Source organism: Amia ocellicauda, chromosome 5 (assembly GCF_036373705.1).
Source record: "Amia ocellicauda isolate fAmiCal2 chromosome 5, fAmiCal2.hap1, whole genome shotgun sequence".
NCBI classification, from domain to species: Eukaryota; Metazoa; Chordata; class Actinopteri; order Amiiformes; family Amiidae; genus Amia; species Amia ocellicauda.
The window spans coordinates 13,787,133-13,854,290 of NC_089854.1; the positions used below are offsets into that span (position 1 = coordinate 13,787,133).

Here is a 67,158-nt window from a genome sequence, read left to right on the forward strand (position 1 = left end):
CAGAAGAGGGGAGGAAAACTTATTTTATGGCTGAAATATAGCAAACCCAACTTCAAAGCATTAAATTCACAGTTAGAAATAAAATCGTACTTAAAAACCATTAATGATACATGAAAGTACACTTCTTGACTTTTTAGCGAGTAAAAGTAAATGTTTCTCCCTGTGAGCAAATTGTAGGCAAGCTGCATACTGCATTAATTAGACTGGTAATTTACTTGCAGTGAAAATTAAGCCTGTTTTTTCTGTTGGTCATTAATTTGCAACTCTAAATTGTTGCCTTTCACTACACTGAAAGAATGCACTTGATAAGCATTCCAAAGCAATAGTACAGCACTTAAATACACATCCATTTACTAAAAGGCCTTTATAGACCATAGAGTCAAGTCAATGCTTGTAACATATCATCTGCTAGGTGAGAATCATACAGGTTTGAACATTTACATAGTAATTAAAAAAAAAAAAAAAAAACTACTGAGGCCAGGGGAGTGAAAAAAAAAAAAAACAGCATTCTTTTGACCACACAAATATTACAAATGAGGGAGAGAATACAGTTCTAATTTTAGTACTTTCCACATGGCTCTCGGCACTCATCTCAAAGGAGAATGGGATGGTATGGTGAAGTATTTCCTGGAGATTAGAGCAGGGAGGCTACTTCTGCTGATAGAGGGTCAGTGCTGCAGTGTAAACAGGACATCCTAATCAGAGAGGGGTTTCCTGTGACGAGACGCCAGGACAGCAGGCACACCCTGGCTGAAAAGCACATACAAACCCAGGTCCTGGAAAAGTGTGGATCCCAGTGACAGAGACCTGCATCAGCCAGCCCACCAGCGGAGTGTGTAACAAGACGAGGGGGAAAGTTTCCTCAAAGACCAGGGCGCAAAATATTAGAATCCATCCCATCAAACAGCACTGTCAAGTCCCGTGTCCTGAGGTGTGGGCATTTGTTGCATCACATTACATACACTATTTCAAGCAGTTTTATAACTTATTTGTGCCCTGTATCATTCGCTATTGCAGGTCCAAGGGGAAATGGGCACGATTATCCCTACTGATGAAGTCAGAGGATTTTCCGGTCTTGAAAGACAGGCATTGTTTTACTTTGTGGGTCAGAATTCACCTGAGCAATGAAAAAGGTGAAGCCAAACAGGAAAGCCTAGAAACGAAGCCAAGCACAGATACCATCAAGCCAAGAATAGTAAATGTCATTATACAAATTCGATTCGAAAAGCTAGAATTATATAATTCCAACCACACATGGGTGGTAAATCTTAAACATTACAGAATTTCCAAAGTATTGTTAATAAAAATGAATACGAGTAACCCCTTTTGCATTTAAATTGTGCTGGGGAGAGTCCACAGAGCATGGGATGAAATTAAAATTTGTCAGCCTTGTCACCATAAAAAGCAATAAGTGAGAAATCCGAAAAAGTATCCCAATTCCAAGTATCAAGATTATGATTGCTCCTTTCAACATTCTCCTATACAATTAGCATAAGCACACAAAGCCATTTTACCTAGGGAAACAAAATACTGCTTAGTCAATCTATGAATAAAAATGAAAACATTAAATTGCAGCAGATTATTATTATTATTTTAATTGCAATTGCTTCAATACAGACTCACCGAGTATCATAAGCACTGCCACAGAGAAAATAATGCATGAAGTGGCCCTTTTGAAATGATAATGGCTTTGAAAAAGCTCAGCAGTTCAGAAGTCCGAATACTGTTGTATGTACACTGACCTCTGGTGCTAAAAAAGTGACACTACAGAATAAACAGCTATCCATCTTTGTATACTCAGGCCTTCCTCCAAAAGGATTTAGACAAATGTTACTCGATTTGGATGACATTTGAAGCAGAGTTATGGTTATTTAGCCAAGATTAAGTCTTGCCATGTCTGGGTATAATTAAAGGTAAAGACCAATATCGCCTTTTCGTATCCAAGAAAAAAGCCACAAACAAGATTCTCCCAAATAGGACATGTTTATTTTAAAGGGGTGCCTGACACTTACCATAGTGAGCAATTGCACTGCTCTCAGTAATCTGAAAGCCATCTTCCTCAAAAACTGGGACCTGCAAAAGATTAAGCTTTTACAACATTCAACAATCAAGAATGTCATTAAGGAGAAGATTTGGGCCTTAAAAGGTTTCAAAATAACATGCGCATAGGCTGTACTTATTACACTGCGTTACATTTGCAACATTACAGAGAACATTGCCAAATACAAAACCTAGTTGCTGCATCAATCAAATTGGACAGCAATAGGGAGGACAAGCAAGATGACACAAAGGTCAATGTGTAGTGGCAACCAGGTATTTTAATTTAGGCTATACAAGTAGGCCTTCCCTACACTCAAAGAATCTAATGAGAAATTACTAATGCACGGTTATATAACATGTTGCACAAAAAATTGCATTTCAATATTTCATAGAACAGCCTTACTTTCCCGAGGGGAAACTTGAAGGACCCTTCAGATTTCTGCTGGTTTCCGGGTTCAAATCCAGGGGGGGCAGAAACCACATTGATTTGCACACCGCTGTACTGGGCAGCAATCAGAGCTGGATAAGACCTCCAATAGTTTGTGTATGTGTAGAGAGTCTCCAAAAACATTAATAAAATGCCACAAATTAATATGCAGGTAACAGAACTGGGTATACATTTAATTCAATGTGTGTAGGGCTACAGTTCCACTAAATTACCGATAACACCTCTAAAAACTAGAAACAGAATAGTTAAACTCCACATGTTTTGATTAACCTTTATTAAATCCTGTATCATAATGCTAGTGACTCATCCAAAGTACTTTAAAAAGGAAACTATGCCAGTGTTATTCAATGTTTTAAATTAAATCCTAGGGCAAATTCAGATGAGCTATAAATGTGTATGTTTTACTTTATATAATATCCCCACCAATAAGGACTTTTGCATCATTTATAAACAAATACAAATCTACAACATGGTTTTAACCTATTCTAAATCGGTGGTCTGCGACCCTGGTGCTGGAGAGACTTCATCTAACAAGTCACCTTAAATGACCAATTTCTAAATACTGGGAACACGTGAGTGTAATTAAGCAACTCAACCAAGCGGACTTTTGAAATCTAAAGGTAATGAGAGGATTACGCCAATGGTTTCTAAATGACTGAATTTAAGAACCACCTGCTAAATTGTTTCAAATTAAATACTTGCAGGCGTTTCACAATTGGCGGTAGAAGGGAGACCTCCAAAACCTGCAGGATAGTGGCTCTCCAGGACCGGGGTTGGAGACCGCTGCTCTAAAGCATGTGTCGTGTTCTAGTAGCGCAGGTTTCCGCAGCTCTACGCAGATCCGCAGAATCCCACCGATCCCATTGGTGGAGCAGTTCAGAACTGCGGAAATCTGCTCTACACGAACACGACCATTGTTCTCCGAAAGATGCCCATCACAATCACACTAATGGTTGGCTACTCGTTTGAAGTGAAATGAAATAAAGTGAAATTCTGGGTCAGACCATCACCACCTGCAACTTGAAAGCAGCTATTTCTCACATTTCAACAGAATAAAGTCAGATATGTTATACACACATACGCTCCTTCAGTTTCCTTCTCGATGTCACAAGACACGCAGAATAAAAACGCATAAATCAAACCGTTTGATTAACCACATGCCACCACGTACCGCCATCTTTGATACCAGACAGCCAAATCTGCCCTGCTCCTCCTCCTCCTCCTGGAAAGGGACCCCAGCCGCGCCCCGCTGTTCATAAAACCTCCTGCGGCGTGGGAGGGGCTTACAATGCAAAACACCTCACCTGCGGGCAGTATTGACCTGGCCCTATCACTTCCATTTGGTAATTGGCTAAATTGATACTGTAGCATTTCCAGAAGAGACAGCATAGTGACAATGCTATTTAATGATATAACTCATTTCCACATATATTTGCAATTTGTCTCCCAACGTTGTCGCCAGGTTGTGTAGTCCCCAACCCACCCACAACCTTACTACAATGTTGTGAGAACATTGTGTGTAAGGTGGGATACACCAGCCGCCTAGCCACGGGTAGGAAAACATGTCCCAGAAACAATTCAATACAAATTGTTTTATTTTATTATATTTTTAAAAGAAACGCATGTGGTATTTATTTGCTATGGATAATTTTATTATAATGTAACAAAGAAATAGTCTGTGACAATCAAGTTGGCTTCCAACTATTGGTTACATTTGAATTGTTTTCATACAGTGGTTTACCTCAACAGCCTGGCAGTCGTGTGCCTAAACTTTGCAGCGCATAAGCTGGCGAGCTCCACCGCGCTCCAATGAGGGCTGAGGTGATTCAGTAGTTCTAGCAATGGCAAACCAAATGTCGATCATCAGGTTTTTCAAAAAAAGACGTCTGGAGGAAAAGGAGTGTGTTATAAACTCTCTGTTAAGGACCACTGCCACACTTCCAATTACATCAGTGTGGAGAGACTTTTCTCAACAACAGCTAGGATAAAAAAATCATCTTTGCTGAACCACTTCAGTTTGCTGTCTTTTGAGAGTGAATTTACAGATACATTGGATTATGATGAAATTGTCACCATATTCAACTCAATGCCTCACCATCTGCGCCTTGTAGGTCATGCCTTATGATATGTCTACGTAAGGTACCATTTTATAGTACTACTGCCCGCCATGGTATACATTGTAACATCAAATATAGGCTTGTTTGCCCATGGAGATGAAAGCGTGTCTGAAGATGAGTTTTATGTTGTTGTCAAGTTGACAAGTGGTCGAAAGTTAGTCTTATTTTAATATGCTGGGATATGTAATTACACCGATCAGCCATAAAATTATGACCACCTGCCTAATATTGTGTAGGTCCCCCTTTTGCCGCCAAGACAGCCCTGACCTGTCGTGGCATGGACTCCACTAGACCTCTGAAGGTGTGCTGTGGTATCTGGCACCAAGACGTTAGCAGCAGATCCTTTAAGTCCTGTAAGTTGCGAGGTGGGGCCTCCATGGATTGGACTTCTTTGTCCAGCACATCCCACAGATGCTCCACTGTATTGAGATCTGGGGAATTTGGAGGCCAAGTCAACACCTTGAACTCGTGATTCATCAGACCAGACCACCATTTTCCATTGCTCCCTGGTCCAGTTCTGATGCTCACGTGCCCATTGTAGGCGCTTTCGGCAGTGGACAGAGGTCAGCATGGGCACCCTGACTGGTCTGCAGCTACGCAGACCCATACGCAACAAACTGCGATGCACTGTGTGTTCTGACACCTTTCTATCAGAACCAGCATTAACTTTTTCAGCAATCTGAGTTACAGTAGCTCGTCTGTTGGATCGGACCACACGGGCCAGCCTTCGCTCCCCACGTGCTTCAATGAGCCTTGGCCGCCCATGACCCTGTCGCCGGTTCACCGCTTTTCCTTCCTTGGACCACTTTTGATAGGTACTGACCTCTGCAGACCGGGAACACCCCACAAGAGCTGCAGTTTTGGAGATGGTCTGACCCAGTCGTCTAGCCATCACAATTTGGTCCTTGTCAAAGTCGCTCAGATCCTTATGCTTGCCCATTTTTCCTGCTTCTAACACATCAACTTTGAGTATAAAATGTTCACTTGCTGCCTAATATATCCCACCCACTGACAGGTGCCATGATAACGAGATTATCAGTGTTATGCACTTCACCTGTCAGTGGTCATAATGTTATGGCTGATCGGTGTATTTGTATATGTAACGAGGTTGCTCCAAGTACTATACACTAGTATAAAACGATTGTATTAGGAAATAATATACAGTGCACGTCGCAAAATAAATTAAATAAATAAGTAGAAAAAATGCCTATCCAAATTTTTCTAGGCCTATCCAAAAAAAAAAAAAAAATCTGGCTACGCCCCTGGGACAAATAACACACACACACACACACACACACATTATTTGTGATGCCTCGCCATATTATTTATCAAAGCTTCCTCATACTTATTTATTAGAGTTAATTGGCATAAATAATTATCTTGTCCTGTCTCAAAGTGGAAACTATAATCTCATGGGTCAACTCTACCCACATAGGAAATGTGAATAAAAAAATAATTATGTTGACAATAAATTACTTTTGAGCACACTTAAATATAAAAGGCAAAAGAGCAAAGACCAAAACGAAGAGAGAGTGCCTCAATCATCCATCCATGCTTACAGTCGTGTAACAGTTAACGGGCCCATCCAGATCCTACACTGCATGAGCAATTTGACATGAGACAGTTGCTATAGTAATCAGAGTGGGTCAATCCATGCAACCTGTCCCAAGACAGTGCTGGTGGTGCAGAACAGGACCAATATCCAGTCGTTATTATTATTCATATTATTATTACATTTCGACAGAATACCAAGCAGAATGTATACTTCAAATATCCATAGCAGGAGGGGTGAACGTTGCTATTTGGAATATCTTAAAATGCAATGAAAATGACCATTGCACAATAAATAAACCCTGGTGGGAGGACGCATATAACCTATTCACAGCCATATCATTTTACCCAGCCTACATGTTTTGTATGTTTTTCCAATGATAACACGCTGGTACGGACCGTGATGCTGCCTGTGTGGGATACCCGTTAAATAACTAGCCTATATTCTGGCCACTGAACGCACGCACATTAATGCTGCAGCTATGCGTAATTCTCCCCAGCTTTAGAGGACTTAGCCATACGCGCCGCCCAAAGGCAGAGAGATCCGAGGCCAACACAGCGACAGCGGTCCTATCATGAAGCCATCAAACCCCCTTCTAGATTTGGGACATTAATTGCAGACGCAGTCAGCAGCGAGTCGCCTGGGAGTCGAGGGGCCATTGTCTCCAAAACACAGCGATGGGAAATGAAATCGCAAACGCACAGCACATGAAAGAAAGCGGCTTCAAGGTTACAGCTGAATGATATGCGGACGTCTTGGATGCAGTCTGAAGTATTTCTGCGAGAGGAAAGGCACTGCGAAAAAACACACACATTGAGTCAAGGTGAGCATGAAATGATGTCTGAAAATGGGCACCTATTGAACAAAGACATTATGTTACGCGGCTGTGATTTATTTTTAATGTATTTATTTTAATATGCGTTTTAGTGTTAAATCGTGATGAAAGACCCAAAGCTTATGGTGTGCAATTGAGTGATATGTTTTTGAGGCGGTATGAATATTGCAGATTTGATTGTGTTTTATCTGTTTTATTTGGAAACGTCTCCCATTTATGACTGCAGCCGACCAGCTTCTTAAATACACCATTATATCTTCATATAATATTGTATTTCTATCAATTATTTTTAGTATGTACTGGTTTGTAGCATGCATATATATATATATATATATATATATATATATATATATATATATATATATATATATATATATATATATATATATTGCATAGCCCTGACGTAGTAGGTCTTTATGTACCGGTACCAATGTAGTTTTAGTGTAATATTTTGGTTTACGGTACTATTATTTAATAATTGTACGTGTACAAATCATTGTTGTTTTTGTTATTATTATTTTTTATTTTTTATTTCATTTTTAATGGTGATATTTTAATACTATATGTAAGAAAACACATCCGAAAAACGTGTGTGTAAAGGAATAGCGTTGACAGTATAAGCTATGGCTAATTTTTTGTATTTAGCCCGCTTTCAAAATATGACAAATTGCTGCAATAAATGTAATTTAAGGTTATGTAGAAGTTTATAATTGAGTTTTTGTGTATGTAGCCCATATGCAGTGTTGATATTTAATAGAATATCATCCCTCTATTAAGGGCATGTATACGCATGAAACAGATAACCAGTCGGCCTATATTTGAATTAACTGGTGCAATTGAAAATATATATGTAATTTTAGAATGTTGCCTTATAAGCATTTAAAACAGTTTTCAAATGAAATAAATCCCAGACCTGTAATAGGAGTCAGTCTGTGTAAGGGAATATCTTTGATCTTCAATCTGCAATTATTTGTAAAATAAAGCAATGTAAAGTGGATCTCGTGGTGTGTAAGTCATTTGGTAAATGTATAATTCCTATAGCTTTAGGAATGTGTGCTCTCAGCTACACAAAGGCATGTATTGATGGAGATATACAAGAAATTGCAAAACCCTTTGAAGTTCTTGTGAATCGAAAGTGTTGGCATTTGACTGTATCATTGGCTCAGTGAATGTGGTGGGGATTCCATACACTGTACAAATTATTCATGTTTCTGGCCTTTTACAATAAGTGCATATTCATGTACAAAGTATATTGATTAATAGCTTGATTTTGAATCTGAGAGTAATGCGTTGGTAAAAAGGCATTTCCTTCACAGTGATTGATTGTGAATTTAATTAAACATCCCATTTCAGTTCATGCATTATTTAATTTCAGTGGCCTACACTTACAACAGTCTTTGTGTTTTGCATGCAGGTTTCCACTGGGGACCATTCTTATGTGACCACCAAGGACAGAAAAAACAACCACTGCCCTCAGAAAGGGATTCAAAGCAGAACAGTGAACGTAAAAGCCGGCTGAATTTGTGAATACGTCCAACTATGTGAGAAATAAACAACACAAAACATGACTTCATTGCCTCTGAAGGAAAGTGTCCCAAGAAACAAGGCAAAGGATTCTGGTCCGGCTTGTGATTTTAAAGCATACACTTTCCACTCTCTTTGTTTAAGTGTCATTACAAAGGAACAAGGGGGAAGGTCAGGAATCTAATGAACCTCGTTTGCTGGGTCTTCTTAGCTCCTCAGAGGTGACGGAAATGCTCCAGCAAAACAACAACAACAACTACTCGTGCTTGGAGAGGGGTTGCAATAACAGGCAAATAATTTTAGAGGCCAACAGCCAAGGCGGCGGACCTCCTTTCGCCAGCCTGCTGCAGGTAGCCTCTTTGCAAGAGTTCCGCGGTGCGCAATGTCAGCCGCAGAAACTAAAGGGTTTTAGGAGCTGGGCGGTGAGCAGCGTGTGTGCCAAAAACCGGAAGAAAGCAGCCCTTTCAAAAAGCGATCCCCGGCCTTGTTTCCAAGGGTCGGGTGGAATTACGGTGAGCAAAACAAAAGGGGTAAACAATACACCTGCCAGCGCCGGCTCCCGCCTGAAAAAAAGCTGCTGTAAGTCGACTCAGTCGAGGCCCAGCGTCAGCCTAGAAGTACAAATTAAAGCAGCAACGAGCATATGCTGCCAAAACCCAAGAAGCAGAGCAGGCAACGTGGGATCATTGGTAACCGTGGCAACTTTGAAAGCCTCTGAAGGGAGCAAAACACAGACTCAGTGCTTTTTCCTTAAGTCCGAAGCACAGAACTACTGCTGCGCGACGAGGAGTAATTACAGGAGGCCTCCTCCATCTCTCGCTTCTGAATCATCCACAAAGCCGGAAGGCAAACATGGTTTTCTGGTGGGAGAAAGGCCAGAAGACACAATGACAGGGGAAGGCAGTTCCTGTGCGAAGGAGCACACAAACAATGTGGCTAAAAAGGCTGGGAGTATGGACAGCAAACCGCATGAGCAAACAGGACAGGAAGGACCTGCTTTGGATGTTTTGACGATCGACTTGAAACCAATTCAGAAATGGGATAAACTTAATGGGCCTCTTCCTTTTGAAGATGGGATAGCAGGAGTCTGTGAGGACTGTGGTCTCCAGTCATCAGAAGAGACCAGGCAAGGAAGAAGGACAGGACGGGATTGCATCGTACAGCAGCTCCCAAAAGCGGCGGGTCAGGAGAACAGGATTATGGAACATGATCGTCAAGAACACTCCTCCACCCAAGGGCAGGTTGAGATCTGTGTGCACAGCTGCGATTCCCAAAAGGGAGCAGAAAGTCCAGGGAACAATGATCAAAGGAGACCTCCAGTGGAAGGCATGAGAGACATCTCCAAAGAACATGATAATTTAACTGGGAGCTTCAAAGAGGAGTCAGCTACTGTGCTGAGTTTGCCACCGCAGCGTCAGTATTGTTGTTCTCCATCACAGCTTGCTGAGAGCCACACTGATAGGCGTACTCTAGAGAAGGCTTCCACAACAGATGTACCCAGCGGGAGAAAGCAAAACACCCCACTGGATAAGGTAGACCAAACCCTAGGCTTTGACCGTGATGAAGCCACAAACCATGGCACCAGAGAGTTCAAAGACAAGGTTATGTCACCTTTCAGGCACACAAGCAGCCACAGAGACCGTCATTGGCACGGTTGTAACGTTTCTTATAATCCGCAAGAATTTAAAATCTCCGACTCGAATCCTGAAGGTGGCAGTATGAAATGCACAGTGGAGTCACCCCACAGAGGTGTCCTGGCCCAGCCACACGGGGTTACCTGCAATCCTTCCTCCTGGCAGTGCCCTACCATGGGCCAAGCAGACTCAGACAGTCGTGCCAACCACTATGATCTTCCTAAGGGTGAGACAAACGGCAATCAGGGTGTCCAGTATGCAGCATCAGACTGCAGGCAGAAATGGTTCACTGGCTGTCAGGATTCCTCAGAGCACAGCATTGAGGATAGCCCCGGGAAAGGGGAATGGATCCAGAATGCTGGAGAACAACACATTGGCGGCAAGGGCTGCACAACAAGATCAGACCCTGCCTGTGTTTGGGCATCTGACAGTCCCCCCTCACGAGGCCCTGCGACTGGTGCAGCAAAAGCCCCGGCCGGGCTTAATCCACCGGTAACCATGGCGACCCCCTCAGCTCAGGAGGGATCACCGTCTGAGGTCGAAGGTCGGCTTCCTTCCCCAAGCGCAGTCGGGCAGCTATGTGCTCACGGAAACTCGGCTGCTAACGAGATGGGACGGCCAGGTATCGAACCACCAGCGGCAGATGATGAATTTGGCCTTTTTGTTCAGGCAGGGGAACACCTCTGCTGGGAGGACAGCTTTGCGGATTTCAATCAAGTGCCTTGCGGGCAGAACAGCACCACCGGTGAGTCCCACTGCTCTCCCATGTGTGGGTTGTTCTTGATGCAGTTAAGAAGTGAGCATTTCTGGTTCAGGTGGAAGTGGAGGTGGATTAGGGGCACAGCAAACTGGCAACTTGAGACACTTTTTCACAGACATGGCTGCAGTTGAAAAGAAGCTCTTATGACATACCTCCTGGTGTCTATCTTGAGGGACAGGTGCAGGCAAGCTTCAGATAAATTTGCACATTTGGCTTTAGCGATAGAGCAAACGCAAGCTGTTTGCTTTTGCAGATGGGGAAATATGAATTAAGAACTGTCTCATTCAACCTCCTTTGTCTCTTATGAGAGGATGTCTGACTTGAAATAAGTAAATACTATATACAAAACACATTAAGACAAAGAGACAGATAAATAGGGCATCCTAAGACATCAAATCATTATTTTAACTGGTGTCACACTGAAGTTATCTGACCTGACCTGAATCTGTTGTCAAAAAAAAATTCTTATATTACAGCACTCTAATTCAGGTATTTATTATTTAAAGGCCCCGTTGGGACTGAATTTGCACACTGATGGGCTTTGGCTGATGCATTACCCCCACAATAAGCCTCTCTTGGCTACAGGCTCAGGAGAGAGTATTACAGAGACAGGGAATCCAGACAGGCAGCTACAGACTAGACAAATATAGGGCAGGGTCACGTGCTTCCTTGGTGTATGATTTGCCATACTGAAAGGAAGCTTCATGCCAGCTGATGACTTTAAAACAACCAACTAATTTACAACAAGAAACTAGGCTAGCAAATGCCACTGACATCCATACATTCTGGTACCTAAATTGGAATAATTTTAATTAATTGGGCTTTATTCATTCTGCACCAGGTTTTAGTAGGTCCCTGGGACTTGGACTAAAGAGCAACAGAGTTTCAGGTAGTTTAATATTTATCAAGGGAGGTCTTGTTCACTTCATATGCTTTGATTTGACAGCATGCCCTACAGTAAGTATTATCATTGAATCAGGTGCACCGAAGGAATGAAAATCTTTCCAATCTGTAACCCAGCTGTATTCTGGGACTGAAAATCATAGCAAACAAACCAAAATGTTCTGTAATTTCATTTTGCCTTTCATTGTTTATTTGTTTTTTCAAATTACTATAATCACATGTATGCGAATGGAGCTTTGAAAATATAGGGGTAAGATACAAAGCCCCATTATTATCCCTAACAGTTGCCAGTATCCCAGCCCTAGCCAATACCAAATTGCCAGTATTGTTTTTGTTGGAAAATCAAACCCTGACCGTAACCCTAGAATAATGTTAATTCTAGCCCAAAGCACACATTCATACAATTACCTGAAAATCTAAATGAAAGCCATTCGAACCATCAATCTAATCCAAATGTTAAACCTAAATTTAGCCCGGCCTTATACTTATTCCTTATTAAAACAAAGAATTCATCTTAAAATAGCATCGGCCACAGCTCGCTGTTATTGTGTTCCCCCTCTCTATAGAACATCATTCCAGTCAACACTAGCAAATGCAGAAAATGAAAAATGTTCTTGTCAAAGTTAAAAGCGCATCTATTTGATTGTAGTTATAAATAACAGGTTTGTTTCTGAAGTGCACTGTCCTCGTGGGCTCTGCTCCATTTCTCTCCCTCCTGCACAGTACTGTTTGATGCCAAGACATATAATACTGCATTTTATACCACATATAAAAATACATTGTACCATGTATTTGTCATCCTGCCTGTGATTCATCCCACAGCTCCAGCACATACAGGCTGTGAGACAGCATCTCTTTGCCCTTCTTCTGCTGATGCGACTGTCTGTCAGCCATCAGAGGACACGTGGGCTGTGTTTCCACAAGAGGGCAGCAGCAAGCTGACTGCCAGGGAGGATGGAAAACAGCAGTTCGGGACAGGGGGGCCGTGGTGGCCGGAGAATGCTGTGGAGGAGTCCAGGAAGCCCACTCTGCTAGACCTGGTAAGCAACATTGATCAGCAAGTTTCCATTGCAAAAGTTCAAAGGTTTTTCTGAGTTTTGATGTTGCACTTGCTCAAGGTTTAAAGGTGCAGCGGAGCCCTCTAACACACAGCTTTGAGACATGTGAAACACCAAATGTCCTCTTAGATTCAGGAGAAGATCTTGCTAGTTATGTGTAAGTGATCATATTTATGGTTGTTTGGAAAAGTGATCATGAATGGAATTTCATTTTCTTCTATGTTATGCATTGCTGCTTTTAACTCCCAATTCAAGTCAATGGCATTGTTTTCATGTTCTACAGGCACTGAGTGTTCTATGTTCTGTGTTCTGTGTAGCCCACCTTGTTGCAGGAATCCTTTCCCAGCGAAACACCACCCTCCTGTGAGACAGAATCCATCCCAACCTTGTACCAGCTCCTGAGAGGACAGCGAGGACACACGGACACAGCGGGGGAACAACGGCAAGTCAAGCCGTGTCTGCATTTTGTTCACAAACTACCTGAAAGAAAAAATATGATTCAAAAAAATATTAAATATATATCAAAACTAAATGGTGTCATTTCAAGATAACATTTTGCAACTTTTAAGTTATGTCTAGAATCACTTTCCAAATATCAGTATGAACTGGCTTACCCATAAGGCTGTCTGTCTAGTGTCTCTCGTGGCTGTAGAAGAAACTCAAATCTCAACTTTTTTTTTCTGTCACTACAGTAAAGAGTAAGGTGCGAAAAGCTACCTTCATTGTTCATTGACTTTAAAGAGGTTAAATTTTTTCAACAAGATTGACTTGTTTCTGCTGAAATTATTGTGATGCCCCCTACTATCCCTACTCGAATAGGCCAACCTCTGGTTACTGCCCACAAGAGGGAGCCCATGGGGTTTATTCAAGTGTTCTTGTTTCCTAGTCCTTTCAATCTATTGAATATATAAAATAAATATAATAGACAAGACAGATTGTATTATGAATTGAAATGTGTGCATATCAAAAGACAAGGCACCACAATCAAAAACATTATTAAGATGTGAATTAGGGGCTTGACCAAGACTGTACAGAGCACTTCCTTTTCTCCATGTCCAGGTGGGTGGGTTGTATAAAGAAAATAATAGAATATATGAAAAGTGAAAGAATATAAAAGTGAACCAAAAAATATATAAAATTTACCTAATGTGACAATTATACCCACACACATACAATATATATTAAAAGTGAGCGATTTAAATAAATCACACACAACCCAGATCCTCAGGCACTACCTGGCTTGTGTAAACACCAACATGAATTAAGTCCCACGTCCAGATCATATTGCAGCTATCCTGCCTTCTGCATATACACAAACTTACAAATTGATTAAATCCGAAGTTAAAATAGTTTTAAAAAGCTAACAAACATTTACAGTAGTAAAAACAGTGGCTGACATGCTGCTCCTGCAAGCTGCAATTAAGTCAGGCAGGCACCACGATTCGCCCGCAAGGGAGTCCAAGCAATCAATGCTGGCTACACCAAAAAGGATAAAAAACACCTGCCTTGCCCGTCTGCACAGGCGCAAGGGAACCTCATAGGAGAGATTAATCTTACACTGCATTTCCTCACTGTTAATGAGCTTCAGACAGCCAGTCCACCAATTACATAATGGTATAAGAGGTTGCACTGGTTAGATTCTGATCAGAACAGAATAACTGATTTGTATGTGTTTCATTAGACCTTCTGACAATAGAGGAGTGTAGCCTTGTTAATTCTTCCGGTTGGCTTTTAACAGGAGTTGGCTGGAGGGTCTTCAGGATGTGAATGAGATGATTGGCTTAAAATTCAGATGGCCGGAGTCTGTTTCCCAGACACTGCTCCTCCAGTCCCTGCATCTTGAAGCAGACTGCAAGGTAAGTGCAGTCATGTTGCATTATGGGTGCTAATAACTTGATTTCGTTTGAAAGGTTTGGATCACCTCAGCAGGTCTGCCTTTACTCCCATTTTCAATGCAATACCTTTCAAAATGTTATTTTCCCCCCACAAAGTAACATTTCTTCTATTATCTCAATTAATAAAATCCAACAAAAATAATAATAAAAATGTCTACTTTGAACAGGAAGTCATTAGTTTTATCTGGCTACATTTTCAAATGTGGAGCAAATTTTGTCTAGCTAAGAAGCTTTCATAATTACCTGCTGTTTTTTGTTATTTTGCTACCAAAACTAAATGAATCACAATGAGTGTGAATGTGAAACAATAGTTTCACTTGTTTCACCAATTTTGTCCTGGTAACCATACACACACAAATAAATAAGTAAAACAGAGTAATTCCCGATAGCAATCCAACCTAATTGTATTTAACTTTACTGGGCAGTTCCCCATAAACTATATGTTGAGTGTGCCATTCTTTACTATAAATATAGCATAACCTAGCACAACAGTTTTGACCTGCCATCATATTGAATTGTATTGCTATAGTAGTCAGCATGACCAAAGTAATGTGAAGTGTGCCACCTCCTGGTATGTTATGCACATCTCATCTTCTTGCACTGTACGGAATGAAAGCCATCAATTCGGGATTCATATGTTTAACCTAAACAACACTGTGATTTTTGAATACATCAAAACATATAGCTATACGATAACCAATTCCAATACAAAAATGAAAAAGAAAAAAAAGAATGATCATGGTTACATAAAAGTGTCACAAAATTTGTTATTTAAAGTAGCTGTGGGAAGCTGCTACCAGATCACACAAATGAAACTTCTTTAATCCGGCTATCTAATTCCTCTTTGAAATATAAAAGCATATGTTAAGCATATTTTTTTTTTAACCCAGGCAGGGAACTTCAACAAGCCAGTCCCTTAACATGCATTCAAATGATAGATTACTGTAATTAATTGTAATTGAAACATGGTCAAAATATGAAATATTTGTAACCTTTCATGTGTCACTAGCTCAAGTGTTCTACAAAATAAAAACTTGCATGCAAAGTGCTACTCTACATCCCTCCCCCCTTATTGATGTAGATGCAATGTTCTTCACCAAAATCTATATTTATATTTTATATTGTTTAGCCACTTTCAACAATTCATGTATAAAAGTGTTAGAAATACAGGCCATCCACTTCAATGTCAAAATCTACACAAATGCAAAATCTGTGCTGGTGTGCTGTAAGTGGTTTAAGCGAGTTGAGTACCTTGCAAATGTAATGTTGCTGAGCTTTGTGTATTTGGTGCTTGGCTTGCAGGATAACGGGACAAACCCCCGAATGACAACCGACAGTCCCTGCAGAGGTGTTGTCATGGTACGTCAATGGACGCCCCCTGCCAGAAAAACTAAGGCAAAGGTCGCATATGACATTAACAAGAACCTGCTTCATTAAAAACAATGCTCTTTCTGGAATTCTCCCTCAGAATACCAACATTTCAACTGTTCTAAAGCAAAACTGTTTACTGCAAGAACTGACTAAAAAAGTCATAAAACTGGAAAGGAAAAAAAATACTTTTTAACAAAAAGTTTTAAATGTTTGTTTTTGGAAAACCCTTTGCTTGTTGTATACCATCAAATCCCTCTGAAAATGGCAAAGGGCATGTTTTTTTCCAGTATTAAAATACTTTTAACTACGTTTTTGTTTTGTTTTCCTGCAATGGACAAAGTCATGGAAATAGCGTAAACTTAATAATAAATTTGATTAAATAATTTGTTGATACAATGAATGTATGCTTTTCTTTTGCGATTCTTTTGCCTATGTTTTAAAGGAGAAAAAACAAAACAAGAAAATGGCTCTGCTTTAAAGAATATTCAGAACGTTATCCCCTCTGATTCACGTCTCTTTTTGCAAGCTCTGATGGGGACTACAGTTCACACCTTTAGCAGTCTCCACAGCCCGCTTCCTGCTTGTGGATAATTGACAAGAACAATTCCAGGGATTGCACCAAGACTCAAAAACTGCAATATTAGGTGACCCACAGACCCTCAAAGACTCTGGGGTCAAGTTGACCAATCAGTGTTTTGGTGGGTGATTACCAATGTGATCTTTGTTTCTACTTGTTCAATGATCTTTAAAAACAAACACACACACACATATGAGGAAAGACCAATAGGTACATTTTAATGAAATCAAGTTAATGAAACACTAACACAACCATGTTTCTTTTGTTGCTTTTTTTGCTTTGTTTTGTTAAAGTTGATCCTAATATAACCAGAAACAAACCTGGGAAACTCATTCTCAGTGGGGATTAAGCTAGTGATCCCACATCAGCTGAAGAACAAAAACATTTATTTTAGCTTTTTCTAATTTGTTTTTCTATGTGTGGATCTGATACCTAAGCCACTAACGATAACTTGAATATTGATACGGATACTGTCTGTCATTTGTACAATTTACTTTAACAACTTGTTAACAAGGTGGTTACACAAATGAATAATATTTTCTGACATAATGAAAAACGAGTGTAAATTGGGAAATGAATGTGTTAACTTCAATAATGTAATAAAGGCAATGTTTCTGTGAGTGTCACATGCCTATGCTCTTTATTTGTATTCGAAGAGTTGGATTTATTATGTTTTTTGCAAGTTAAGAACACAGTTATAATTGAAACAGGTGGACTGTTGTTCTGGAATGAAACGTCTAAAAGCTTTAACAAATGAAGAAAGGTCAATGCAATATCCCCATGTGCTTTGCCATACCTCACTTTGGTGAATTAAAATCAACATGAGCTCCTTTCCAGGTGTTAAATGAAGCAGAAGGGAGTAGATTTACCAAGTACTGCTGTAGCTTACTGGAGGAGAATAGGATGCTTTAAAAAAAGATTTACCATATGAAAGCTGACTAAAAATGCATATGTTGTAAGTCACCCTGGATAAGGGCGTCTGCCAAGAAATAACAATAATAATAATAAATTGCATAAGTCTTCTTTCATACAAGGGAAACATTAACAAATAAGAGAAGTAATTGAAGTTATTTGATCCTGGGAGCTACATCAATCCTATTTATACTACAGTGACCTACAATCTTTCACAGCCTTTTTTGTGTTCAGAAAAAGCTAAAAATAGAAAATACAATTGCCTGAGAGCAAAAAACATACACTATCCGTGCACTTTTTATGCATATTAGAAAGTGATGACTCTTAACAACAATAAAATACAGCAAATTACTGCGATTTTAAGACCATATCTGCAATGTCCTTCATGTAGTCAAGCTTGAGGCATTTTTGGTTTTGTTTTGTTTAATTTGAATGAAAAAAATCTAACAATGATCAATCCAACACTGTTTTTCAGGCCTCAAATAGTTGTATTTTAAATGTGTCAGTGGCATAAGGCTTGTAATACTAATACAAAATAATACATTGAGCAATGAATCTGATTAACATCCAATGAAAACAACAAAGCTACAACCCTAAAGGATTACACTTTAATTCCCTTGCACTGTATGAAAATGTATATCGGTATCATTTCCTTATACGTCGGAGCAAATCATAGAGGATGTGAATATCTTTTGGCATCGTTTTCATTTCTACTTTTTGTAGAGGATGCACAAGTTATATTGTGTGCCTTGTCTGACCTACAATGAAGACATTGCTGTGCGATTTGAATGTGGCCCTGTGAGCGATATTTGCAACAGGAAGTGCAAGCATATTTCTTATCTCTTCTAACTGAGCTGGTTTGTGAGTATGTGTTAAAACCACAGTAGTGTATTCTCTTACTTTAATGCAGGGACTGAGGCTGTTTTCCTGTCTGTGTTGTAAGTGAAAGATTGTTACCTCCCAGTGCTTCCGAATACAGTGGTTCTCTTAATGACCCAGGTTGGCTGACTACATTTGGCTATTCAGTCACACAAAAATAATAGTTTTAACATTAAGGAGAAGGAAGATGCCTGATACCTCCGTTCATATCTGTATATATATGACAAATAAAGCCAACATATAAGGTCACACTGTTCAGAACAGACATATACAGCAGATGCCAGTGCAATTTATGTATATGTATATATGCATGTATGTATGCATGTATGTATGAATTTAGTTTGAGACAACTATTTTATCCTACCACTACTGATAATGACAGCACATCATTATGATTCCAGATCACTAAAAACAAAACCACCACCATGGACCAGATATGGAGGATCCCCGGACTCAGCCAAGGTTCTGAGCCCAGAGTAAAATAGGTGTGATTATAGGCTGAGAGCTTGAAAGTCTATATATGGGAATAATTTGGAGGAATCAATTTAAATGCTGATTAATATGCAAGGTTAAGCAATTAGATTGGCTGCTGAATAAATCAACATTATAGTAGATACGTCATACCCTTTGGTACAATTCCACCTCACCACTTATGAAATCTTGTGGACAACTCTCAGAAACAACAGATCATTGTGCATTGTGATCAATATCAGGTTCATTATCAATATAGACATGTTTACCTCATCCCCTGTAAGAGTCAAGGCAAGGAAAATCAGATATTTTTAGTCTGTCTGCTACAGACTTCTCCAGACACATAAAGAAAGGCAGATACACACAGGCCCAGTATGAGCCAAAAAGGAATTAATTTGTTCAATATAGTTGCTGATCAATACTAGAAATTCTCACAGTATTCATGTGGTGTTCATACATCAGGTCATTAAGAATTAGTGAGAATGATTGTGACATGTGGCCTTTTCAGTTATGTCTCCTGGTTTAAAAAGAAGACTTTCATGATACAGCAAAGCAAGCATTCTGGTGGCATGTTAAAGTGATTCCACATGAAAGATGAAAAACATTAATCTTAGGGACTTAGAAAGTCTTTAAATATCAAAATAGCAATGGTTACAGTAGTTTTGAAATCAGCAATTGTGCCTTAAGGTTAGAGCTACGGACAAAGACGGAAATTCAGCATAAACAACTGGGTTGCTGTTATAGATTTTCTTGTTAAATGCATAACAGGAGATTTGTGCTGCCTGTAGGAAAGGTATGGTATGAACACATTACATTTAAGCACAGTTCGGTGGGCTATGTGGTGTAAACTTGACTTCAATTTGTGATTGTGTTTGCCCCGCTCTCACAAAACTTGACAAACAAATGAGTTAAATAAATGAAACTGCAGACTGAACTTCCCCTCAAACAATCATTAAAAGAGTACATATTAAATAAATGTCTACCTCTCAAGGTACATCATAGAGCATTGAAGTCAGTTTAGGTTTAATAAGTTTTGTATGTTTTCTTCTTTTGAACACACTTTACAATAATGCGCACCAATTCTTAATTAATTCATGTATAAATTGAATAACACAGGAATAACATGGATACCTGATGCACTTCATCTGAATTCTGCTGGTACTTATATTACAAGGTTAGGGTCAAGGATCGTGATAAGGTTGCAGACTGGGTTTGGGGTTAGGGCTTATACATGTGACCAACACTAGAACTCAGTGGAGGTGCATGAGGAATGCCTTTGTTATTCCTGAGGGATTCAGAAATTCATTTATTAAAAATGAGTGTCCATTATTGTGGTGTTACTGAAAAACAAAACAACCCAGAGAACATACCTAGCTGATTAATTGTATGGTCTTTCACCTTCTCTGTTGTTATGTATTTGGCAATGTTTCCATTATTATGCTGTAAAGGATGTTAATTAAAGCTTTGCATTCAAACCAGTGAAGCAACCCATTGTTTTGTTAATATGCGCACTGCTTAACAAATGCATGCAAATGAATATGGGGTGGGTCGTGAATTGTCTCGGTGGGGTGCTACCACACCTTAAGAGAGACCCCCTACCTCCACCACCCCTTGAACAAAGTTTGTTCTCTTTCGTCACGGATCTATTTCCTGGCAGGGCTTCCACAGTGGGTGGAGGAAAGTTTTGCTTAAGGTGGAGCTGCATAATGACGAACCTGGTGTCTGACTGAGAGCGAACAGGGACCGAGTGCGTTTAATACACCACTGAGAGCAAGGCAAGAATAAGAGCACAAACCCCAAGCGATGTCTTCAACTTCCAGATCGTGGGTTTTGCTCTTGGTCTTTATTCTGTTTTACGTCACGTTTCTGTTCCTGGGCGCTCTCATTTTCTCCGCCATCGAGAGACCCGAGGAAACGAGGCTGAGAAGCGAACTGCGGGCGCTCAAAGAGCACTTTCTGAACCAGAGCTGCGTCAATGAAACATCGCTAGAGATCTTTCTGGAGAAAGTTTTGAAGGCCAATAAGTATGGGGTTTCGGTCCTTCAAAACTCTAGCTTGAAGACTAACTGGGATTTCGCCTCGTCTCTGTTTTTCGCCAGTACGCTAGTAACCACAGTGGGTAAGTGCCGGTGGACACTTTGTATCGATGCATCGATGAATGGTTTTGCTGTTCGTGGCAGGATGCGTCAAAGGTCGCTTTGTTGTAGCGCAGATCTGCAGAATGCCTGCGATCCCATGGCTGAACTGCGGAAAACTGCGCTCCACGAGACGACCGCAGCATTCTGGGGCAGCTTCTCCGCAAAATCACGTTCGTCAGCACAAAAGCTGCACCGTTGATCCGCGTAATCTGTACGTTGCCGCACACACTAAGCTTTTTTAAACGACATACTAAGAGTTAAGCTTCAGACCTCAGATTGTAACAAACTCAGTTTTACTGTACACGCATAGTTGACTTTGTATAGGATGAATTTTGAGACATTGGAAACGACCCAAACCCGGATTTAAGAAATCACGTTGAGATGAATGTTTCTGTTGTTTCTGGTTCAATGTATGGATATTATAGTATTGTAATTCTATTCACCCATTATTTTAATGTATATACACATCTCAGTGTATATATTATGATCGCATGCCGAGGATTGCTGTCTCAAGAATGCTTCTCAGTGCAGTTAGTCGAGCGATGGAAATTTAAACTCATGTTGAAAGTGACAGTTAAAATCAACCACACCGTTTTTGGTTTGCTGTTCGTCTTCATTTTAAGCATCTTATCTTCATTCAACCAATCAAAGCTGCATTTGTGTATTTGTTATCCTGACAAACTACAGGATACTTCATGTAAAGGATGTTAATGTAACCTCGGCTGTCTATCACAGTCATTAGTTAGAATCCCTCTTCCTCAAGGCAGGAACTTGTCACTATGATTTGAAAAGCAGGCTGTCTATTTGGAAAGCTAAGCACATCAAAGACACCACACTATCCACACAGGGCAAATGGCAAATAGCACCTTCGTATCCCAGTTTAGTGAGATGTGTAATTTTAATTAAAACAAAGGTGTGGATGGCTGCACTCATGTTATTTACACAGCAGTTTTTATCATAGTGCTGCAGAACATGCTTTTCTTAAAGAACGTATTGGATTTGATTTAGATAATAGACATATCTGTGACTTTGCAGTTCAAGACTTGCGCTCACCCCCTTTCTTGCACACATTTTAAGATCAGATGGACTTAAACATGGCACCACTCAACAGCTGCGGTGTAGCTTGCTTATGGTAGATGCCTCACATTATCCATTGTTGAAAACAGATGTAAGTGATGGGAAACGTAAATCAATGCTTCATTGTTTCAAGGATAAACAGAGTTCTATGACATGCTTTTGACTGGGGAAAAAGGTCATGACTGATTGTGGCATAGCTGCAGAAATCAATTTGGCATCCCCAAGATGGGAGAAATTGTCTATTTCACCCTTTGGGTGCATGGATACGTGGTAGGTCTGTGTACATGAGAAGCCAAGACCAACCATTAGATTACCTTTATCATTTGATACATTGTCTCTGTCTTTGTTGGTTCCAAAGATGATGATTAATAAATCTGGTTTAAGAACCTCAGTAGACCCATACCTATCCTGCCTAGATACCATACACAGAGCAGTAGTTAAAATTCTCAGGCAGCTAGGCCTAGAAGCTCAGGCCTGTATTAAGAGCCATTTCAAAGCTCTTACACTTGTCGTCTCAGTCTCTCTCGTCATTGTTTGCTCTGAGGGTTTAGATCCGGAACTTGATAAGCTCATCTAACACAGGCCTCTGTTCCACCCAGAGCTGAGTGGCTGCTTCAGTGTCCTACAGATACTGCAGTGAAGATTTCTATTAGATCCGAAAGATCTTCAAATCTGCTTGAGCTTTCAATCACTCCTGGGTCAGAATGGCTATCTTCAGTGGTGCCGCCAAGGGGTGGCCAGGGGGTGCCACGGCCACCCTGATACAATCGCTGGCCCCCGCACTGCCCCCCCTCGCAAGTCGCATATGCATAATATGCTTCTATCTGATATTTTTGGACATAGCCTACAGCATATTTGTTTACAAAAAGACATAGCAACAGGTGAATAAAGCTGTATTGAAAAGCATGTAGCCTAATAAAGCAGGGATATGAATAGGTTGTCAGTAGGCTATAGTAAAATGTATATTGTTGTCCATGGTTATGCTTTTTTGTTTTGTTTTTCATTGTTGGACATACAGCTCTGGAAAAAAATAAGAGACAACTTAACATTGATTTCTGAACTTGGAGTGGTCTCCTAATTTTTTCCAGAGCTGTATATAATATTTTCATTTACAAAAAGACTGTATTGAAAATAATTGGAGGCCTCTGTGTGGTGTTCTTAAAATTGAGTAGGCTTATTCCCAGTAAATATTCAGTTCCTTACAATCAATGTACTCCTTCAAATTAAAGCTGTATATTTGTCTTTTTAAGGAAAAGGACAACTAGCCTATTTGAAGAACAATGAATCGCCAAACACATGTATATACAGATACATAACACATTAAAACAGGATTGTTGTGGAACTCAAAATGTTCACTGTACCGGTATTAGTCTATGCACATCAGATAATTAGTAACATTAACTGTAAAATAAGAAACCAAAGTATATCAGTATGCAATTCCTTAATTGACATAGCTTTCAACAAGCCTATATACTACAACCGCATAATAGAATTCCTGAAATTCAGTTATGGCTTTTGGTTTTGGTGTGCCACTCCAAGATTTTCAGTGGCTCCATTTGGCCACACCTATGAAACATTTCTAGGGGCTCCACTGGCTATCTTATGCAGGGACTGATTGGAAGTGCCAATACAAATGGTTTCTTTTACTCTTGCAATTTTTTGTATATTTAGAGAGCAAACCGTGAGCTTCTAAAAGATAGAAGCTCATTATGATACTAGGCAGCAAACCTGTATTTAAAGGAAAGCAAAACACAGCTAAGTATAGCATGACAGTATAAGTTTGTCAACACCACGTCATCAGTAATTTCCCTCTTTGGGTCAACACAATGTGCCTTACAAAAATTTCCCAGACAGGTACATTTCTTTACACAAGGCTGCACGAGGAACATTTGTTCAATAGTCACATTCAAATTTCCACCTCCTGACACTTGCAGACTTTACATGTTCTTTCAATCAGTTGCAGGAACGATCAAATGTCCCTTTATAGTCTAAACAAACTCGGAGGCACAACTTTTTGTTTTGTGGTGTTTTGAGTACCGTTTAGCAAGCACACTTACAGAATGGTAAACCAGATGTGGTCTATGCATGCCTGAAACTACACTCTGAAATGAAAGTTATGCAGTTTATTTAATGCAAATGTAAAGGCGCGATGCACTCAGAAGCTATCTGCTATATTTTAATTTATTATGTTTGACCTTTGACTTGTGGTATGCCTGTCACCGGGAGCAGTGTTTGAATTTGCCTGTTTAAGCAGACAAGCCCTATTTATGGACTCCCTCCCTTGCTTACTCTAACCAAAGGAACATTCCCGTTGCGGGAGCAGAACACAAGCCTCACAGTGTAGCGTGTGGCACATTACAATCTCCCACGGCTTCTCTCCGAGGAAAGCCTCATTAAAGTGACTGGATGGAATTGTATGAGATTAAGTGTTCACATGCAGGGTGTAGAAGAACAAAAAAAGCATTTGATTTTCTTGGGAGTTAAATAGAGTTTTGTAAAGATTTCTGCTTTTGGACACCAGCTAATGTTAAAACTTTGAAAATAACTCATGTTTTTCTACTTCTTCATTTTGAGTTTTGATTGTAAGAATTACATTGTGTAGCTGTATAAAGCACCTGCTTTTTAAGTGTATAGTTTAGTGAGCCTCATATTATTTCTAGTTCATAATAAATACATAAAAGTTCCTGTTGTTTTGTAGCAGTGTTGGGAATAGAGTGTGACCTTCCCTTTATGTATTTTAAAGGCCAGTTTATAACCTTTTTATACAATTGGCATCTTAAATGTTGACTTTGAAGTCATTAAACTGAATTCTGTGCAGTATCTATATAAAAGGAACTTGTGAAACCAAAGGTGGAAAAAAAAAACTGTGGGCAATGAACTTTATCGGACATCTGCACTGCTGAAAGTGAAGAGATACAAAAAGTGATCTTGTTGAACTGAAAGAGGAAGTTCTGATTGTTTTGTTAGTGTCACGATACAGGCCAGCTGAACAGAAACAAACTCTTTGTTCAGTTTTCATAATGAGGGGAAATTCGTGTGACCTGCAGAATGAAGATTATGCAGAAAGCATATTCTAATACTCATGCATGCCAAAAGTATACATGTGATCCGTGCTACTTTAGTAAGATTGACTGGTGGTTGAACTGAAGACATATAATAATTGGATGGTTTCCAACATTTTTTTGTGATCCAGTGCTAAAACCTCCATTTTGTGTAGATCAGAAATAAACTCCAGGTAAGTTTATATTACTATGTTTAAATGAAATAAATAAATGACACAAACTGACATACATATATACATAGTGGAATTATCTGATTTTAGCTCCCTGCTTCCCAAACCCCCATCATAAATATGAGCTTCTGAATGATGCTCTGAAATAGATACTAGATTACATGTAATCCAAGCTATCAGACAAATATTCAGTTGGATACAGTTCATTGTGTGTTTGGTGTTGCCCCCCTTTGCTAAATAGTTCTCTATTTAAAAAGTTAAAAGGCCCAAGGAGAAGTATTTCATTCCCAGTGCAGGTAAATCATATGCCCATTTATCACTTTAATGTGATGAAGATCCATTGACTAACCACCCACAAGGTTTTGCCAAGATCTAAGATTTATTGTTACTGTACAGTCAGTTTTTTGTTTCCGCACAGTAAAACCCTAATGTGGTTATATAGCATCTCTGAAGCTCTGAACAATAAACGCTTTGTTCTACTGCTCCTAAGACTCGCCCTGTGTGGTAAACTGGAAAAATTGAGGGGAGCAGGGGGCAGCAGAATAGAAACCTACTTTGGTAATTCTTATGTAACGGTTTCAAAGGATGTTTACCTACTGCTTTTTGTTGACATCTTAGTTTAGTTCCCCCTTATGTATGTTTCCATTAAACAATATGTAATGTGACCTTTTGGATTTTCACATCCTGACACATTTGTTAATCTCATACACTTATATCCACCATACCACTTATGATGTCACTTCACCCGGAGCTGCAGTTTTGTTCAAGGATATATATTTACACTGCTATCCACCTAAGAAGCTACTACTTCAAGGTCCTGGCAGTCACAAATAACTTCTGTCCCATCTGTGCTTTGCTGACATTATGTTTTCCACACAAGAAGGTTGTCAGAAACTAATGAACCAAGACAACAATAACCCCCCCCCTCCAAACAAGAAAAGGAAACGGCACAAAATCCTAAATGCACCTCTCTGCTCTTAAACACATCTCTAATGCACTCAATTTATAACTCTGGGTGAAAATTGAACATTTCCATGGTTTTTTTGAACCTAGCTGTTGCTTTGTAAGTTCATGCAGGTCTTGATGTAACTGGGCTAGAGGAAATGCAGAAGTAAACACACCTGTCTGTGAGCACTGCACATGGAAACGGTCTTTCTGTTCTCTATATAAATCGAGCCACATAAATCATAACCATTTGATGGGTGTTTTGGGATCTGTCGACTGACCTGCCCCGTCTCTCGTTTCTCCAAGGCTATGGGCACACTACACCTCTATCTGATGGTGGAAAGGCTTTCTCCATCGTCTTCGCCCTCTTAGGGGTACCCTTCACCATGCTGGTCCTGACTGCCAGCGTCCAGAGACTCATGCACCAGCTGACCTATCGCACGGTGGCCATGTGCCAGAGGAAGCCGGGGCTGGAGCAGAGGACGGCCGCCACCGTTCACTTCATTGTGATGCTGGCATTGTCAATGGTGATCTTCTTCGTCATTCCGGCGGTGATCTTTACAGCAATCGAGGAGACTTGGTCTTACCTGGACTCCTTCTACTTTTGCTTCATTTCGCTCTGCACCATTGGCCTGGGAGACTACGTTCCCGGGGAGCAGCCAGACCAGAAACTGAGGTCCTTCTATAAGATTGCAGTCATGGGTAAGTCAGCCGCTGGCAAATCAAGAGGCTTGAACGTGGCAGGTGGGGAAAATGCCAGATTGGGTATTTCCACTCCATCATTGCATCTGCAGGGTACAGATTAGCCATTTTCACAAACAAAGCATTTAGCTTCCTGCTGATGTGTATGCTTAAACTTCTATAGTTTTAGAAAAATGGGGGGCACTTCTTTGTTAGTACACAACCAGTACGGTGATCTGGAACCGACCGAGAATTTGTACTGATGGTTGCCGTGGGCCGGCTGACATTCTGAAAGCAGCATGCATGACACAGATCCTGTCATATACCAGTTATTGGAATCACGTTGTGCCTTTTCAAAAGTAATTCAGTTTGGTGAGGAATGAGCTGGCTTCATAATAGCTCATTCTTGACTTGCCAGCTTTTGCTTATATGTTTCGACTGGTTCCATCACTGAAGGTGTAACTTTTTTCATGGTAAAAACAGATAACTTTTTCTGTTGAGTTAGTCACTGTAAATGGGGGAAAAAAAAACAAACAAAAAAACATTCACTACAAAACATGATCTAAGTATTCATCAAATCAAACTGCATGTTTTTACCGTAAGGCACAATATAACAAATCGCTTAATAAATAAATAAAATACTTTGAAAATAAAGCAGCAAATAATTTAGTTGAGCTTAAATATACAATGATATTAAATAATACAAAAAAAAATGTTTGGGGATGTTAAATCACATATGGGGAAGAAATTCAAATCTGTCCAGCAACACAGCAGTCTGAAAACATATGACTGTGATCTTGTGACCAAACTTGGCAATAACATTGTGTTGTCCTCCCCACCCCTTACTGCTTATAGACTGATAAGATGAAGCTGCTTTTATTGTTGGTTTGTTATTCGGGCATATTTCAGTTCGAAAATATGGCAAGATTTGTTATTGGTACACTTTGTGCATTTTGTAATTTCGGACATATCTTTCCTTTTGTAATTTGAAAAGGGCTTTTTATTAACTTTATCTCGTTTCTTATTCCTCACTTTTTGGGCATCTAGTATAAGTAACTTTGTTTTCTTTTTAATCAACCCATATTTACACTGTAATGAACCAATATTGGGCTGTATTCATTAATTTTCTAGTACAGTGATGTATGTTAACAGTGAAAGGAGCTGAAACACTTGTATAAGATCTGTGCTTTGCCTGTTTTCAAAACCATAACCAGTGTGTGGATATTCCAGTTAGGTTAGAGTAAAAACATAAAAATGGAGGTGGTGGTTGTTGTAAAACTCGTTTAAAAACAGGCATTTGTATATAGTGATGTTTTCTTTTTCTGTTTATTAACACAGATGCATTCAAGTTATGCAACAAAACCAGATGAACTAGATGGTTTAATGGCTTTCTCTTACATTTTAATTAGGATCTTAATTAATTAACCTGCAGTGGTTTATAACTTAACACAGTAAAAATAAATGATCAAATAAATAGTGAAATGAAAGGCTGTAACTATAAGTAGAACAAATCGATCTGTTTACTAACCCTCATCGATCCCTGAATCCGCTGTCTACTGAGGCCAAAATAGCATTTCCAAAAATACTTTCATGTTCAGTTTCAATTCCTGTTTTTAAATTTTTTATAGCTCTGAATTGACCCCGTTTCTCTTGAAGTGGTAAGCACAGGGTGCTCTTTTATTTAAAGGCACACAAAGTAGACATTGTCATGCAAAGACAAATAACAAACAAGCTAATGCACACCAAAATACGCAAACGCACACAAGTGTCCAATCCCCAGGTTCATTAATAGTTTAAACTCAAAGCACTTATGCTGCCACCTATATTACCCAGTTTGTTCTAAATTATCCATACATACCATCTGTGCATTAGTTTGAGTATTAACTTTACTTTGTTAAACATCAAATTGTTGAACTGAAGAATTGTACTTGATCCCCTTTTAATAGAAATGCCCTCAGAAAGCTGTCAGCCTAGCAACCTAAGAAGGATTTTTTTTTTTTTTTAATTAACTGAAAATGCCTGGATTTAAGTCTCCAGATGGGGTGCTTATGAATGCTTGTGTGCTTACACTGACAAGCCTGCTCCTGATAGCCTCCTCGGTCATGACATTCCTAGAATAGAAGAAAAGTTGCTTCTGGTAACATTTTTGAATGTATAAATAGCACATTGATGCTGTTTTGTGTTGTGTTTTTTCCCCCCAGGCCTGGGGTAGAAATTAGTTACAGTTTAAAGACTAAACGAAGATGGTTTGTGAAGTTGTTTTGGTAACACAAGGTGTGACTGGTAAGGTTGTGTTGCAGGGCGAAACATAGACTAATGGAGCTCTAAATGTCTTCTAAACATCCACCTTGGATTTCAAACCAACCTCTAGCTTGCCTTGTCATTCAAACTAAAAGCTTGATTTGACCTTGAATATAAGCATTGCCATTGTGTGTGTCCTCTGCAGTTTACCTGTTCTTGGGACTGATGGGGATGTTCCTGCTCCTACGCACCTTCCACAAGCTCGCAGATCTGTACGGGCTCACGTCTTTCTTCCACCTGCCCCACTGCGAGGAAGATGAGGACGAGGAGCCGATCGTCAATGCCATTCAGGACAGTTCAAACGAAACGGACAAAGTGGCCCGCAAACCCCTAGACGTCAACTCCCAGGTTTCCTACAGCTCCATCAACAGATAGCTCCTAATTGAGCGGGCTGGAACTCGCCGTTGGGAAGCACCAATCACAATGGGCCATGCACAACTCCTATATTCTCCTCCCTGCCTGATTTTTACTCTCTCTCTCAAGGACACAAATGTAAACCCAATCTAGCATCATTTCATTGTTCTGTTTTTAAACCAAAGATCAAAGTAAGCCATTTTAAAATGTTTTGGAAGTTATGTGGCAGCCTGACTGGTTTAATCTGAAACAACCTTTTTTGGGGGGGTTTCTAAAGCACACCTCTTGAACAGTGAATATTACTTTAATTCTGTGCACATACTGTTATATGTATTAGTTTCACTACATACACAGAAAGAAACTTGTTGTACAGCTTAAGTTTGGAGGCAGAGCCATAACCACTATGTATCAATAAGTGCAGAAGTACCGTGATTAAATCTCTCTCTCTCTCGCACACAAAATTCTGAGAACACTGAGGAAAAGCCAGACGGCGCAGTCTAATTAGCTGCATTTTGGTGACAGATTTAAGTAGATTAGACAGGATGTGGAAGGTCTTTCTTTTTTGGCTTGTTGTCCACTGAGCATCTGACAGATTAGTGCCTTTTGAAAGTACAACACCGGCAAGCCTTTGTGCGGTCCCGGGGCATGATGGGAAACCATGTCAATATTATGTAGTGGGAAAGCTGTTCAGTGAACACTGGGCGGCCAGAAATGATAGTGGAGGTGGAGGAGTTTTGATATTAAGTTATACTGTCAGTATTGGGGGATTTTCACCCTAAAACCAGGTACTGTATTCCACAGATCTGTTATCATTGTAGCAAAACATTAATGAAAGTCCAATCTGCTGAAAAGGGTGTAACTGACATTACAGAGAATTAATTGAATTAATTCATTTTGGGAGAAGAATATTATCTGTAATCACTGAACTGGCTTCTTTTTTGTTAGCTTCTCTCCATTTCCTGTTAATTTTAACCACATTTTCCTAATGACAACATTGACAGCACCCAACAAAGGAATGGTAAATCACATGCTAGGCAGAAGAGGGTTCATTTAAGAAGCTACAATTTGTGTTTCAAACTTGCTATTACAAGAATGCTCCCCTACACAAGCTCTCCCTTCACTGCAGTCTGTGGCAGGGTTTCTACCATCAGACTGATCATTTTAACTCAAGTTCTTTTTTTTTTATCCCTAAAGTATTTTATTTTTGTCATTATTATTATTTTCAGTTAGAATCTCTTGAAATGTTAAAAGAAATCATGCAAACAACAGAAGTCAAATCTGGGCACAAAAAGGTGGTGTTTTTTCAATATCGCTAATTCTACAACTGCTGGCATGTTGCATATGCCCTGTTCAAGGATCTTGTATAGGAGTCCGTAAAATTAGAAGACCCAAGGAATGCTAGAGTGTATCTTGTTTCCTCGTGTGATTCTTGTCTTCTATGAAGAATAAGTTGGCAAGAAGTATAATTACATCAGTAACTTCCCTATGAAAGAGGTAAACACTGCTGAATGAAGCTTTACGACAATACTCTTATAGTTGACTATGTGCCTTGTGTTTATGTACAGTTTGATTGTATTTGTTCAAATCTGTTCATAACTGTATGATAATAATAATTAATAATTGTATTAGTTGCTAATAATTAAAGTTGGCTTTCCTAAAAGTTCCTACTTCAAATTTGTTATACATTTTATGAAGTGCTTCTAGTGTCATCTAGTGGCTCAGAGAGTGAAGGTATGTTCAATAAAGAATTTGCAGTTATCTTACTGCTGTACTGTAAGAGGTTGGCCAGAGGGAGAATAACCAGTTTAAATTATTATTTAGTTATTTGGTGCTTTTTTAATTTATTTTGAAAAGCCAGAAACAATGGCAAATGCAATCCCTACATTGGGTACCTGGGTTAGTTTATTTATACTTTTAAAGATAAATAACCTCACCCTTTTAGCCTAAGAATTTTTTTATTTGGGTATGTAATATTTTGTGTAGCTGGATAAAATACTGATCATTGTATGCGTGTTGGCACAGAAAGATCTGAAATGATAAGTACACCAATTGTTCTTCTCTCATCTCTCTCTTTTCTTGCGTTTTATATCCAGGTACTTGAAAAAGAATGTTAAATTAATGAACAGAAACTGAACTAGTCCTGTGTTGTTAAACATTTTTTTTTTTATAATGCAGTCATTTACCTCAAATCAATTGACTGATATAGACCTGATTTAATAAGAAAACTTCGAAGTAAGGCATAATCCTAAATGTTTAATTGCTAGGTTTATTTAATTTTGTTTCTTGTATGCATGTACTTTATTATGGTTGTTGTTGGTTGTTTTCATTGCCCTGTTAAGGGGATATTGAAATATTGCAATATTAAATTAATAAACATGCCATGTATGTTTGTTATTTATTGAAGTATTATTTTAGTTTAACAAATATCTAGCACCAAATCATAATGATTACATTGGTGACAATGTTTACTGAAGCAACAAGTCACTGTAATGTTTTTATTATTATTAAACAAAATAAAGAATAGAAATTTAAGCTAAGTTTCCAGCAGCTTAAAACTTGAAAAGCTAGAGAAATCAAACAATTCTTACGAGTTGTCCTACATATAGTCTTCTGTACCACTTGTTCAAATATACAGGTATGAAAGGACACTTCTGCGGTGCCTGCAATTAAACCCCCCAAAAATGTGTGATCAGCAGGTTAGATGAAAGGTAAGAATGTCAGACCTTCCTATGCTCCCTCTCTATAAACATTTAAAGACTAAACATAAAACACACTAAACCAGCTAAATCTTAATCCACAAGAAGAGTCAATGACCAAAGTAATAGTTCAATCGCCAATATTATTCTTTATTCTTACATCCGCATCACCAATGAACAAAGACTCTGTTTCATGCTCATATGCAGGAACCTGGCCAATCAGGTAAGCTATAACAATCAGGGGCTTTCCCTGGAGTGAGGCATCCCCCGAGGATTCTGGGGGATGTAGTGCCGTTCAGGCAGGCCAGTTCAAAGCCCTGTCCAGCACGGCTACAAAATGTGTGTGTGTATTTATAGGTACATATATAAACAGTATTGTGCAAAAGTTTTAGGCAGGTGTGAAAAAATGCTGTAAAGTAGGAATGCTTTCAAAAAGACATGTTAATAGATTATATTTATCAATTAACTAAATGCTAAGTGAGTGAACAGAAGGAAAATCTACATCAAATCAATATTTGGTGTGACCACCCTTTGCCTTCAACAGCATCAATTCTTCTAGGTACACTTTGCACAGTTTTTGAAGGAACTCGGCAGGTAGGTTGGCCCAAACATCTTGGAGAACTAACCACAGTTCTTCTGTGGATTTAGGCAGCCTCAGTTGCTTCTCTCTCTTCGTGTAATCCCAGCCCCAATCAGATGCCTCCCTGATGGTAGTGCATCATTGATAAGTATCTGCCTGTACTTCTCAGCTTTGAGGAGACCATTAATTCTGACCAAATCCCCAGCTCCATTTGCAGAAATGCAGCCTCAAACTTGCAAGGAACCTCCACCATGCTTGGTGTCTGCAGACACTCATTCGTGTACCGCTCTCCAGCCCTTCAGCGAACAAACTGCCTTCTGCTACAGCCAGATATTTCACATAATTTTTCTGCACCCCAGTTCCTGTATTTTCGTGCATAGTTGAGTCGCTTGGCCTTGTTGCCACGTCGGAGGTATGGCTTTTTGGCCACGAGTCTTCCATGAAGGCCACTTCTGACCAGATTTCTCCTGACAGTAGATGGGTGTACTAGGGTCCCACTGTTTTCTGCCAATTCTGAGCTGATGGCACTGCTGGACATCTTCCGATTGTGAAGGGAAGTAAGCATGATGTGTCTTTCATCTGCTGCAGTAAGTTTCCTTGGCCGACCACTGTGTCTACGATCCTCAACGTTGCCCGTTTCTTTGTGCTTCTTCAAAAGAGCTTGGACAGCACATCTGGAAACCCATCTGCCTTGAATTTCTGCCTGGGAGAGACCTTGCTGATGCAGTATAACTACCTTGTGTCTTGTTGCTGTGCTTGGTCTTGCCATGGTGTATGACTTTTGACAGTAAACTGTCTTCAGCAACCTCACCTTGTTAGCTGAGTTTGGCTGCTCCTCACCGAGTTTTATTCCTCCTACACAGCTGTTTCTGTGTCAGTTAATGACTGGGTTTCAACCTACATATTGAATGAATGATCATTAGCACCGATTTGGTATAATTGTTTAATCATACACCTGACTATATGCATACAAAATTGATGCTGTTTTGAAGGCAAATGATGGTCACACCAAATATTGATTTGATGTAGATTTTTCTTCTGTTCACTCACTTTGCATTTTGTTAATTGATAAATATAATCTACTAACCTGAAAGCATTCTTACTTTACAGAATTGTTCACACCTGCCTAAAACTTTTGCACAGTACTGTGTGTGTATATATGTACATGTGGGTTTGTGTGTATATGTGCAGATTTGTATGTATATTTAAAAAAAAAAAATCATTTTATGTCTTGTAGGAAAAAAGGTTGATTCTGTGGTTAGAGAGAAATGGAAACACCTTGTACACTTTTAAATGTCTTTATTTATTACAAAAGCACTCTGTGTCTTCAGAGCATACAGTGTGCAAACAGTAGGTTGGCTTTTACAATAAAGCTAAATAATGACCAGCATTTTCTTTATCATTCTTACTATATTCTTTTTTGTTTTGCAATAATTAATATATATTTTCTCAAATACACAACAAGGATTTTGAAAACTTGCTTCCAGTAGACTAAAATTAAACAAAGATGCACATTTATCCACTCCAGGTGAAAGCTAGATGATTGTTACATTATAATTTATATTAAGTGAAAAATGTCCTGAAAATATACTGCAGAGTGATATTCATAAATGCTTCCTGCAATGTGCACTTCATGAACAAAACCAGAATTTTCAAGTCAAAGAAAAAGGGTCACCCAAACATCTCCCAACATATTTTAGAGTGGAGGGGAAATTCACTGTGAATAAAAACAAATATTTGCGACTTTGTTATATATTTCAGTTACCAGCAGAGGGCAATGCTATCATTAAGGTAGATCCAACGTACGCTCTGAGAGCCAGGAAACAAGTTGTACTTGCTTGTTTAATGCCTCAAAAATCATTCCGTTGTCATAATGCGATTGACAGCAAAGCCACCACATATTTGAAATGTCAAAATGAGCAGCAAAAATAAAGTCATTCAGAAGACCCTGGATCATGTTCAACCTTAAGCCAGATCAGGCACTAGTCAGTTACACATGTTGTGGTTACAAAGTATAATACAAATGCAGCAGAAACTTCGAAAGGAATAGATTCCTTGTGTTTACAAACCATGATCCAGCTGAATCTCAAATTTTTAAACAGGCATGGTTTGTAAACACATATGTTCATGTAGGCTATATATAAATGTGTACACACAAGTACATGAATACAAGCACATATGCATTTGTATGTTCCTGTTTCACACAGTCTACACAGGCACGGGAAGATGTTTTGAGCACGGGGTGCTGCCTAACGAAAGTTACATTATGACGTCATTGCCATTTTAAAATTTTAGTAGCTTTATCAATTTGTTTGTTTCTGTATTTTGCAGGGAGGAGCTTAAGAATAAATAGTCGTATAATACACAACATACATCAGCCACACACACGAATCATGGACACATAACAATGAGAAAAAAAACACATGAATAGCCTACTACTACTACACAAATGTATCTGTGAGAAGAGCGCTATAGCTAGTCAACAAACCCAAAATGCCCGTTTGCAACTTGGAATAAACTAAAACCACACCTCGGCACAGAGTGCAGAATAAATCATGACACCTTGTTTTTGTTCTGTCCAGTATCTTTCACCTACACAATAGACAACACTACAGGCTAACCCACAACCACCTCCCTTTCGCACTCAATTATAGTCAATCCGAATTTGCCATCTACCGACACAAACATGTAACTGAAAAGCTTGTTTGAAAACAGAACAATAAGATGGCTATTATTATTGTATTGAGGAAGGCTACACTTGACCCTTTGCATCTTACCAGATTCAGCAGCACATTAAAAAACATTCTGCAGGGCGCCAACATTAAAAAAAAAAAAAAATGTCTTGCCTAAACCTGTGCTACTACTCTCTGCTAAAGGCTCAGCACTTGCTTCTGCAATATTAGGTTTTTTTCAATGCTGTTGATACTCTTCTCATAATTAGTAGTGGTTTTTTCTTTTTATTAGAACTATTAAGAAAAAATGTCTCATTTTTGCTGCTACCCATTTTCCATTTAGTATGGCTACTGTATGCGAGCGCTAGCTTGGCTCTTGCTCTCGCACGACAGCAAACACGGCGCTGATTGTCTGTTGTTAAATCGAATATTACTTATTGTCTTCACTCAACAAATCACGATACACTATTATTCTTCCCATCCTTTTCCCTGCTGTTTCAACCAATTACGCCAATCTCAGGGTCAGCAATGCATTCATGAAAATCTTATATTGCTTTCCTCGTCACTGCGTTAAGCACCAGCAGGGGGTGTTACAGTACCCTCAGCACCTTCTCCCGCGCCTATGATAGTCTGTATGTTATTACCTGAAGTTTCAGGACTTCTTCCATTTTATTCCACAGTTGGGAAAATATTGAAGAAAGGTATAGAGATATGAGTGGATCAGTGAGCCCACAAAAGTGAACTGAGAAGAAAAGACAAAATAAAGGGTGAACAGGGCTGGCTGTCCCACTGCTGGCCTCTGCATTAGTCCTCTCCATACTCATCGTAGCCGCACACCACCCCCACATCCTCCTTGTGGGAGCAGTTGTGCTGGCCGATCTTGGCCGTGTTGCACTCCAGCAGCGTCTTCTCCTCACCCTGGCACTGGACATCGTCCAAGAGGATGTTGAGCTCGCTGCCCTCGCCCATCTCCGCCCGCTTTGCTACACGGATGGCGAAGGGGTACCCCAGCTGCCGGCACACCACAGAGGCTGCCTTGCTGTTGAAGAAATCATCACACACCGTTCCCCACTCCCCCTTCACAAAGATCTCCACTCTGCCACGGCCTGTCTGTTTCCCCAGGCTCACCAAACGCACAGTCCCCTGCTTTAATTTTCGTCTCCTGCCCTTCACCCTTGATTTCCCCCTGTTTTGTTTGTTCACCCGATTCCCTTTCATGACGTCCAATTTATCTGCATGCCCCTTTAGGCTCTTATCATCAGTCTTGGGCAGAGTGAAGTTGGGCCTTTGTGTCTTAAAGGTGGGCATGGAAGTCACTGTCCGGTAGGTCGGTCTTGGAGTGGTCTGGCGAGGCCTGAAGAAAACACTTGCGTCTGACTTCCCCTCCTCCAGCCACTGATTTCTGACAGTGGTCTGAAGTTGCCGTGTCACAGCTTGGGTAGGCTTCTCTGTCTGTCTGCTGCTAGGCGTGTGGGTTACTCTGGATTTTTGGGTGGATAGAGATGTCGGGCGGACGGACGGTCGAAGTGGAGGAGTGGGGATGAAATTGAGTCTGGGGCTGGAAGTAGTAGGCCTAGGTCTGACTGTGGTCACCAGGCTCCATCTCAGGGTTGTGGGGGAAGAGGTAGTTGTGGTAATCTTCCTGGTGATTCTCACAGTAGTGGGATACAGTGGTGTGTTGGTAGGTTTGTGAGTACTTCTGGCAGGTGTAGTAGGCAATGGCGTTGTGAGAGGCTTACTGGCAATTCTGGTCGTCGCTGGAAAAGATGATGTTGTAACTGATCTGCCGATTGACGTTGTGTTCCTGTATTTAGGCGTTGGCGTGATACTTGGAGGGACGGTGGTTGTTTTAATGCGATTGACAAATTCTGAAAAGCAAAAAATAATAATACAATGATAATACAAATCACAGCACATTCTCATGCTCACTTTTATGTCGAAAAGAAGGATGCAAAAGTGTCTTATTTGTTGCAACTCACTTTCCCGAGGAACAAAGTGAACCATTTTTCCCTTTACAGTCACAGGGGCTGGTGTGAATTTACACTTGCCAGGAGCAGCTCTCCTAAATTGGAAAAATAATTACACATTAAGAAAAAAATTGTATAGCATCTTTTGAGAGTCTTCACCAGTTAAATGATTTTATATGCTTTTCCTTAACAATATACATTTAGTTATTATTACATTGAAAAAGCAATCCTTCTGCTATGTATCACCCTTTTCATACACTTTATGACAATTGTGGCTTTACAAATTAAACTTTTCACTTTTGAAACATTACAAAACATTCATGTTACTGTTGCATTGATAAACTGTAGCCACTTCAAGTTACTCATTGTGAAAGCTTCATAATAGAACCTGGAAAAAACAAATTCCAAATGTTTGATCTGAATATTCAGAACGTGGCTCATTCATATGGCCCACTAAAACATCCATCCACCCAAAAACATAGTTGTTCTTCATGAACTCATTATCCACATCAATACATCATAAGTGACTGTACAGTTTCTGTACAGTAATTTAATCAAATTAGACAACAAGTGTTGATATTTCAGAGTTAAAAATCACTATTTCACTATTCAGTCTCAATCCTGAATAGACTTGGGCAGGAGAGCTCAGCACCCCGCTCCAGCAGGCAGGTTTATTATGGTGCTTTGTGGTCAAATATGAGAACTGCAGGAAGCACTAATAGAGGCTCGTAAGGGCAGCCAAGTGTCTGCCCCTCACACTCCACAACTCTGAGCCCTCCACCGGTCTCTTGTGTCAGTCTGCACGTTAGGCAGATGGTAAATGTAAAGATGGTGATCAGTGCAGCTGTGCTTGCAGTGTGTAACACCATAGAGTTTCTTTAAAAACATTTGTATGACTACAATTACAAGACAAGTTGGTAATTAAGCAACTTGGCCCCGATAGACCAGAGTAACATTACTCAACAAACAAAGGATAAGGGGAAAACATACAACAGGACATTTTCAAGTTGTTCCACCAGTATTAATGGCCACAAGCTGCTACTGTTGTTCGTCCTGTGCAAAACAGTTATGTATTTTTTAATATAACTTATGTTATGTCATGACTACACAATAATATGCACCATACCTTGAAGGGTCAACAATCTTGTATACAACTCCAGCTCTCACAGCCGCACTTGGGGACCCAGTCGAAAGAAAGTAGAGTTCTCCTGGAAAAACAGATCTTTTAAAATAAAGGAGAAAGAAATCATAGTACCTCCCAGGCTTTTGCAGCTTTAGCACCTTCATTTCAGACATGAGGGAAGTATCAGTGGAGTCTTGGATTTGGTTTAATTATTATCATCTTTTGTGGAAACAGCAAACAGCAAGTGGTTCAGAAATCCATGGAAGTGCACTTATTCTTACTATGATACTCACTTCTGGTCCTGGAAAGCCACAGACCTGCAGCTTAGTTTAATTAATAAATTAAAAAACCCACATAGCCTAGAAATAATTAAAAAGTAACACTAGATCAACAATTTGATTCTGTTTAGTTACAAAGCAGATAGAAAACTTGATTTGTCACAATACAGACAAACCTAGCTATCCAATAACAGAGTTTGCTATGAAAACAAAAAAGTAAAAAGGAAATGCAAGGAATGGTATTTAATATTCTAATATGAAGCAGCTGAAAAGCATAACTATAATCCTCTTCTGTCACCATAACAGTATGAGGTTGCTATAAGCTATATTATACTAGAGATCCGTTCTAATATTGTTTGGGTTCTGTCCATTGTGAGCCATCTCACACAGAACACACAGAACACACAGAACACACAGAACACACAGAACACACAGAACACACAGAACACACAGAACACACAGAACACACAGAACACACAGAACACACAGAACGCCCGTGAGTTTTGAGAAGGCTCCGGGGCGGAGGAGCTGAAAAAACGAAGAATCAGGCTGCTATGACCTCTCGCTGCTAGATTGATTGGTGGCACAGGTTTTGGTAACCAACAATCAGGCCCTTACTAATTGTTTGGGTTGATTGCCTAAGGTATTTTCTTTAACATGTTGGGGTGAGGCCAGTTAGCCAATTAGTGTCTATGTGAATGGCCTGAGAGACAGCTGGGACTGGTTGCATAAAACTACATTAGACTAGTCTTAACCTTAGACTAGTTAATTTGCCAGTTAGACTAGTCTAATCCAAGTTAGACAGTTGCATACAAATTAAGGCTGACAAAGACTTAAGCTAAAAAGTTAGCCTCCTCACCCCCAGGCTCATATTAGGATTTAAGTCTATCTTTCCATTGAAACTGCTTGTATGAGACTACAGCGACACTGTCACTTATGCTATGTATTGTTTTTTGCTTCCTTGTATATTTTGTCTTATTGCAGACTGTGCTGTTTTAAGGTGGCCTTCCTATGTTTGGTGTGAGAATGGGTCACTTAAGTGAAAACATAAAACTTTTAGTTTCCCCCAACCTGCACCACCTGTTTCATGGTATCTGTTCTGGGTCAACAATAACTTGGTCACACCGTTCATGGCAGCTGGGTGGAAAAGTGCAGATACAGTCGTTAAGGTTACCTGCCTCGTCCTCAGCAAAGGAAATGATGTACTTGTAATAGGTGTTGATGAGCTTTGGGAAGTAGCAGGTCTGTCCTTTTCCCATGCAGATCTCATTGTACTCCCATTTCCCAGTGTTTGGGTTCTCTTTCAGCGACATCAAGCGCCTACAAAAGAGAAGCGACTGTGATCTCAACATAGGTTAAATGTCAGGAGGTTATCTTCTCTTAAATGTGTGGCAATGTGCAATCAGAAACATACCCACTCATGAAATCCCCAAAGATGTAAAGTCCATTGAGATTGGGCATCTCGCAGCCCCTGTAGATATAGCCTCCAGTCACTGATTTTCCCAGGTTGTGCGAGTAGGCAAAAATGGGAAGGATATCATCTGTGGAAAGAAAACACACACATATGTGGCAAGCACACTTGTCTTGCTTAGTACTGCTGGACTCTGCTCATAGTAATATGAAAAATGTAGGTAATAGGGTCCCACTGAAACACCTGTAAAACATATGATTTTAATTAATTTTCAGAGCTTTGATCCCAGATATATTGGAACACTCCATATGAAGTAAAACTACAGACAAAACTAGATGCACAAAACAGCAGACTTAGAAGCACTTAGAAGCTTTCCAATACACAAAAACATATGTGGATGCAACATTCCTAGAAATAAGACCCACAGTTTCTTCTTACCAAGTGAGGAGTTGTGACAGAGTTTGTTATCATAGCATGAGAAGCCCTCTTTGGCCCTCCAGCCATAGTTGCCACCTTTGACGATGAGGTCCACCTCCTCATATTTGTTCTGCCCTACGTCCCCACAGAACATTCTGCCCTGACCCTTTCCCGTCACAGAGTCCCCACGGTCGATGGAGCATCGCCACATGTTCCTCACTCCGTAGGCGTAAATTTCTGGACGCGCCCCAGGTTCTCTCACAAAGGGGTTGTCCGGTGGGATGCGGTAAGGGGCGCCATGGTCGTTGTTGTCCACGTCGACTCGCAAGACCTTCCCCAGCAGAACGGACCTTCAGAGGACAAGAGTTCAGGATCTCAGAGGACAGTGACAAATTGACAAATAAGACAAGCCATAACTCTGAGGGAGTTGCAGAACATAGCAGGTAGCTGTATAAAGACCATCTGGCTTCATTGTCAAAATCATGTATAAAGCAGAGTATTTTTTTAAATGATCCTCTTGCCAATTTTCTTAAGTTGTTACGAATCATTTAATTATATTTCTTGCCTCCCTTATTTTCTTGTTTATTCTGTTTTCGTATTTAATTGTAATTCTGAAACAAATATATTCTTGATTTAATTCGAGCTTTCCACGGATAGCTCATCTCCAAAACATAACATCTACTGGATGATTTCCACCTGCACTGAATTTATAAGTCTCATGTACAGTACGTGCATAAAATTCAAATTCTGAGCTGCCTGTGTGCTAGAAACAAGATGAAATGTGGCAGTGACGTAGATCATGATCTGATCCTGTACTGATTAGCCTTCCATGGAATCAATTCTAGTCCTCCCCCTTCCACCTATTCGCTATCTCCACTCCTGACTCCTGACTTTGGTATTCAAACTGAGGGGCTATGTACAATGTGCTACACAGTAACAGCAGCTTCCACCACACTCACTTCAAACTTGCCAGCAGTGCTTGGAGCACATGATGTAAATATTAGCCTTGGCATAGAACAAGTTCTTAGATCCCTGACTTGATGTGAGCGCCATCTGTGTCTGTTCACCAGAGCTTTGGAAAGCTTTCTCAAGCTCTTCAGTCCTTCTGATACCGTAGCGCACAAATAGGGATCTTAATTTAGATTTCCAATTAAATATCTGTCTGAAATCAAATCTTGCTGTGAGAGAACCTTGAAAAAGATCACTGAATTTTTGAAACGTATTTAAGGGAACAATACCTTTTATTGTGCAACTGCAACCACTACAGTGACCTGGTTCTCTGGTACAGAAACTATTATGATTATTACAATTATGGTGCTCATAGATCTCCAACTCCATAATAATTCTATCATAAAAATGGAAATGAAGAAGAAGAAGAAGAAGTATTGATTAATGAAAAAACACATTTTAAAAAGCAGCTGAATGAGTTCAGAGTAAATGTGAATAAAATACAATGCTTCAAGTATCAGTTTGATATCAAATTCATTTAATTTCAAAGCCAGTTCTAAAATGTTCCCGTAGTGGCAATATCAGAAAACCAAAGAAGAGACAGTCACCTTTCTGCAGAACTGGAACTGTACAGTAAAGTTGTGTTACATTTATACACACCCAAGCACACATGCACAAGAACAACTGCTTAAGTGAGACCACATTTGTGGACTGTAATACATGTTAAACAGTGGCACAGAGTCACAACATTACAGGCATGAGGTAAAGAGAAACCTGCAATTAACTATTCAGTTATCAGGGTGTTTATAAATGCCATAACCACATTGACAGCCTTGCTCACCCGAGATAAAAAGTAGTCATTTGTGAAATGTTGCCAAAAATCTGTGGACATAGGGCTAATTAAATTGGGTTTGTGATTTACTCGATTGGTTATGGGAAAAGATCACTTTGTATATGCTTACACTCAGCGGGGGTAACTGACTTTCACAGAGCATGTGATTTAATTGAATTTCTCTCCTTAAAATGTCAGTTAGCGGATTTAGTATTATTATCATTATTATTAAAGCAGATAGTGCTAAATGCTGTTAGATCAATGCAGCACTCCAAAATCCTGTCAGATCTGCAAGGTGTCAAAAGAACGAGTCTTTGCTTCTTTTTCTTTTTCTGAAACATCACTTTGGTGCCCCTAGGGGCCCATAGACAAGGTCGGTGCAAACTTCCTTCTGAAGCTGGATTGAGTAACTTGAGAACGAAAGTTAAAATGTGCGTATGTGTATGCGTGCACGTACAATATACCCTGGTCCCATTCTGTCTGCACAGAAATGCAGAAATATGCATGAGACGCTCTCCACAAAACCATTAATACGATTTTTAGATTTTTACAGTTTAGTTTAAATGCAGTCTTTTAATGCATGGCTGCTTGATTTATCCCACATGTCTGTGTTTGTGGTAATCCATGCCTCAGCTGAATAGGAACTACATTACAGACTATGCTAAGTCTGTTCTTGGTCATTCACTGAATGCTTGCTTGTGAGCGGTTTCTTAGCAGTGGAATTAAATGTCTATTCTCCCGCTGGGGTGCAGAGGGGAACTGGGATGAAATGTTAACCTCTCTTAGGAGACTGAGTTCAAAATCATACTCCATGGTATGATTTTCAGATATCTTGCAAAATGAAGGGTCACATCAGAAATGAGGCAGACCAAAAGTCAGAGACAAAACAGTTAAACCCAAAGAATTTGGGGAATTATACAGCCCACCCCTAAATCCCTAATCTAATCCCATGGGAACAGAAACACTGTCCACTTGAACAATGGTGTTTTAAAAAACAACAGCTTTCAAATTTTGGAGCGGTCAAGAATGCAGCTTCTTAGCTCCACACTGTTCCAGACATAATCCACTTCTGAGCCAATGATGGTCAATATTAGCTCAGCCTGCTCAAAACTCACCACGAACACTAAAACAGATTATAGTGGCTATGTCTAACCATTACAACATACTTTTCCTATCCTGCTCCAGGAACCAACATAATCAACCTTGTTTGAAACTTTCTTTGCCGTATAAAACAACTTTGGGAACAAGATTATGAGTGGCATTTAGAAAAAGGTAATTAATTTCAAGATAGTGAAGTCTGTACATGAAAGTTGAACCTAAAGTTGAACAAGAGACAGAAATGATTGTCTGCTATTAGTAAGGCCACATTAAGATTGAAAATAATGGAAAAATCAGTTCCCTATGGGGGTATTCACTGTATAACAATAAACAGCTGGTTTGTTCTATTGAAAAAAAAACGTTTAATCATGAAATAGAAGTCAAATTTAATTCTCTGTTCTAGTCAATCCTAATACAATTTGAAAGACACTTACCTACCATGAGTTTTAAGTGCATAATTGAGTTCTCTTGGGAGAAGATAAACTGTAAACAGATTGCTTAAATGACAGAAATTAAACAACTGTTATCTTGAATTAGAAATGTGGATGTTAGGCCAATACTGTATAAATGTATTATAGCCTTGCCTTATGTTCATTTTCCTTGGGATGTACCAAGCAATGAAATGACTTTCTCTTTCAGCGCCATTACATCTCGGGATATGGAGATTAATTAATCGTGTGGTTCTGCCAGCCACCAGTCTTTATAAATATTAAGCTTGGCCTGGCAGCCATAGCCCACACAACCCTAATGCCAGGATGTGCAATTAAGGGGGAAAAAAAAACAGCTCAAGGTTTACATGAAGCTGCTATTGTTACTCACTGGCTTAATGCACACCGCGATTGTGAGACTTTTATAAATCCTAAGATATCACTTTCACTGTACATGTGAAGCAAGACACAGGAGAATGACCTAGAATGTTCTCATTTTCCTGGAGTCAGACATAGTTGCATCGAATCAATGGGTTAAACTGAGAAATAAATATAATGGTTTGTAATGACATCAGCAAAACCTATTACCACAGCCTCAGCTTTATAAAGTAACGCAGTTTGGTGTCCAAAAAAGAAGGGTTTAATTTGCATATATACAATGCGGTTCTGGTTGGTTGAATCACGTCCCTTTGCTTTCTGCACATTTTGAATGAGGGCAAACAAAACAGTGGTGGACTCTCAGCAAAGAGATGGTGTCCTCAAGTTTGCAGGATGGCAAAGTGTGGAAATCCCAGTATAAGGAAACAATATAATTTCACTTTAGAATTCTCCCCATGCTTTCTTAAGTGAATCAGGCCCATTTGATTAAATAAATCACCTCAGTTTGCATTTAAACGTTTGCATGTCCTTCAGATAAAATGTGTGCATTTTTCTCAGACGGGTACAGTCTGATGAGGTGGTTGAAAATATTAACATTGGCACAGCAGGTGGAGGCCTAGTGCATTTTTAGTAACAGTCTGCCAATGCTGCATTGAGGGCAGAGTGCCATCCAAACAGCCAGTGAAATATCAACAGCCCTAACCTTTAATTGAGTGTGACCGACTTAACTGTTATTGAGTCATGAATAGAACTAACAGGAGCGAAGCTGTAATTTAGGGACAATATGAAAAGCTTAATTTGCTTTCCTTTATTGCTTGTGGGTGCTATAACTACTGGTTCTGGTATAGATCAGTTGCTGCCTCATTTTGATCTCGTTTGTACTGCCTGTCACTCCATTATAAAAACTGACTGAGATTTACCATGGTACCAGGGGAATATGTAGTCAGGCACATTGAAATAATGGAAATGTATGGAGAGGTAGACAAAGCATACCAATGCCTGGGGAAATAAATTGTAAGGGTACACTGACTGAGCAAACATACTGCTTTACGGGGTGTAAACTCTGGACTATCTATCTAACCTGCTGCTATGGTGTGATTGGACCGAATCGCTAATGTCACTGTGCATATTCATGAGTGTGCAGTCCTTATTTCCATATTTGGAATGTAAAAAGTGGTAGTATAAACCTGTTTGAATTTAAAAAAATATAGCAATTGATCATTGTGGTAAAAGAACAAGAAGAAAGGAAAGTGGACTGGGAAGTATTTTCTGTCAATACTTCTATTTCAGTCAGGTGAGTCATAGTAAAGATTGTGCCAGCTTCAAGTAGGGTTTTTTAATGCCAAGTCTTGCCTGTGTCTGAAGAGGGCAAGTCCATTGTCTGCAATCCCCTGTAACACTGTTCTAACAGACAGATTACATCATGACTGTCTTTGCAGATCTGTGCCAGCCACTAGCTATGTGATGCATGCTAGGAGGTCATGGCATCTTTACTATAAATGGGGCAGCTTCTTTTTAATGCAGGAGAACTTTTGAGCCTCAAATGAACCAATCTGGATTCTAGCTGTTTGAAATACACTGACTCATCTTTAGACCTGCTCTTTGCAACAATTCAATTGTCCGAAAACATTTAATGATGCCCCTATATGCTATCTACTGGTGGAAAATGGTTTTATAAATAAATAAGTGTCCTCATGTCTTCATTAAATTATACTTCAAATGTATTGAATGTCCCATTGCTTAAAAAAGTGTGAAGAGATTAAGAAAGCACTTACTTATTCTGAGAGTTCCCAAACTTCCCAAAGGGATCCCCTGCTCTCCCTCCATCGCCAATGAAGATGTAGAGGTAGTCATCGTACCCAAAGAGAAGCTGCCCTCCATTGTGATTGGAGGCTGGTTCCACCACCTCCAACAGAACTCTGAAACAATCATAAAAAAGCTCTTCCTTATTTCACAAATCCTCCAGGGAATCTCCAATATCTATTTTGTCTAGCAATGAGAATACAAACTCTTTGGTCATTGATGCACATTGTTTATGTAGTCTTAGCTACACAGAAGATGGAGCCTGCACTCACCAAATACTGTGTGAGAATTGGTTATCACTAATGATTATTATAATTATCGATGCTCTTAACCTAAAGGATACTATCATTAGCTACCTATTTTTGGAGGGCCTGCTTGATTCTTCTCCCCCTTTTCAATGAATACAACAGTTCTACTGACGGGAATAAACATATTTTTGAACATGCTAAAACTAGCAACACACCACAGATTCTAACAACAATATATTTTCCTGCAAATCCAAACTATTGCCTGTAACATTTGGACAGGGTCTGGCAAGCTGTGTTATTGTTGGTTGGTGGCCCACAGATTTCTCCTAGAGTATAGCTGAGGAAGGCTCTTGTGCTTTGTTAGCTTTAGAGAACGAGCTGTGGTCCATAATATATCATGGGCCCCACAGCTGGGAAAGTAAGGAGGCTGCATTTCAAAATGAGAGAGGAGAGTAGAAATCTCCCTGAATCAAATATTCCTATAATCTGCAGTGTTTAGAAAATCTTTTCATTCCATGTTGGAAATGTCATCCTAGTGGCACTTTCAGGTCTTAGAGAGACATTGTAAAAATACAGATGCCAAAAGGTTAGTTGTAAACAACCAGGAGAAGTTGATTGTTGAAAACAATCATAAAGTGTCTGTGTCTATTTTTAAAAGCAGAATTTTTACCCAAGCTGCAGAAGAATAAATAAATACTGTCTATTTCCTACATAGGCAGAACTCTTTCTATTGAATGTAGCTAAGAGTACGATTATCAATTTTTCTGCTCAGTACACCAGTAGGAGCTGTTATACAGACTGAATCAGGAACATAATTAAGGGGAGGCCTATTTTTCTAACTATTCTACACAAGCAAGGAAAAAATTAAAAACCTTTAAAAAGCTCCAAATGCACAATAGGAATTAAGAAGCCGAGCTTTTACTGTGTGCTCGTAAAAGGCAGAAAAACAGAACTTAAAGAGCTACTAAGATGTATTTTGAAGGAAACAGCCCAGCACAAATTCTCTTCCTCGGAATCATGTGGGAGTTTGCGGGTTCAGATTCCAAGTTTGAGGGAGACAATTTAAAAAAGGAAAATGAGAAGCATTAGTTTCCAACAAACAAAAACTGCCTGCCACAAACACAGAAATGTAAACTACATAGGTGTAATTAAATACAAATACATTTTCTAGTTAAGAACCACATCTGGAAAACTGACTGAACTGTATAATCAAATGCCATGTTTAGGTGCTAAGTAAACATGCCATAAGCTATACCAAATAAAGCAGTAAAAGATGACAAAAACAAACTAACACATGGATGACAACCAAAAAAAACATTCATCATGATTTCTACAATGATGATAGGACCAGACTCTCATGATCAAAATCTGGCTTTGGCTCTAGTTTAAAAAACTCCTGTGTCTGGGTTATGCTGTCAGTCATAAATATAAGTCCCTGTCAGGGGGAATAATGGTTCTCAACCTGTGGAGCATGGTGACAAAACTCTACATTTTCCATTTATGAAATACTAACAAAACCTAGCTTCTACTGGGAATCAGCTAGCTTTTACCTCCTTGACTGAGTAGAGGTGTAACACCCTTCCCATATAGGAGAAGAGGCTTGTACCCTCTGAGTGTTTAATACAAAAACCAAGACAAGTTCCAGCCCAGTTGTCCTTGTCAAGGTTTTGAAAGCTTTCAGGGCAGTTGGGCAAAGCCTACCTCTCCGAAGAGTGGTCGAGCATGTTCATGTTGCTTGCAGAGAGCGTGAACTCGCTGATCCGGATCCTCTCCTCTTTCTTGGCGTACACAGAGTAATAGACGTAAACTTTACGCACTGAGCGGAAGCGCGGGTGGAAAGCGAAGCACAGGAAACCCCTCTCATCGCCCAACCAGGGGGAGGTCAACACTGCCTTGGTGAGGTTGAGGAAGGGTTGTTCAATCCTCGAGCCATTAGGCATGTAGACCCAGATGTAGCCCACTTGCTCAGCAACAAAGAAGCGGTGGGTGCCATCGTTGGCATGAACCATAGCCACTGGGTTGCGGAGGCCATTGGACACCTCTTGCAGGCAGAGCTGAAGACAACCCTCAGGATCAGCCTGCACCGTCCCCAAGTTGGCATTCAGCTCTGCATTGGTCAGCACATTAGGGTAGCAGTATTCCGGGTCTTTGAGCTCCAGAAGAGCGCAGAACTTGTCCCGGTCCACCTCTGCCTCAATGGCATTCTCATTGTCCGTTAGAAGGCTGAGAGTTGAGCGGCAGCGGTGCCAGAAGTCTGTGCAGTAATCCCCACAGAGTCCGGGCAGCTCCCTCATGGGGGTGTTGGCATCCTCGGCATCATACAGGTGGGCAGCGTAAGGAGAGCATTCCTGCAAGACAGTCAAATAAAGGCAGCTTCAGGGTGTTGTGTCCCAGTCTCCCAAAACTGAGGTTTTGCAGTTTAAATAACAGGGGTCTACAACCTTTGTCCAGGATAGACAAGGGATCCCTCTGACTATATATGTATGTTTCTCATCTAACAAGCTGCCCATAAACTCATTAGATTCTGTCTCTCTAGGACTAAAGACCACTGATTGAGAGTACAAGGCTTGCAAAAATAATCTATTGAAATCAGTCGGCCTGTCAATAATGTTCACTCATTTGTTTTCGTCTGTTTGTTTGTTGGTCTCTTTAATGTAAAGCATCAGGGTATGGAGGTAATGTGATATACTGTATGTCTTCTGGTTTTGGTTACACCATTGGCTTCCTCCACAGTTACCTAGTATTCACTGCACATAACGTATGTTCTGGTCTACGAAAGCTGGTCTAATTTAAGAGTACTTTACTTGAGGAACTGATGGAAAGGGGAACAAATACACAAATCATATGACCAGCTCTTCAGCATCTCTCATTCTGGCCACTGCAAAGGCTGCAGGACAAGGGACAAGTGCCCTGTTTAGCATTCATCCTTGATTACAGCGTAAATGTGACAAAATGGAAGGTGAAGCCCCAGCCTAGCTCTTTGCCAAGAGTCCTAACCACACAACACATACACAGTTCAACAATTTGGTTGGCTGCTGGCACAGCTTTCAAAGAGAAGTGGCTGTAGATGTAAACCGATATGAACTCTGAAAGCAAATGTGGCGCCTGTTCTAGCCCATTACGAGGGAATTCTACTTAATTTACATAATGGTGAAGCATTAGCAATCATAAGTTACCTTTCCAGGGGTTATTACATGCAACCAAACTGTCTTTTGTTTGATCGTTTTAAATAAAAGGAATGATTAGACATCTAGAAGCCAACAATCCCTATACTGGGATAACGGTTTGAAATGGGAGCACTTTTCTTTCCTAGGTTTAAGTTTGATTGTTTCAGTGGTCGTTTTTAATTCCTGTAATGATTAGCTACAATCAGAGGCTACTGAAGAATAGGATTATCACCCCTATTTTCTTTTGGAATGATGGTTATTAGATTTGTTTGTAAAAAATACTCATGGGTTTTCAGAAGTAGATCTGCAACTCATCTTAGAGGTTTAATATAATCTTTCATATACTGTTTATCCAATTTTTATTCTGTATATCCAAAGTAATGGGATAAACTCACTGCATTGGTAATCCATTGTAAAACATGTTGTAGTCTGCTCATAGTCCTGACCTTAGTCACACAGAACACCTCTGGGATTGTCTAAAACAGACAATCAGGGAGAAATGGCAGAGACCCACTCTCACTTCAGTAGAAACTGTGCCGTGTGTGGGAAATGACAGAATAACCAATTCCTTCACTGCAATTACAATTGTCGGTTTTCACAGATGAATGATCTGATGCCACAGAATACTTGAGCAAAGACAAAGTGAGAACTGATGTGTTAGTCTAGCGTGTACTGCTTGATCCTTACCAGAATTACAAACCACGAGAAGGATTAAACATATATTTATCACACCTGATAAATTTTTTTCCAATATGCGATCAGAGTTACTGTCACATTAAAAAATAATCTTGTGTTAGGTCATCATCAAGGCATTGACATGGTGCCAGTTCTTTGATGTCTTTCATTATTTACACACTCCACTGTACTCCAGGTACCTGTTACCAGTAATAGGTTGAAGGGATCTGGTGACCCCTGAGTTCATGCTATCAACACGTAGTGTGGAGTTTACGAGTTCCTCTGGTACTTCAAGCAAATGCAGACATACTATCAAGAGGTTTTGACATGTCAGCAAAGATTGAAGAAGGGCAGCTAGCAATTAGCTGCACAACACAGGCTGAATAGGAAAGAAAAATTTAAAGAAAGACAAAAAGTATATGTGGTAGGAACCGCCGATAATACATTTGGTCCCGAAGCTGAGAACCAGTCTGGCTGGAACCAAAGACTTTGGGATGCCTGCCAGGACATCTCATTACCCCAACCCAAGAGACTGCACCCCCCTTCCCCAGAGCCCTAATTAGGAAGTGAGTTTGCTTTAGGATATCACAATAATGCAGATGTACAGGAACCCCCCTCTGTCTGTCTGGACTCTGATTAAAACAGCATGTAGCGTACATTCCTCAACATCTACTCACGTACCTCATGGTATCTACACTTTGTTTATGTGATTCATGTCGAGGGCGGCAGATTGAATATGTTTTACGTCTTGCACAAGTTCATACGTTTATAAAAATGACATTTATCATTTGTCAATTTTATTCTCAGTTTAAATGTACATTCAAAAACTAAGCCCTACTGGAAGGGAGAAGAGTGTACATGTGGAGGGCCACGCAAAGAAGACCCGTGCCCTAGAACAATATCTGAGGATGGGCATTCATAATTATTATACTTGTGTGTATTGCTGTGCAATCTCCCAATTAAGGGAGTATTCACCTACTTTGTAATAACCAATACCAAATTGACACAATAGGTGTGTTCAGTAATAAATGCATCAGTAGCACTTGATCCAGGCTCAACACGTTTGACCGGCTCAAGATCCAGCATGCACTACAGTGGTGTTTGTTTTAAAGGCAGACGGAAGACAAACACCCTTTGCACCATTGGAGCAGATAAGAGAACACTTTCCTACTTCCCTTTTTCTAAATAAAATATTGTTAAAATTACTCTTATTTTTATTTAAAATGCTTCAGTTGCGAAACAATATGCAAGTGTTTTGGTCTTATTTGTTAATTCATGAATAATTCATAATGAGATAAAACAACAGTTTTCGATTAGATAGCTCTGTGTTCTAAAGAACTAATTTAATATATACATACACCACATGGCCAAAAGTGGATTCGGCTATTTCAGTCACACCCATTGCTGACAGGTGTATAAAGTTTGGAGAGGAGGAATAATCGTCTGGGGCTATTTTTCATGGTTCGGGGCTAAGCCCCTTAGTTCCACTAAAGGGAAATATTAAATCTACAGCATACAATTACATTCTAGATGACTTTGCTCTTCCAACTTTGTGGCAACAGTTTGGGGAACTGCTGTTTCAGCATGACAATGCCCCCATGCACAAAGCGAGGTCCATACAGAAATGGGGCTGGATTAAATCAAAACTTTGACCCACCCGCTAATAGAAAACTACAGAAATGTACTCATTTGCAGCTGCATTTTCAGTGAGATGCCACTTTCTTCCAATTATAAATGTAACTGCTATAATGTACAGGTTTGCAGTATTCCATTAGTGGGTGGGTCAAAGTTTTGATTTAATCTGGCCCATGGTTTGTTGAGATCGGTATGGAAGAACTTGACTGGCCTGCACAGAGCCCTGACATCAACATCATCGAATACCTTTGGGATTAACTAGAATGCCAACTGTGAGCCAGGCCTGATCGCCCAACATCAGTGCCCAACCTCACTAATGCTCTTGTGGCTGAATGGAAGCAAATTCCCGCAGCAATGTTCCAACATCTAGTGGAAAGCCTTCCCAGAAGAGTGGAGGCTGTTGTAGCAGCAAAGGAAGGACCAACTCCATATTAATGCCCATGATTTTGGAATGAGATGTTCGACGAGCAGGTGTCCACATTTTTTTGGCCAACAAGTATATAAGGACTTATGTGGTAGTGCGCATGCAAAGACCCCTGGGGCTATTGACAGTTGATCCAGATCAAAAGGCAGTGTAGCCGCGACATCACTACCGATGCATTTGATCCGGATCAGAAATGGTAGTGTAAATGCACCTTATGAGTGAAATCCCAGGCAAATCACTCTGTAACACTGATAATATGAACAACACTTTTTTTCCCATAGCTCTTGAATGTCAGTCCTCTTAGTTACTTATTAATAGTTGATCAGTTTGAAGGGTAGAGGTCTTGGTTTAATGAAGCTGGCAGAGTGAAATTTGGGTTTCATACCACATGCAGAGCCTGAAAAGAATTTTACAATCTTCTTTTTTAAATGCTTTGTATAGTATTGGAACTTATCTTGTCATTATCTGTGCTTTTAAACAAAAGAAAATTACAACATTATAAGCCAATTGGTAGTTTAAGGACAACCCACAAATGCCAAGTAACATTAGACACTTTCCCATCTGCAAAATAGTCTTCTTTAAACGTGGCACCCTTCTCATTTACCTTACTCACCTTTCACGGAAATAGTATTTACTTGTTTCAACATAAACTTTCTGTGAGTGTAGCAATTTTCTATAATTGCAGGTAGGCTTGCTTTTCTCCTCTATTCTAATCTGCATCCTAATTTACATTTATTTATGTTTACATTTTCCCCTCAAAGATGAGTAAACATTTCTTTCATCCCCCACAGTAGACATCTCTGAAATTGTGTCCCCTGTGTTTTTCAGTTGATTTTATATAAACCCTGAATAAACATCAGTGACTGGAATAAACATAAGTGTTCATAACATCTCTGTTGATAAAAATAATAAAAAACAAGGGTTTGAAAGACAAGAAAATGCAGGTTAGTTACTAATTAAACTCATGGATTACTAGTCACTTTCCTGATTCGTTTACATCAAATATACAAACTTTAATTTGTGGCCGACATTGTAAAACAAGTGGACTTGCTTCAATTTTGGGATTTACAAAATATCAGCTTACATTGTTTTTTGTCTGTGCAAATGGATACCACATGCCCTTGCACAGAATGATTTTATGAGGAAACATCCCTCTCTTTTTATTCATATTTTCTCCCTCATTTGCCTCTGCTGAAGGAGCAAATGATGTGATTTTTCATAATTTCTATCTTGTTGTGCCTCAGTCTGCTTGCTGGATGACATTCTTGATTCATTGACATTCTTCCCATTCAGGTTATGACTGGTCATGAAGATTAATTGTCCTGGCACAAACCTCTTCAGAGCAAACCTCTACAAGGGTATTCCCAGCAAGCAACGCTGTACTAGAACAACTGAAATACTCTTGACATGTCCTCTTGCATAATATTACTTGATTTCTTAGCAGACATCCAGGGTGACTTACATTTGTTACAATGGATCACATTATTTTTTACATTTGATCCATTTATACAGCTGGGCATTTACCGGAGCAGTCTAGCTATAGTACCTTGCTCAAGGGTACAACAGCAGTGCCCCCACCACCCATGTGCTCCAGAGTCCAGTGCCCTAACCACTACTCCACACTACTGCCCTAAATAAATGCAATAATTACACCAAATGTACCTCAAAGTTATGGTAAAGACTTAGATGGGGGTTCTGGTTAGGGTTACCTTTAGAGTTAGTTAATTTTAGGTGAATGAATTGTGAATTTGTGTCAGCTGTGAGATACGTGTGAGTTTCCTGTAAGAAAAGTAAAAATGTAAATAAATTATACTACACAAAATACTTTCCTGTAATTTGGAAATTCACACAGGTGAACTAGTTTTGGCTCAGGCCTGTGCAAACCATCCTGTCATTGCTCTTGGCTAAACTCAACACTTCCAAGTCACACTTGAAAACCTGATACGACTTGCTCCTCTGTAGCAGAAAGTTCTCTGCGGAGGGAATTGACCTTTGATTGGTCAGAAACAGCTTTTGTGGATACATGCATAAACAAAAACTACTATTGAAGCAGAGTTTGTTTGTAAAGGCCAAATAGATTCAGCTTATCCTAAAACAAAAAGATAACGTCTCTTTGAAGTGTTGCCTGTGCTTCCCGTGTTCTCCTTGGCTAAAGAATGAAGACTTAAATAGATAAAAATGTAGCGCACACAAGCTATGTTGTCTCCTACAAAGGATTGCATGCATACTTCAATTTACAGTAAAAAAAACAATGATGTGCTTAGTCACTTGCCACTATTTATGTCTGTATACATCTGACAGAAATAACAGAAGAAGTGTAAGAACTTAATTGCAGAGCTTCAGCACCTTTATCATATTTTCAATTCACTTTCTACAAGTTTCCCCATGGAACTGGAGGAGACAGCACTTTGGGGATTTAATGACATCAGTGACTCATGACTGCCTCATATTATTGTTCACCGTTTAAAAAGTTTTGGATTTTATAAGACTACTTTTTAAAAAAGGACACCAATACACTCATTTTGCACAAATGGAAGCTGTATACTAGTATAGTTTTAAATGTTAGCATCACAGAAAAGTAGCGTGGAGACACAGCAGCCATGGAAAAGTCAGTAATAGTACTGTGCGGGTTTTCACATACTGATGCTGAGATGAGTACCGTACATACATTCTCTTATTTGAACAGTTTCCAAAAATACATGCTTTCAAGATGTTTTTGTTTTTGTTTTTTGACTTTAGATGAATTCAGAGGTGCAGTAAATGCCTAAGAGTTACAGTACAGTTCCACTTCCAGTAACACATACTGATAAAATCATTCGGATCTGCAGAATGCCAAGGTAAATGACAAAGGCTTGGCTCTCATTCTGACTTGTGTCTCTGTTTCTGCCCTATGCATAAATACATATTTTGCACAAATATCCACAGATTTCGGAGACATTTAAGACTTATTCACAGGCTTTTTAAAAACCTTAAGAATTTTAAAATACAAGATTCACGTATAGCTAAAACACATCATAATATAATACGGAAGAGATGTTGCAGTTCATTGAGAAGCACAGCCAAATGTCACAGAACCTCATTCAAAAATGTACAATAAAAGCAACAATAAAGAATTTAAAACATCCAATACAGTTAGTTTCAGCTTGAGGTTGTGGTAATAATCTAAAAAACTATCATTAAAACAGGCATGCATACATTAATTAATTTATTCAGAATTCACTTGTCAGTTTTTTTTTTTTCAAAAACTCACATATAAAGTATATTTTCTTTATGACAAACATAGAGGCCAGTTTCCATTTGTATGGGAAAGATGCCAGGGAAATTGGAGAGAAGACTTCAAAGCATTTAGCAGTTCTTTCTGAAGACATTCCTATAGCTTATGGTAACAAAAACAAATCCCTTTCCACTTAATTGTATTCACTGCCAAACCTCTTAGACAGACATACCTGACCAGCCAATTTCTTACCTGACAGAGTATACTGTGAATGTATTTTCCACAAGTGATGTATCCCGAGTAGTCGAAATAATCCATGATCTCATAATATCTCCTGGAGATGTGGTGGTCTTGTTCCAGATCACAGCATCCAAACTTGGCATACTCTTTGCAGAAAGTCAGGGGCTCTGGGGGCTGGAAGGGGGGTTTGAAGTCCAGGCATTGTGGGTGGGAGTCCACAGACCATGGGGCGCAAAGGAGCAACAACCAGCGTAGCAGGCAGGCAGTCTGTAAACTAACCCCACTCATTGCAAATAAAGTTCAGCTGTGTTCTCGGGTCAGTAGGCTAGCCAATGCACAGACACGGAGCTTAAATGTGCGGGAATGCCTCTGTGTGTGCATGTGTGTGTGTATGTGAGAGAGTGAGTGTTCTCCCTCCTTTCCTACCTCCCTCCCTCTCCTGTCAGTGTTTAATTTTGGCACTGTTTTGTTAGTTCTGGACATTTGCTAAACTGGATAAAATGATCCGTTTTCAAAGCCAGGGGGGCTCTCCATTCACTAGGATATACCCACTTTTCTCCCCAGGCGTACACACACTCTCTCTCTGTCTCAGTAGCTCTCTTTCTCACACACACATGCACAAAATTATTCCCACCCCTTTACTCTCTCTCGCTCTCTCCCTTCCTCCCCCTCTAAGACACTTCCACTCCCTCCATCTGTACGGCCATATTCTGCTACCCCTCCCCCTGCACTCTCTCTCTCTCTCTCGCTCTCTCTGACACACACACATTCTCCAATTTCCCATCCGCCACATCTTTCCCTACTATAAGACAGGGTATTCATCTAGACTTCTTCAGCTCTCATGTGCACTGTTTATCTTCATTAATAAACATACAATTACAATTAGAAAAAATACATGGACCTTTGCTAATTTCAAACTGTGAGCAGCTTTTGACGGGAAGCAAACATTAAAGGGTTTATCTTGTCAGATCAAATATGAGCTCAGGTGGAATTAAAAACTTAGATGCAGCAGGGTGAAAAAAACATACAATTTCTAACAAGAAGAATATACTGCAATAAATAGGAATACATATACAATATGCATGTAGCAGGAGAAAACATTGTCTTTTGAAATAACTGCACTTACTAACAATTAATCCCATTTAATCCTTACCTTACACTTCTTCACACAGAGAGTTGTTACAATCTGGAACAAACTCCCCAGCGATGTGGTTGAAGCTGAAAATTTGGAAACATTTAAAATCAGACTGGATAGGATCCTTGGATCACTCAGTTATTAATGAACACCAAACAAGCATGATGGGTCGAATGGCCTCCTCTCGTTTGTAAACTTTCCCATGTTCTTCTTTCTTATGTTCTTATGCAGGACATTAGCCAACGATACAGTCAGTTGTCTCCAAACTGTGGTCAACTATACCTGATTAATAGTACAGCAAGGGGGAACCACAGGCATGTACCATGAGATTGCTTAAAGATGATAAATAATGTCTCTGAGGTAGAGTACGTTTCCTTGTTGTGCTTCAACAATAGTCTTCATAGTTTATTGTAATTTGAATTGCCTTCCCTTACCACAGTGTTCAGAATAGTCACAAAAGAATGTCACACTTGGACCAAATGTAATGATTAAAAACAGATAACAGATTGTAATGAAAACACCCAATGATTACTTTGCCATTAAAAAACCTCTGCAAAGAAGTTGCAGTCATAAGCCTAAAGTGCAGTCTTCAACTTTGATACCATTACTCAGACAAGGAAGTAGATATTTGTTGAGTCAGCAGGTCAGATGATGCATCACAGATGGCTCCTCCAGTTCCTCTCTTGGCAAGCTATGGGTGGGTTTTCCAAGAAAACATGTGATTTCGCACTGGAGAGGCAGGTCAGCATGTCCAAGAACAATCAAAGCAGAGATTTTAATGAAAATAATTAAACATATCTCCAAGGGGAACACCACATAAAAAAGAAAGAAAGAAAAAAGGATAAGATCCTGCAACTGCTAGATTACCCAAGCATTCACCTCTGTCTTGGCCACATGACAAAATTCCAGCTCTATATTAAATATATCACTTTCATCCATCCATTTTCAAAACCACTTATCCTGGTGAGGGTCACGGGGAAGCTGGAGCCGAATCCCAGCAGGCATAGGGCACAGGGCAGGAATACACCCATGACGGGACGCCAGTCCATTGCTGGGCAACACACACACACACACACACACATACAAACAGGGCAATTTACCATGGCCAATTAACCTAACCTGCATGTCTTTGGATGGTGGGAGGAAATCGGAGCGTGCGGAGAAATCCCACATGGACACAGGAAGAACATGCAAATTCCACACAGACAGCTACCCCGAGCTGGGACTCAAACCCGGGACCCCTGGAGCTGTGAGGCAGCAGCGCTAAATATATCACTTTGTATTGCTCTTATATTTTGTAAGTCACCCTGGACAAGGGCGTCTGCTAATAAATAAATAAATAAATAAAAATATTTACATTGAAAATAAATAAATAAAATAACTCCCAACCAAAGAGCACTGTTGGCATTTTTAAGCTTTGTATTGTTAGCACTTCTATTGTGTTACTACGACTTCTCCTGTGCCATCCCTTCCCTTCAACACATACCTAGGACTGAACTGTATTATGTCTGAACTTATTAGCTCATGTTACTAGGATTTTGTAATGATTTTATTACTGCACTTTTGTAACGCTTAAAAAAAAAAAAACATGTATAAACTGTAAGTTGTCCTGGATAAGGGCACCTGCTAATAAATAAATATAATAAATGTCTCAAAGTGTGGGTTTGACTTCCTGTAAGCCTTTGATACTGCATTGAAACTGTAAAAAGCAACACTTCTTTGACCAAAGAATACACCTAAAAAAATCTACAAGAAACTATAGCTGTTGCAACCATGAGGACAATGGGAAAAACTTTAACCTAATATGCATTAAAAAGCAGGGAGATTTGGTTTAGAAATTAACAATTTCAACTCATGTGAAACTCAATGAAGAATGTCTCTAGGCATAAAGCCAAGGGTTAAGTGGTCTGGCTGGACCAGAAATGTACCACATTACTAAGTAGAAATCTGACCACAAAAGGAGACTTAATATGAGAACTCTGCTGTTAGAGAGGCGCAACAGGAATGCTCTGAACAGTGACAATAAGGTTATATGAAACTAGTATTAGAAACTCAAATTAGCAGCTCACTTCTGCCCCACGATGTAGTCAGTGGGCTTATGAAATTAGCTGCAGAGGCATTTGCAGCTTTAGGCATCGCAGAATACCCGAAGGGTTGGTTTAAGTATGAAAGCATCATGGTGTTCTGTATGGGTAATAAAAACAGATGTAAGCCATTCACTGAGTTTATTCCATTTTGCCGGGGGACCCAAAAAGGCTATATTTAGCGAGTAAAATTGGAAAGCTATTTTTTTTTCATTTTGTATACATTCTGAGATTTTCCATTTGTCAGCGTAAAGAAACCTCCTTGGAGATTTTAAACTGCTACATGATTTGTGGTCTCAGGATTGATGTGGTACGTGAATGAATCACCAACTCAGTGCCAAACCATCCATACCCATGCTTGGAGGAGGCAGATTCAGTTAAAAGACTTGTTACATATGCTGAAGATTTAAACTGTATTGAAATAAAACAAAATATATGTTCAACAACATTGTTTACGCCATCCGTGAGAAAAATAGCGGATGACTCCTGATTGAATAGCTCTTGTGTGATGAATTATGAGTTTGCATCTTTAATAACCACACAGGAAATGTGTCATTAAAAAGTTGAATTGCCTCCCAGAAGATTCTAGGATTAAAAAAAAATGACAACATAACACAAACGAACAATGTGTTTACGTTTACAGTGTGTAGAGTTCATGCTGACCTTCTCACTGTTCAGTTCAATGCTGTGAAGAATGTTCCAATCTTCAAAGTACTGTTTGTAATAATTGTGAATGCATGCATTGATAATGTTCATTAATGGGTTTAATGCAGGTTGATTTTTTTAACTGAAAGCTTGGCAGGTGGTATACATACATTTACATGGAGAAAAACCAATTCCATCTGGCACAGGCTGATGCCTACAGATCCTAGGAGTTTCTGTGTGGCTTAGCTGTTTACAACGTGAAGCACATATATTGCATGGGCTTTTACGTCACGATAAGGTTATAAACCATAAATTAAGTGCTTTGATTGCTCTTTGTTCCAAAGGAAATTGAGATAATGCAGTTATTTTCAGATACTAATCAGAAGCTGCACTTTAAAACTGGACAGATATAGGGAGACCTCATGTGGACAATCTTATGTGTTGCAGTGCTGTGTGTGTGCATAGCTTTAATCAAAACCACTCTGAAACAAATGATTGCATGATCTTTGTTTCAAAGTCAAATATGTGTCAGTGGATAGGCTATAGTGAGGGAAAAAAGTATTTGATCCCCTGCTGATTTTGTACGTTTGCCCACTGACAAAGAAATGATCAGTCTATAATTTTAATGGTAGGTGTATTTTAACAGTGAGAGACAGAATAACAACAAAAAAATCCAGAAAAACGCATTTCAAAAAAGTTATACATTGATTTGCATGTTAATGAGGGAAATAAGTATTTGACCCCTTCGACTTAGTACTTGGTGGCAAAATCCTTGTTGGCAATCACAGAGGTCAGACGTTTCTTGTAGTTGGCCACCAGGTTTGCACACATCTCAGGAGGGATTTTGTCCCACTCCTCTTTGCAGATCCTCTCCAAGTCATTAAGGTTTCGAGGCTGACGTTTGGCAACTTGAACCTTCAGCTCCCTCCACAGACTTTCTATGGGATTAAGGTCTGGAGACTGGCTAGGCCACTCCAGGACCTTAATGTGCTTCTCCTTGAGCCACTCCTTTGTTGGCTTGGCTGTGTGTTTTGGGTCATTGTCATGCTGGAATACCCATCCACGACCCATTTTCAATGCCCTGGCTGAGGGAAGGAGGTTCTCACCCAAGATTTGACGGCCCCGTCCATCGTCCCTTTGATGCGGTGCAGTTGTCCTGTCCCCTTAGCAGAAAAACACCCCCAAAGCATAATGTTTCCACCTCCATGTTTGACGATGGGGATGGTGTTCTTGGGGTCATTCCTCCTCCAAACACGACGAGTTGAGTTGATGCCAAAGAGCTCGATTTTGGTCTCATCTGACCACAACACTTTCATCCAGTTCTCCTCTAAATCATTCAGATGTTCATTGCCAAACTTCAGAAGGGCCTGTACATGTGCTTTCTTGAGCAGGGGGACCTTGCGGGCACTGCAGGATTTCAGTCCTTCACGGCGTAGTGTGTTACCAATTGTTTTCTTGGTGACTATGGTCCCAGCTGCCTTGAGATCATTAACAAGATCCTCCCGTGTAGTTCTGGGCTGATTCCTCACCGTTCTCATGATCATTGAAACTCCACGAGGTGAGATCTTGCATGGAGCCCCAGACCGAGGGAGATTGAGATTGTGTTTCTTCCATTTGCGAATAATCGCACCAACTGTTGTCACCTTCTCACCAAGCTGCTTGGAGATGGTCTTGTAGCCCATTCCAGCCTTGTGTAGGTCTACAATCTTGTCCCTGACATCCTTGGACAGCTCTTTGGTCTTGGCCATGGTGGAGAGTTTGGAATCTGAATGATTGATTGCTTCTGTGGACAGGTGTCTTTTATACAGGTAACGAGCTGAGATTAGGAGCACTCCCTTTAAGAGAGTGCTCCTAATCTCCGCTCGTTACCTGTATAAAAGACACCTGGGAGCCAGAAATCTTGCTGATTGATAGGGGATCAAATACTTATTTCCCTCATTAACATGCAAATCAATTTATAACTTTTTTGAAATGTGTTTTTCTGGATTTATTTGTTGTTATTCTGTCTCTCACTGTTAAAATACACCTACCATTAAAATTATAGACTGATCATTTCTTTGTCAGTGGGCAAACGTACAAAATCAGCAGGGGATCAAATACTTTTTTCCCTCACTGTATATATCCCCAGCTAGGGAATGGGCCTCCTACACATTTTAAACGGCACCAGGAATTACTGAGGAGAACATCTAGATCTTCAAGAGCAGTTTTAAGTTGCAGTTTGCAGTTTTGACCATACCAGATTATTCTGGAAGTACACCTTCCAAAAAGACTCAACCCAATGCCCAGGACAGGAGACGTGGAACCCAGTGTGAAGTTATTTTACATTTAAAGTCAAATATATTTCCTGAGGTTAGGATGCACACTTACATGACTGAATAGGCATCTCCACACTGCCAGACAACTACATCTGAGTTTGATATAATACTTGAGCCCACATTTTGTTCATCACTGCATGTAAACCATGTGCAGTTCTGTTAACTTCAAACAGATTGCCGTAAACCTGGTCTATCACGGAGTGCTTTCCAGTCGATCATGAGATGATGTTTGGAAAAAGTATAATCAATATTCATATTTAAATTTTCGACAGTTCAACACTCATATCGATGCCTGTAATTTAATCCTATTTTAATGTTTAATGTCCTCCACTCACAAAAATGCCTTGATTGATTGACATAAATGCTGACCAGTCCCTGCCCACTTTTCGGGACCGTACCAAATATACCATTTAGTACAAAAAGAAGGGGCAGGGGTTCTTAGAGCCATGTAATTCTTAATTTCCACAGATTATTTACTTTTTGCTTGTTAAAAACCACAACAGGCAATATTAATTACCACAAAAATATTTATATAATAAAATTCAGAAAACTTTCTTTCTTCGAGTCTCCCTGTTAGTTTCCTAATGGAACTTTCTCAGTGAAACTTCTAGAATTAACGATTTTTGTACTATGTGAACAGAAATCACAAATAGCCCGGTCAGACTATCTAGATTTTTTTCTTATGGTAATATATCAAACAAACAAAAATGAGTGATGGGATGGATACAAAGAGACAGAAGCTGTATCATTTTCACAAGGAATGGGAGGAGGATTATTTCTTCTTTATGTCAAACTCAAAGTGTGTGTGTCTCATCTGCCATGCTAGCATTTCCATCATAAAGAAGGGCAATGTAGAACGGCATTTCAAAACCACACACAAAACCCATGAGAGCGATTTCCCTGACCAAGAGCGAACTACAAAAAAGAAAGGTGCAAGAACTGAAATCTCAACTAGCAGCGCAGCAGTCAATTTTCATGAGACCTACTACCAAAGCGAAGACAGCAACCCTAGCATCCTATTGTTCCAAGTCACGTTCTTGCTAAGCACAAAAAGTCATTCAAAGATGGAGAGATGGTCAAGGAGGCATTTCTTGAGGCTGCAGACTCGCTGTTTGGGGATTTTAAGAATAAGACTGAAATCGCGGCTGCTATCAAGGACATTCTCTAATCCAGAAATACAGTGACACGGCGATATTGGTGAGTGTGAGTGTTTTTCCCTTCAGTTTGACCAGTCGACAGATATGGTAGATGTGGCACAGTAATGCATTTTTATTAGAATGATATTCGAGGACATGAATGCAAAAGAGAAACTACTTACCATTTTGCCACTGAAAGGACATACAAGGGGCAAAGATATTTTCAAGCTTTCATGGAGTTCTCTGACAAGATCCAACCGCCCTATTATAAGCTTGTCTCCATTACCACTGATGGGGCACCTGCTATGGTAGGCCGTAGTAGTGGATTGATTGCATTGTGCAAAAAGAATGACTCTTTTCCAGACTTTCTTAATTATCATTGCATAATTCACCAACATACTTTGTGCAGGAAAATGTTAAACATGAACGAGGTGATGGATGTTACAATGAAGATTGTGGTACTGTATTGTACTGTACTGTATTGCTGTTCCGCGCTCACTTGGAGGAGACTGAAGCGGAGCACATGGACCAGCTGCTACACACTGATGTGCGCTGGCTGAGCAGAGGCAAGTTTTTGCGGAGAATCAGTGAGCAGTTGCTTGAAATCAAAGAGTTTCTCCAGCTCTCTAAAAATGTAGATATAGATATAGATGTGGATGACATTGCCTCCAAAGTGGGATCACTTTTTCACCTGGACACAACTGCAGTGGAGAATGAAATTCTCACCCTTAAAAATGACAGATTAAATCCAGGGCAACCACTGAGATGAATGGAAAGGTCTGGGAGCTATTGCTGTAGGAGAAGTATCCCAAAATAAGAAAATGTGCCTTCTACTTGTCAGCCCTTTTTGGATCAACCTACCTATGCCAGTCTGCATTCTCTGACATGAAGATCATAAAGTACAGATCTACCATGACAGATGACCACCTAGTGGCCTGCCTGAGGCTTGCAACCAGCTGCTACTGCCCTGACTATGAGAAACTAGCTGCCTCCTCCCAATGCCAGTGGTCACACTAAGATAGGAAATTAATTTATTTAACAATTTCTAATATGGAAAACATATTATTGGTCCACTGTATTTTAAGAGTAGAGTCCTTTTATTTGATGTGTATCAACTGAGCATCATAGTGATAGGCCCACACTGAGTGCTGAGCTTCTGTTTCATACGTTTCATAACTGGGACTGGTAGATCTCATCAGGCTGGCAATTGAAAAAGTAGATGTCAAAAAAGGTTGGGCACCCCTGCTGTAAATGGTCCCTTTTGGAATTCCCCAGATGTCATCTTAGCATGTTTGAATAGGTACAAACTATGTGCATGGGGAATTGTAAGTATATGGTTTCTAGTTAGCTGTGTGGCTGTTTAGGCCCTCTTTACTTTTCCCAATCCTCTTCCCAGATCTCCCCATAATGCCCTAGCTACATTTGAGTCCTCTACTTCTAGCAAAGCTCCCATGGCTGGGGACCAGTCAGTCATCTGATTAAACTTCACAAATGCAGTATTAGGAATTTAAAAACATGTCCAGGAATGAAGAATTTGGAGAACAGAGTTCACGGCAGGAGCGAGCGCAGTCAGCTTCACAGTGCAGAGAGGCAATCAGGGGTCAGATTCAGGTGGGTCAATTCAGTAGGAGGCGGCAAATCAGCACATTTCCTTCTACAGCATAATTTTAGTAGCACCAGGCAAGTTTTAAAAAGAGCTACCAGGACTGCATTTTTAATCAAATCGAGGAAGGCTGGAAGTCAACAGTAAACATGGTGGAGGATTATGAACCCATTAACGGGCATTCCCTGTGCAAAGACACAGGCTGGAATTTAGGCTGTTTTCGGTTGATCACAGATGGCTAATTGGCTGCAGTTCAGTGGTTTAAATAAAAATAACCCACTTAAATAAGAATTTTTAAAAATCAATTTCTTCCCCATTTAAAGACATTTTGCTACACTAAGTTCTAATAACTTGCCTATTACCATCATTATGCAGCTGGAGTATCCCTTCTGTTCACAGTACTATCTGGCATCTGGGTTGAAATTCCAAACGTGTACAAAACCGCAAAAGGCCAGTTCGTTCTTTATTTACAAACCTTTTCTCAAAGGGGATCACTGAAGACTTCCTACTTTTTCACCTGGTGTTTTCTTGCTTTTTCGCTCAAGTGGGAGCTGATTTTAGCCATTAATCCTGTAAGGAAGAAAACAAAAATGTACTACATTCTTTGTGGATGGGTTTAATATAGTTTTTTATGTTCCCCGCGGTGCCACCAGAGTTTAAATTGGGCAATGCCAACTAGCGTCCTGATTTGACATAATCATGGAGGTTTTATGGGTCACCTCTAATTTTAGAGTTCTTGGAACAAATGTACATTTTTGTCAAATTTAGCAAGTAATCCACTCATTAAATGGAGCGTAGGCTACATTAGTTTTTGGAGCGCTGCAATGTGTGCAAATGTGTAGGTTTGCATTCCAAATGATCGCCACATTACTTTCAGTTCAATACACTTATCTGTTTAGCTGATCGCCATAGTCCCAAATCTTTTGAAATGTATGATTTTGGGTCACCACACACATGGGCTAGGAGAGCTTCCATATGGTTCAAAAACTTGACTGATTATTTTTGTCCACCACAATCAAAACAACAAAAACAAAGTCTGTTCATTTACAGTGACTAAAAATTGTGTTTTCATTTATATATGATAAAAAAAAACGTTTACAAAAAAAACAGCCCTATGTTAACAAGTATCATTTTATCCTACCCTGACTATTTCTCATAAGGTTTTAATCTATGTATCTACATTTTAGTCCATTCTTATTGCATCATGAAATTACAGAGGAGAATTAAAAAATATAATAGAAAAAATTAATTACTTTTACATAATAATTACTCATTATGGTTTCACAATAAAACTCAAAGTTCCTCTGCCTTTGCTTTCTCTGAGTGCATGGGTGGCATTCTAGCCCCCTGTGCAGTCAGGGGGTCCGCATCCTGAATTACCTAGATGGCTGACTGGTGTTTTCACATTCCAGGGAACAGGTCACACGACCCTGGTCCTGTAGCACCTCCTCGAGTTGGGCCTGCAGGTCAACCGAGAGAAGAGCCCTCTCACGCCGACGCACTTCCTCAGACTGCACCTCCACTTAGCTGCCAGGGTCACCTAGCAGGTGCCAGATGCCTTGATCCACGCTCTCCTCTCCCTCCTCCAGTTCAAAGTGCAGATCTGAGCCCCATCACCACACAGCTCCACCCAGTAGAGGAGAAACCTGCCACGCTGAAAGACCCCGTTTATACACAACTGAATATGGAGAGGGATTACATCACCATAACAAGCTCATGTACACAATGAACCCTGTGACATTTGCACCACAGCTGGTTAAAGACAGGAGCCAAGAGAAGGCAGTCATTTGGTCTTGGTGGGGTTTTTTTGGAGTCTTGGAGTGTTTTATCTCACCGAGTCACACTGAACCAACTATCCCGACTGTCACACAGACTACCAGGGGGAGAAAAAGTAAAAATCGAATTCAAGACTCTCAAATTTATGCTTGCTCCCCTGATGTCAACTGAATATTAGATGGAGAGTTGGAGAGATTCATAATAACATGGATGTCAAAGACATTATACTACTGTCACAAAATGACACAGAATGGCGCTGAAGCTACCCGCAGGGACAGTGAGGGTTTCAATAGAGCGGGGCGGTGTATATTGACATAGTTGTTTTTCTCGTTTACAGGGCAGACATTTCAACGTCACATTTTCCACACTTCTCTACATCATAACCATGTTGAATTTGGCATGGAATGAATGTATGAATTCACATTTGTCTTTAAATTCAGCTGGAGTTTCTAAACATTGGGAATTGTGTTTTTTTAGAATAGAAATAAAAATAATCTTTGATACGGCATTAAGGACTTAAATAAAA

General features: G+C 39.8%; 4 protein-coding genes and 1 long non-coding RNA gene across 6 annotated transcripts in view; 3 read left to right on the plus strand and 2 right to left on the minus strand.

Moving 5' to 3' along the window:
• The window catches only part of LOC136749530 (elongation factor 1-gamma), a 9,816-nt gene extending 6,081 nt beyond the window's left edge, over positions 1 to 3,735 (minus strand). The window contains exons 1-3 of one of the 2 annotated variants that reach the window (XM_066703931.1): positions 3,660 to 3,735; positions 2,444 to 2,599; positions 2,013 to 2,073 (exon numbers count right to left, since the gene is read on the minus strand). In XM_066703931.1, the coding sequence (XP_066560028.1) occupies positions 2,013 to 2,073; positions 2,444 to 2,599; positions 3,660 to 3,665 (223 nt within the window). In that variant the 5' untranslated portion in view covers positions 3,666 to 3,735. Of the gene's footprint in view, positions 1 to 2,012; positions 2,074 to 2,443; positions 2,612 to 3,659 lie in introns of those variants that run through there. The other variant, XM_066703930.1, reaches the window with a different exon arrangement.
• A 2,888-nt stretch (positions 3,736 to 6,623) lies between these two features.
• On the plus strand, positions 6,624 to 17,340 carry LOC136749532 (uncharacterized). The gene is made up of 6 exons (XM_066703934.1): positions 6,624 to 6,980; positions 8,407 to 10,895; positions 12,636 to 12,853; positions 13,189 to 13,313; positions 14,610 to 14,727; positions 16,069 to 17,340. The coding sequence occupies exons 2-6, from the start codon at positions 8,747 to 8,749 to the stop codon at positions 16,201 to 16,203; spliced, it is 2,745 nt and encodes a 914-aa protein (XP_066560031.1). The 5' UTR covers positions 6,624 to 6,980; positions 8,407 to 8,746; the 3' UTR covers positions 16,204 to 17,340.
• Positions 17,341 to 20,608: 3,268 nt separating this feature from the next.
• kcnk6 (potassium channel, subfamily K, member 6) lies at positions 20,609 to 32,083 on the plus strand. Its single transcript, XM_066703935.1, has 3 exons — positions 20,609 to 21,095; positions 26,675 to 27,070; positions 29,496 to 32,083. The coding sequence occupies exons 1-3, from the start codon at positions 20,780 to 20,782 to the stop codon at positions 29,723 to 29,725; spliced, it is 942 nt and encodes a 313-aa protein (XP_066560032.1). The 5' UTR covers positions 20,609 to 20,779; the 3' UTR covers positions 29,726 to 32,083.
• Positions 32,084 to 34,119: 2,036 nt separating this feature from the next.
• On the minus strand, positions 34,120 to 56,541 carry LOC136749534 (HHIP-like protein 1). The gene is made up of 9 exons (XM_066703936.1): positions 55,951 to 56,541; positions 48,285 to 48,931; positions 46,308 to 46,451; positions 40,870 to 41,198; positions 40,435 to 40,561; positions 40,195 to 40,340; positions 38,746 to 38,827; positions 37,632 to 37,714; positions 34,120 to 37,520 (listed from the first exon to the last, which is right to left on the minus strand). The coding sequence occupies exons 1-9, from the start codon at positions 56,224 to 56,226 to the stop codon at positions 36,457 to 36,459; spliced, it is 2,898 nt and encodes a 965-aa protein (XP_066560033.1). The 5' UTR covers positions 56,227 to 56,541; the 3' UTR covers positions 34,120 to 36,456.
• LOC136749535 (uncharacterized) lies at positions 39,580 to 40,084 on the plus strand. Its single transcript, XR_010816761.1, has 2 exons — positions 39,580 to 39,663; positions 40,005 to 40,084. It is a non-coding gene; the product is annotated as an uncharacterized LOC136749535 (long non-coding RNA).
• Positions 56,542 to 67,158: the final 10,617 nt, after the last annotated feature.

Coding starts and splice junctions, on each gene's coding strand:
- kcnk6 (XM_066703935.1), top strand. CDS start 20,780: ATGTCTTCAACTTCCAGATCGTGGGTTTTGCTCTTGGTCTTTATTCTG. Junction 21,096..26,674: donor TACGCTAGTAACCACAGTGG/GTAAGTGCCGGT, acceptor CGTTTCTCCAAG/GCTATGGGCACACTACACCT. Junction 27,071..29,495: donor CTATAAGATTGCAGTCATGG/GTAAGTCAGCCG, acceptor TGTCCTCTGCAG/TTTACCTGTTCTTGGGACTG.
- LOC136749534 (XM_066703936.1), bottom strand. CDS start 56,226: ATGAGTGGGGTTAGTTTACAGACTGCCTGCCTGCTACGCTGGTTGTTG. Junction 48,932..55,950: donor TTCACAGTATACTCTGTCAG/GTAAGAAATTGG, acceptor ACTGTCTTGCAG/GAATGCTCTCCTTACGCTGC. Junction 40,341..40,434: donor TTTGGGGATTTCATGAGTGG/GTATGTTTCTGA, acceptor TCTCTTTTGTAG/GCGCTTGATGTCGCTGAAAG.
- LOC136749532 (XM_066703934.1), top strand. CDS start 8,747: ATGCTCCAGCAAAACAACAACAACAACTACTCGTGCTTGGAGAGGGGT. Junction 12,854..13,188: donor AGCCCACTCTGCTAGACCTG/GTAAGCAACATT, acceptor TGTTCTGTGTAG/CCCACCTTGTTGCAGGAATC. Junction 14,728..16,068: donor ATCTTGAAGCAGACTGCAAG/GTAAGTGCAGTC, acceptor CTTGGCTTGCAG/GATAACGGGACAAACCCCCG.